General features: G+C 42.8%; 4 protein-coding genes across 7 annotated transcripts in view; 1 reads left to right on the top strand and 3 right to left on the bottom strand.

Annotated features, from left to right (window-relative positions):
- The window catches only part of LOC106589883 (vinculin), a 63698-nt gene extending 48777 nt beyond the window's left edge, over nt 1–14921 (bottom strand). Inside the window, exon 1 of one of the 2 annotated variants that reach the window (XM_014180294.2) lies at nt 14529–14921. In XM_014180294.2, coding sequence (XP_014035769.1) covers nt 14529–14696 — 168 coding nt within the window. In that variant the 5' untranslated portion in view covers nt 14697–14921. The remainder of the gene's footprint in view (nt 1–14528) is intronic. The other variant, XM_014180295.2, reaches the window with a different exon arrangement.
- A 5352-nt stretch (nt 14922–20273) lies between these two features.
- plaub (plasminogen activator, urokinase b) lies at nt 20274–27717 on the bottom strand. The gene is made up of 11 exons (XM_014180296.2): nt 27424–27717; nt 26422–26476; nt 26194–26295; nt 25729–25882; nt 24975–25078; nt 24765–24809; nt 24356–24563; nt 23042–23193; nt 22628–22768; nt 21871–22019; nt 20274–20640 (listed from the first exon to the last, which is right to left on the bottom strand). The coding sequence occupies exons 1-11, from the start codon at nt 27487–27489 to the stop codon at nt 20446–20448; spliced, it is 1371 nt and encodes a 456-aa protein (XP_014035771.1). The 5' UTR covers nt 27490–27717; the 3' UTR covers nt 20274–20445.
- A 7513-nt stretch (nt 27718–35230) lies between these two features.
- Nucleotides 35231–60011, top strand: LOC106589885 (protein HID1). Of its 2 annotated transcripts, none has more exons than XM_045710133.1 (20): nt 35231–35480; nt 37336–37485; nt 41427–41597; nt 44007–44123; nt 46504–46610; nt 46853–46969; nt 47070–47289; nt 47451–47507; nt 47642–47782; nt 51512–51602; nt 51692–51843; nt 52490–52568; nt 52917–53081; nt 53493–53584; nt 54473–54617; nt 54931–55118; nt 55295–55387; nt 56646–56737; nt 57112–57270; nt 58306–60011. In XM_045710133.1, exons 1-20 carry the CDS (start codon nt 35415–35417, stop codon nt 58367–58369), a joined length of 2466 nt encoding a protein of 821 aa, XP_045566089.1. In that variant the 5' UTR covers nt 35231–35414; the 3' UTR covers nt 58370–60011. The 2 variants fall into 2 exon arrangements, with proteins under 2 accessions (XP_045566089.1, XP_045566088.1); XM_045710132.1 differs by having other exon boundaries at nt 44004–44123.
- Nucleotides 60012–71268, bottom strand: LOC106589886 (proton channel OTOP3). 2 transcript variants are annotated; one of them, XM_014180299.2, is made up of 8 exons: nt 70658–71268; nt 70323–70470; nt 62788–62924; nt 62519–62577; nt 62054–62193; nt 61157–61848; nt 60703–60882; nt 60012–60491 (listed from the first exon to the last, which is right to left on the bottom strand). In XM_014180299.2, exons 1-8 carry the CDS (start codon nt 71006–71008, stop codon nt 60321–60323), a joined length of 1878 nt encoding a protein of 625 aa, XP_014035774.2. In that variant the 5' UTR covers nt 71009–71268; the 3' UTR covers nt 60012–60320. The 2 variants fall into 2 exon arrangements, with proteins under 2 accessions (XP_014035774.2, XP_014035775.2); XM_014180300.2 differs by having other exon boundaries at nt 61157–61845; nt 70658–71267.
- Between the last annotated feature and the right edge of the window lie 368 nt (nt 71269–71636).

Here is a 71636-nt window from a genome sequence, read left to right as displayed (position 1 = left end):
TCAATGACACAGCAACAGCTGTAGATCACTGGAGATTAGTGAAGCACACAGCTTCTAGACTTTCCTATTGGTGATGTTTATCATGTGAAACCCAGCGAGGGAACACATCCAGGTCTGTCTCTGTGTGTCTGTCTCTGTGTGTTACGCCCTCCCTGGGCCAACAGACATTCCAGCTCTGAGACTGAGGCTAGTTAATGTCTGATTCATATGGAGCTTGTTGGCTGACTGATCACTGACCCAACCCCTGTTATACACCTCTTCACACTTATACACACACACACACACACACACACACACAGACCTCTGCACACACACCCACTGGGGACACACACAGCCCGTTCTTCACAGCTCTTCACCCACACGATTATATTTAACTAGTGTGAACATGCCCACAAGTACACAAGCACACGACTCCAACTTGATCAGCTTCTTCTGCTGTGTAGAAAATAAAAGGATTTACAATTATATTTTTTAAGGCATTCTGGGTACTTTTTAAGAGTACAAAATATTTAAAAGATAGACAACCTTTCAAAAATATATCATTACAGTTCCGTTTCCCCCCCCCCCCCCATAAAGCCACCTCACCACTAATGCCAGCCAGCCTATAGGAGGGCTATGACTAAGAATTCCTGAAGCTAGTTATTAGGAATGTTCCATTAGTGGGGAGGTTAAAGTTCAAGGATAACCAACTGTTCAAGCAGCTCATTACAGTGAGTAACACAGTCCTCCATTCCAGAAGGCTGACGTCATGGAGTCAGAGTGGGGCGGAGCCAGAACCATATCCCCTGACCCCATTACTGTCTTCTCATTGGTCCACTGTGAAAGTGGGAGTAGAGCGTCCACCTACACCGTTCATAAATTCAACACAAAAGGTGGAAGTAGAACTAAAAGTGGAGTGAGGCTGAAAGACTGGGCCACAACCAGGGCATGAAGTTGCAAAAAACAAACTTCCTAACCCTGTGAGTTATTGGGAATGTGGAGTGTACTGTCCAGGTGTCAGCTCATGGACGACTCTAAACTGTAATGGCACAGCCAATCCAGAAAGATGTCATACTACAAAAGCACACGTTACCTCCCGCATTTCGGTATGGGAGTTAGTGAGCGTTTGTAAATTAAACAAAAAAGGTTGATGCCAGGCTAAAAGTGGAGCAACTGCCAGCTCTCTCAGAGTGAGGTGGGAACTAACATGTGTCAACCTGGCATTCCTGCTTTGAGAGGCTCTGAACAAAAGCCATAATTAACTGCCCAGCGTTCCAGGGTAGTTAGAGAGCTGTTCAACTAAAGGTTAGGGGAGCAGGAGAGAGTTATTTTTAGATGTCGGGCACAATCAACTGAGTGGACTTCAACTAAAGGGCCAGAAAGAGGGGAAACTGGGCATCTACCACCCCACTACCAGTTAGAGGAGGAAACTACCACCCCACTACCAGTTAGAGGGGGAAACTACCACCCCACTACCAGTTAGAGGAGGAAACTACCACCCCACTACCAGTTAGAGGAGGAAACTACCAGCCCACTACCAGTTAGAGGAGGAAACTACCACCCCACTACCAGTTAGAGGGGGAAACTACCACCCCACTACCAGTTAGAGGGGGAAACCACCACCCCACTACCAGTTAGAGGGGGAAACCACCACCCCACTACCAGTTAGAGGAGGAAACTACCACCCCACTACCAGTTAGAGGGGGAAACTACCACCCCACTACCAGTTAGAGGGGGAAACTACCACCCCACTACCAGTTAGAGGGGGAAACTACCACCCCACTACCAGTTAGAGGGGAAACGGGGAATCTACCAGTTACAAGTTTCCCCCCTGTTTTTTCCCACCCCACTTTTGAAAATCACCAACTAGAGAATTATTTTTGGGGACAATTGAGACATGGATTGAGTATGTGTCATTCAGAGGGTGAACGGGCAAGACTAAATATTTAAGTGCCTTTGAACGGGGTATGGTAGATTGTGCCAGACGTACCCGTTTGTGTCAAGAACTGCAACGCCGCTGGGTTTTCATGCTCAACAGTTTCCCACATATATCAAGAATAGTCCACCACCCAAAGGACATCCAGCCAACTTGACAACTGTGGGAAGCATTGGGGTCAATATGGACCAGCATCCCTGTGGAACGCTTTCAACACATTGTAGAGTCCATGGCCCGACGAATTGAGACTTTTCTGAGGGTAAAAGACAGGAGTGCAACTCAATAGTAGGAAGGTGTTCTTAATGTTTTGTCCACTCAGTGTATATAGCACAGCTCTGGATTTCACTCTGTCTCAAATGATTTAGACCAGTGGTTCCCAAACTTTTTATAGTCCCGTACTCCTTCAAACATTTAACCTCCAGCTGTGTATCCCTCTAGCACCGGGGTCAGCGCACTCTCAAATGTTGTTATTTACCCTCATTGTAAGCCTGTCACACACACACACACACAATACATTTATTAAACATTAGAATGAGTGTGAGTTGTCATAACCCGGCTCGTGGGAAGTGACAAAGAGCTCTTATTGGACCAGGGCACAAATAATAATATAATAATAATAAATCATTTTGCCCTTTATTTAGCCATCTTACATATAAAACCTTATTTGTTCATCGAAAATTGTGAATAACTCACCACAGGTTAATGAGAAGGGTGTGCTTGAAAGGATGCACATAACTCTGCAATGTTGGGTTGTATTGGAGAGTCTCCGTCTTAAATTATTTTCCACACAGTCTGTGCCTGTATTTTGTTTTCATGCTAGTGAGGGCCGAGAATCCACTCTCACATAGGTACGTGGTTGCAAAGGGCATCAGTGTCTTAACAGCGCGATTTGCCTGGGCGGATACTCCGAGCGCAGCCCAATCCAGAAATCTGGCAGTGGCTTCTGATTGAATTAAATTATCACAGAACCCGTGTGTTGCAATTTCAATGAGACTCTCTTGTTCAGATATAGGTAAGTGGACTGGAGGCAGGGCATGAAAGGGATAACGAATCCAGTTGTTTGTGTCATTCGTTTCAGGAAAGTACCTGTGTAATTGCAGACCTACTCACTCAGGTGCTTCGCTGTATCACATTTGACATTGTCTGTAAGCTTGCGTTAGTTTGCACACAAAAAAAATCATACAATGATGGAAAGACCTGTGTGTTGTCCTTGTTAATGCAGACAGAGAAGAGCTCACACTTCTTAATCATAGTCTCAATTTTGTCCTGCACATTGAATATAGTTGTGGAGAGTCCCTGTAACACTAGATTCAGATTATTCAGGTGAGAAAAAACATCCCCCAGATAGGCCAGTTGTGTGAGAAACTCATCATCATGCAAGTGGTCAGACAAGTGAAAATGATGGTCAGTAAAGACAACTTTAAGCTTGTCTCTCAATTCAAAGAAACGTGTCAATAGTTTGCCCCTTGATAACCCGCGCACTTCTGTATGTTGTAAAAGCATTGCATGGCCGCTGCCCATATCATTGCATGGTGCAGAAAATACAGGAGAGTTCAGGGGCCTTGCTTTAACAAAGTTAACCATTTTTCCTGTAGTGTCCAAAATGTCTTTCAAGCTGTCAGGTATTCCCCTGGCAGCAGAGCCTCTCGGTGGATGCTGCAGTGGACCCAAGTGGCGTCGAGAGCAACTGCTTGCACGCGCGTTACCACTCCACTGTGTCTCCCTGTCATGGCTTTTGCGCCATCAGTACAGATACTTTGACTCAAGTATGACAATTGGGAACTTTATCTTCCACTGAATATTTGCTATAAAAAATGGCCATATCATGCAGCCCTACCTGGCCCTATATGGTTGTTGTAATGACTGACCTGTTGAGGAAATGAGCTCAGTGTATTTTGCTAATCTCTCATATCCAATCACTGTTTTCTTAAGACATTTCCTTACAGTGATATCCTGTTCAGGGTGAGGGCAAGTTCAGACAAGAAGACTTCTATGTACACAGTATAGACTTCTGAAAGAATAGGAAGGGGATTGTTGCCTAAATACACCAAAGACTTAGGAAATACACAGTAGCTGAAAAGAGGTCTTTGAAAACAAAAAGTACGTTGTTCTCTCTGAGAATGGTGTTCACTTTCAGGCACAGTAGGGGGTTTTGCACTAAGAAAAAATGGCTTCTTAGTAATAATAAGATCCACTTTATCCTAATTTCCCCTTTCCCACCTCCCTCTCCTCATGTGTTCTGTAGACCAACAACAGCCCTGATCCCAACAACTCTATAAAAATAGAATGTATTTGCACTCATTCCAGCTCAAGGGCGTGGCAGCTGTATTCTGATCTCCAACCCCAACCAGAAACTGACTGATTAGGCAACACACAGGCATGCAGGGCCGAAGCAGGTCGATTTTTTTTTTTTTATAGAACTTTACTAAAACGACAAGAGCACAGGTGGATAGGTAATTCTTTATTTCAAAAAGAGATTATTCTGTCTGCGCACTGAAAAAAATGTTATATTCGGACTAGGTAATTCTTAATGTCGACTTGTTTATCCATTCGCATGCTCAGACTGTCATTGTGGCAGGATGCTGTCACATACCACACAGCCTGATGTCAAGCTGCCCTCCAGCCAGCCAAGGTCTGGGGTAGAAAAGTTGACACTCCTATTTCCAGCTGCCAACAGAACAGCACAGACCAGTGCAGCGTTGTGAAGGAGCTAGATAAAGTGGCCCGGACCAGCAGAACAGACAAGGCATTGTTCACATGCACCCAGGGACTCTCAAAGCCTGGAGGACTGGGGCACAGAGAAAGACAGCCTGGCTTTCAGATGTGGAGCTAGTTCTTTCAGATGTGGAGCTAGTTCTTTCAGATGTGGAGCTAGTTCTTTCAGATGTGGAGCTAGTTCTTTCAGATGTGGAGCTAGTTCTTTCAGATGTGGAGCTAGTTCTTTCAGATGTGGAGCTAGTTCTTTCAGATGTGGAGCTAGTTCTTTCAGATGTGGAGCTATGGAGAGTTAGATGTGGAGCTAGTTCTTTCAGATGTGGAGCTAGTTCTTTCAGATGTGGAGCTAGTTCTTTCAGATGTGGAGCTAGTTCTTTCAGATGTGGAGCTAGTTCTTTCTATGGTTACATTCTATTGGACCTAAGTGTCCTCACCGCCATCTAACAACCGTCTGCTCTGAACGTGTTATGGAACGGAAGCATGTGCCCATAACTGTAATAGAAGTGTGTAGTATCCAAATGTGTTCCTGTTCACAGGCAGCATAGCACGCGTGAAGCTAAGAGATATTTAGCATTGCAATGACTTTTGATAAAATTGTCGTGGAAATTCTACACATAGGACACTCGAAGTCAATCTTAAATTAATCATTATTTATTAATAGCGCACTGGAGAGGTTCCAACAAACTTGATGCACCGTAGTCAACATCTGTCAGAAGCTCTACAGAGACAGTCCCGTTAGTTCTCTTAAATATAGCAGACAAGTTATATTTGCATGATTTAGCTTATTCATAATTAATTCATCATTAACATTTGCTTCATTCATGTTACATACCAATACTGGTTTATGCACGTGACAGACCAATACCTCACAAGGCTTCTTCTCTCTAAGCGGAGACCTTGAAACAGATATATTTCGTTCTCAAAACAAGGGTCTGGGCGTACTGCCAAATTGCAGATACTGATAGTGAGGATTATTTCAGTCACATGCATGAAATTGGTTATTAGAAGAGCACAAACATAACATTTTCCATCACAAAATCTTGTCAGATCTTACCAAATCTGCAGACCTCTCCAGAGAACGCATAGAAGACATAGTTATGGCTAACCCCTCCAACACGGCCTCACTGTGTAGTTGTGTTAAGAGGTGGTAAAACAGGACTAGGTCAGGTGGTATCAAATGGCAGAGGAGGAGTAATGATGGTCAGTTAGCTAGCTGAGTATACATAGATTAGGGGTGTGAAAGCTAAGAAAAATCCCAAACCGAAAAGCAATGTTTTTTTACCCCACTAAAATGGATTTGCTGTGCTATAGCCTAACTAGATAGGCTATAAAGGCCTGGAGAAATCAGTGTAATTTAAATAAAACCAGAGAGGAAGAGGTAAATTAGCGAGGCATGCAAGACTGATTACCAAGACATATGCGCACCACATTTTTTTCTGCCTGCCCCCTCCTCTCTCTCCATCCCTCCCTCATGCTGGCTCTCCTGGGGGCATATGCATTACGTCGATTCTGTTGCAAAACGTCTCTTAAAACGGAAGGAAATGGGGAGGGACCTACCTGAATTTGCTCAGTCTTGAGAGTAATCTTGACACAGCTTAGAGCGTCACCATTCACCACAACTAAATGTGCCAAATGGCACCCTCTTCCCTACATAGTACACTACTTTAGACCATATTCTCTACATAGTACACTACTTTTGGCCAGCGTCTTATGGGCCCTGATCAAAAGTAGTGCACTATATAGGGAATAGGGTGCCATTTGAGACGTGCGTACACCACATAACTGAGGTGACTCGATGGAACACAAATATTCGGGTGGTTTCCTGACATCTGACTACACACCATTTCTCCTGGCTGTTGTGGTCTAGGGTCATCAGATGTATCACCGCTGAGGACCGAGGGAGAGAGGGAGTGCTCATCACCACCCAGCAGAGTTTTAGTTAAGTTAGTACACTGGACGGAGGGACCGAGACTAACGAACAGCTGCTGGAGCATTGGACTGCTGCTGCTGCTGGGGATTCAGATCCATAGCCATTATCCTTCCATTATCCTTCCTGACTTGGCTAACTGCACGTTCTCGCTCACTGCACCCCACCCACCCACCAACCTCTTTCACCCCCTCCTTTCCTCTCTCTCTCCTCCCTCCCTCCTATCCCTGCCCCCCCCCCCTCCTTGGACAAATGACAGGAAACTGGAGAAGCAGATAACAGGACGCAGTTTATTTTGGAAGGCCTTAAAACCACTTGACTTGGACATATTTATTCCCCCATAATCACACATTACAGAAGTAGGTTTGAAATAATTGATGTAGTAAGAAAAGAAAATAATTTATTGAGACCAGTTAGACTTGATATTGATGCAATTTTCCATACTGAAAAATAGTGAAGTGAGGAGGCACTTGATTCTGACTCCATCCATGTGTTAAACTGAGGTTTCTTGTGAAATTACAATATTGTCAACTGTCGTCAACAAACAACTTGACCATGAACTTCCCCTTGTGTGGTTCTTTTCTCATTTATTTAACTAGGCAGTTAAGAACACATTCTTACTTTACAATGACGGCCTGCCCCCTTGGCCAAACCCTCCCCTAACCCAGATGACGCTGGGCAAATTGTGCGCCGCCCCTATGAGACTCCCGATCACGGCCGGTTGTAATACAGCCCGGGATCGAACCAGGGTCTGTAGTGACGCACCTAGCACTGAGATGCAGTGCCTTAGACCGCTGCGCCACTCGAAAGCCATTGTGTTCCATGTCTTTCATTATCACTCGACTTGAGTATTGGTTCCTAAACACATGATCTGCTAGCTGCTTACGTGTAGGCCTGAAATAAAGACGGAAAGAAAAGAGAGAAGCTGATCTGAGTAATAATATAGGCCTGTCTTGCAGGACTCCTAAAAAAAGAGACAAGAAGGAGCAGTGCATCCTTCCTTTTGCACAAGACTGAATGATATTGCAGTCTCCAAATATTCAGTTCCCAGTCTATGCCAAGGCACAATGTCTGCCGTTGACATGCTTTCTCCCCATTTTGAAGACCATAAAAATGAACTGCAGAAATGACAAAGTACAGTAGGCCTCATTTCATAAGCTCTCTTTTAGTCATCTCAGAACTATGCCTGCTGAATAGTATGCCTGACTGATTAACACTTGTTATAGTGGGAGCCAAGGCTAAGGGATGGATTCCGGCCATCAAGGTTGATTTCTTCTACACAAACATCAAGGCTGGTCCATTTTCATTCTAATTAGACTGGCATTGAATAGATGAACACAACCAGAGACATCAAACTGACACCGTAGAGATGATATATGGTCTGATTTACAGTCCGTCAGCTGAATAAACCATAGACACTAACGGCTGATAAAGTCTGTCCTCTGGCTGAGTTAATGCTGAGGAGAACATCTTGGCCCATGATGAAGACCGACCTTTTCATCTCCATGTATCTGGAATAATGGGATTTCCATCCTTTAAAACACTCACAAGATGAGTGATCATTAAAAGACTGAAGGCCTCAGCAGCAGTCAGACTGATTCACACACAGATCCAGGAGGTCTTCATTCAAACAGCTGAAAACACGTTCCCTGGCTATCCCAGCAAATCAACAACCTACAGCAGATATTGTAAACACAATTCAACAATAAAAGGAGGAATTCATGTAGCCTAATTCAATAATTGCCTGGTTTTGCAGTTTAGTAAGGATTGCATGGTGGGATGTGAATGGTAGATTTAACTGTAAACTCTGAGACGTTAGCCTAGCCATTAGCCAGGGGTCTACAAGTCTGTGCAATGTGTGGTTTTGTGGGTAGCCAAGACAATAAAGTGAATGGCTTTCTTTGGCACAGCCTCTCCCTGGGAATGTCTGAGGTAGAGTCATTGGTTTCATTGAGTGGCCTAGGCCACATGAGTTACAGCACCCTGTCTGAAAGAGGCTGAGACCCAGCCCTTGGTTTGGTTGCAGACCTGGGTTCAACTACTATTTCAAATCATTTCAAATATGTTATCTGTGCTTGATTGAGCTTGCCTGACTTAAAATGTCCCAACAGAGTAGACCAAAAACTATAAGCCCCGCCCATCTGGCACTCCAACCAGGCTAGAGCAAATGCTGAAAGTATTTGAAAGATATCAAATAGTATTTGAACCCAGGTCTGCTTCATTGGATGATTCTAGAAGAGACAGAACAGGCTTTACGATCTATACGCCTCCAACTCAGATACAACAAGAGGCCTTTTTTTTTTTAAACCACGAAGTGCACTGCAAACACACTCACACAACTCGATGCCGGAGCATTTCAATCACATCATAACAGTAACAGTGTTGATACTGTTTCTAGGGAAACAGGAAATGATTAGTGTGAGTTACGCCTTCATCGTCGTACCACAGTTGGAAATATGTGATCACTGTTCAGATTGCACAGCTGGGGAATTGATTTTCTCTGATTTCACCCCCCAAGGAGAAGGCTAACGTGAATATGATCACTCGCCTAGTCTGCCTGCTTGTACTAACCACAGAGAAGCCTGGTGCTGATCCCTAGAAGACATCTCCACAGAAACAAGCTTTGGATACTTACATTACATCCATGAAGGGACTGACCAAAACGGAAGTGTTGGTCTGAACTACTGAAACCAATTCAATAGTAGTAATAATAATAGCTCGTTACATAGCATTTCTCAGCACCTGCTAGAACATCTGCTAAACTGTGTACACGACCAATACACTTTAATAAAACTGTGTGAACATGCATTCCAGTGTCATTTCAGAGTTTATAGAGCATCAGAAGAGGAAATATTGCTGTGTAAGAAAGAGCCACATCATGTTTATGATTGCTTAGTAACTTTTAAAAACTAAAATGTCTGGTCCCTTCACAGTGCTTGTTAATAATAATGACTATCAGGAAGGCCATAGATCTCACTGCCTTTCTACAAGCAAACAGAGCTTTTATCACAACTCACTGAGGACAGGTGAACAGTGTAGCACAGGGTAAAGGCCAAGCAGAACCTCACGTTTTCAGCAGTTATTAAATGGAGATTCTGACAAGGACCAACAAAGTCACGAGAAAACAGATGCAGAGAAGTTAGACTATACTTTTGTCTGTTGTATTGATATGGTCTCATATATATATATATATATATATGGTGGAAGATTTACAATAAATGACTCCCAGTAAAAGAATAGAATGGTTACAGAAGTAACTCTGGCTTGTTTAGCCCATGGGCCTACACTAGATGAAAAGCCAGCTAGGCCACCCAGACAGGCCAGCCAGCCCAGACAGTCCAACTAGCCCAGACAGTCCAACTAGCCCAGACAGTCCAACTAGCCCAGACAGTGCAGCCAGCCAGACAGTCCAGCCAGCCAGCCCAGACAGTCCAACTAGCCAGGCCAGGGCCAACAAGTAAACAACAATGCTGCTACAATGAGAATACATTAGCTGTGAGGAGAGGATCAGAAAATCCAGTTCAATTGTCCAAATCTATCCTCCAGACAGCTGCCAGGGACTCCTAGCTGTTTCTGGTTGTGTAGAACTCTACTATAACAGCTTGTATTGAATAGTGACGTGGCAGTGTCCCTGCATGGCCTGGAACATCAACATCTTGTATTGAATAGTGACGTGGCAGTGTCCCTGCATGGCCTGGAACATCAACATCTTGTATTGAATAGTGAAGTGGCAGTGTCCCTGCATGGCCTGGAACATCAACATCTTGTATTGAATAGTGAAGTGGCAGTGTCCCTGCGTGGCCTGGAACATCAACATCTTGTATTGAATAGTGAAGTGGCAGTGTCCCTGCATGGCCTGGAACATCAACATCTTGTATTGAATAGTGAAGTGGCAGTGTCCCTGCATGGCCTGGAACATCAACATCTTGTATTGAATAGTGAAGTGGCAGTGTCCCTGCATGGCCTGGAACATGAACATCTTGTATTGAATAGTGAAGTGGCAGTGTCCCTGCATGGCCTGGAACATCAACATCTTGTATTGAATAGTGACGTGGCAGTGTCCCTGCATGGCCTGGAACATCAACATCTTGTATTGAATAGTGAAGTGGCAGTGTCCCTGCATGGCCTGGAACATCAACATCTTGTATTGAATAGTGACGTGGCAGTGTCCCTGCATGGCCTGGAACATCAACATCTTGTATTGAATAGTGAAGTGGCAGTGTCCCTGCATGGCCTGGAACATCAACATCTTGTATTGAATAGTGAAGTGGCAGTGTCCCTGCATGGCCTGGAACATCAACATCTTGTATTGAATAGTGAAGTGGCAGTGTCCCTGCATGGCCTGGAACATCAACATCTTGTATTGAATAGTGAAGTGGCAGTGTCCCTGCATGGCCTGGAACATGAACATCTTGTATTGAATAGTGAAGTGGCAGTGTCCCTGCATGGCCTGGAACATCAACATCTTGTATTGAATAGTGAAGTGGCAGTGTCCCTGCATGGCCTGGAACATTATTCTTATCGCAGGCCTGAGCTGCTACGCTGTTTGGAAGATTTTTTTTATTTTAAAGTCATTTCCCTTTTTTGTAAACCACAAGTTCTGCAAAGGCACCGATAAAGAACTTTTTTCGCTTCTTCACTTAGGAAATAATCACCTCAGCTATAATCTTAGTAAATTAGAAAAAGGAAATGACAATGGTAAATTTGTTCATTGGTACTTTTCCAGTGTAGTATGGTTACGTCACGTTTAGACTGTAGACAAAAACACTAATAATACATAAAATTGATATTAGGGAAGAAATTGCTTTTGGATTCTGTACTAGTCTGCCATTTTTACAACTCCATGCCCAGACTGTAGGCCTAGGTTGCTGGTTGCCATGGGGTTCAGTCAGACATCTCCTTTATGAAGAGGTTTTGTGGAGTACCACTTTGATTACCACTGTGGTTTTCACTACTTTTGATTCTATTTACACTACTCTAACTAACCAGGCCACCTTTCAGACGACTCCAGATGGGGTTTAGTTCATTCAAGTAAAAACTGTTCGGGGAAAAAAACTGTCATAATGAACACTTCATTTATACTAAATGATAAAGAGAATGTCGTTTCTGTACCCGACCGCAGGGCCTACTACCCGACCGCAGGGCCTACTACCCGACCGCAGGGCTAGGTTGCTGGCTGCCATGGAGTTGTCAGTCATCTCCTTTATGTAGAGGAGCACCACATACATACAGAGAGACAGATTTTTTTTTTTAACTAGGCAAGTCAAATTCTTATTTACAATGACGGCCTAGGAACAGTGGGTTAACTGCCTTGCTCAGGGGAACAGTGGGTTAACTGCCTTGCTCAGGGGAACAGTGGGTTAACTGCCTTGCTCAGGGGAACAGTGGGTTAACTGCCTTGTTCAGGGGAACAGTGGGTTAACTGCCTTGTTCAGGGGAACAGTGGGTTAACTGCCTTGTTCAGGGGAACAGTGGGTTAACTGCCTTGTTCAGGGGAACAGTGGGTTAACTGCCTTGCTCAGGGGAACAGTGGGTTAACTGCCTTGTTCAGGGGAACAGTGGGTTAACTGCCTTGTTCAGGGGAACAGTGGGTTAACTGCCTTGTTCAGGGGAACAGTGGGTTAACTGCCTTGTTCAGGGGAACAGTGGGTTAACTGCCTTGTTCAGGGGCAGAACGACAGATTTTTACCTTGTCAGCTCGGTTACAGGCCCAACGCTCTAACCACTAGGCTACCTGCCGCCCCATACTGTAGGCTACCTGCTGGTTACTGGCCCAACGCTCTAACCACTAGGCTACCAGCCGCCCCATACTGTAGGCTACCTGCTGGTTACAGGCCCAACGCTCTAACCACTAGGCTACCAGCCGCCCCATACTGTTGGCTACCTGCTGGTTACAGGCCCAACGCTCTAACCACTAGGCTACCTGCTGCCCCATACTGTAGGCTATACAACAAAGATTGTATTGAACTGCATAGGCTACATGGACTATATTCAGAAAATCTAAATGAGCTGTCTGTCATTAGCAGACAGATCAGGATTTCATTAACTTCATTGTTGGTTAAGGGCTTGATAGTGAGCATTTCATGGTAAGGTCTACTACACCTGTTGTATTCGGCATTTCATGGTAAGGTCTACTACACCTGTTGTATTCGGCATTTCATGGTAAGGTCTACTACACCTGTTGTATTCAGCATTCATGGTAAGGTCTACTACACCTTTTTTCTTCAGCATTCATGGTAAGGTCTACTACACCTGTTGTATTCAGCATTCATGGTAAGGTCTACTACACCTGTTGTATTCAGCATTTCACTGTGAGGTCTACTACACCTGTTGTATTCAGCATTCATGGTAAGGTCTACTACACCTGTTGTATTCAGCATTCATGGTAAGGTCTACTACACCTGTTGTATTCGGCGCATGAGACAAATAACATTTGATTTGATGACATGCTTAATACAATGTCATACAATGGGGTTGTCCTTATCAGTCCTGATCAACTCATCTGTCTTCCATGACTTCTTAATAAAAAGCTACTTACACAATACTTGTGGAGGAAACATGTGGATCCATGCAATTGTATGTTGGCATTTTTTATTAATTTTATTTAACCTTTATTTAACCAGGTAGGCCAGTTGAGAACAAGTTCTCATTTACAACTGCGACCTGGCCAAGATAAAGCAAAGCAGTGCGACACAAACAACAGAGTTACACATGGAATAAACAGTCAATAATACAATAGAAAAATCTATATACATTGAGTGCAAATGATGTAAGATAGGGGAGGTAAGGCAATAAATAGGCCATAGTGGCAAAGTAATTACAATTTAGCAATTAAACACTGGAGTGATAGATGTGCAGAAGATGAATGTGCAAGTAGATACTGGGGTGCAAAGGAGCAAAAAATAAATAACAATATGGGGATGAGGTAGTTGGATGGGCTATTTACAGATGGGCTGTGTACAGGTGCAATGATCTGTAAAATGCTCTGATAGCTGATGCTTCAAGTTAGTGAGGGAGATATGAGTGTCCAGCGATTTTTGCAATTCGTTCCAGTTATTGGCAGCAGAGAACTGGAAGGAAAGGCAGCCAAAGCAAGTGTTGGCTTTGGGGGTGACCAGTGAAATATACCTGCTGGAGCGTGTGCTACCGGTGTGTGTTGTTATGGTGACCAGTGAGCTGAGATTAGGCGGTGCTTTACCTAGCAGACACTTAGATGACCTGGAGCCAGTAGGTTTGGCCACGAGTATGTAGCGAGGGCCAGCCAACGAGAACATACAGGTCGCAGTGGTGGGTAGTATATGGCACTGTGATAGACTACATCCAATTTGCTGAGTAGAGTGAAGTCAAGGATCGGTAGGATAGTCCGTTTTACGAGGGTATGTTTGGCAGCATGAGTGAAGCAGGCTTTGTTGCGAAATAGGAAGCCAATTCTAGATTTAAGAGTTTACAGTCTAACCAGACACCTAGGTATTTGTAATTGCCCATATTCTAAGTCAGAACCGTCCAGAACCGGAATTCACGAAAACGGCTGAAGTGATCATGAATTGCTAGAGGACACTTGAATCGATGATGAATATACAATTGTCGTTTTAATTGTTAGTTAGATACAAAGTATATTTGTTTGAAATACTCCGACATGAGAATAGTGTAGGCCTATACGTCGAGATATGGCAGTCACCCCTCGGCTCCAGGGGTAGGGCATATTTTCAAGGGGAAAAGGGCGTCACTGCACTATGGCCCAAGTGGAAAACTTCAACAAAACTTGATACATTGTAGTTACCATCGCTCGCGTTGTAAAAGCAGAATGTTGCTGACCGATAGAACAGGGAAATAAAGTAACCGCATCCGTAACTTCTTAGATAAAATGACAAGGAATCTTGGCGGCCTGGCACAATGTAGCCACTACACAGACAGCGTGCGACAGGTAACCTACCCGAAGTCAGGGATATTCGGTTGGGACGTTTCACTTACCCGAACCAGGTTGCTGACAGCTGCCTGTACCGCAGCCACGGGAGCCGTGAGATCCGGGATAGCTTTCCCGTCCACCTCACCTTCTTCGTGCATTATCACCAGATGGGATATCTGCTGAGCCACCGGCTCTAGGATACTTTCTATCGTCTTTGTGTGAAAAACCGGCATGATGAAAACTTGAGTCCGCTCTCCTATCCAAGAGAAAAAAAAGTCTGGCCCCGTTTGGCTGTTTCAAAAGTTCCCTCTCTTGTTTGTGCCCCTATAAAGTCTAAGGTTAATCCAACACTTTCCTTGCCCAGCACAGTTTCGCTCTCTGGGAACACTAACTACTCCCCTTGCAACCATCAATGTGAGAATCCCCAACCGCAGCTCTCGAAGAGTGAGCAACCTACCCGACAAAATGCTATGTCCGCCACCTGACCAATAAGAGAAATGGTATATATGTTACCGCAAACGTGATTGGCACAAGCGGATGTCACTCTTTCCCGATAGGCTCCGCCTGTTCCACATAGTCGAGTTTGCTAGAGATGCGAGTTCTCCCCAAATTACGTAAACATTCTCATGCCCTAAAAAGGGAAATATGACTCCTCTGTCGAGAGGAGCGAATTCCAACCAGCAAGGACAGACGGTGTAAATTGTAGTGACGCATCAGGTTTGACAAGATGCTGGCAGAAGGGACTGATATATAGCCTAGTTGCTTTGGGATATAGGCTATACCTCTGTCCATTTTATGTATTACGGTAGAATAAACAATGATAGAATAGAATAGAATAGAATAGAATAGAATAGAATAGAATAGAATAGGGAAATGTTTTTGGCTTGGAAGAAATTATTTAAAATTGATAGAATCCACAGATATTTATTTAATAAATATTCCATTATTTACATTTTTTACAGTTATGATACAACATATTACAAACTACCTCGCTCAAGTAATTCTTCAAAGTATACCGGACCAGAAGCCTATAACTAAATGTAATCTTTATGGGTAACATGTTTGTCTGAAGACTGAAACTGTTGTGATTTCATGAGCCTAAGTTCAAGAGTTCAAGACTTATGGAGTCTACCCACTGCCAGCCCACCACACTGTACATCCACATATTCACAGTTGATCCTGTGAGTGTTTAAAGTTCTGTATCCAGTGGCATCGAGATCAGCCTCAGACATATTTATCATGTCGTTTTCACTTTCATACTTTAGTAGGCAACACACTCAAACCACCTAGACTTGGAGAAAAATAATTGTATTAAAACACAGTGTAACAGAAATCAAGCATGGGCACATTTGTGTACTATCTCTGGTCAAAAATAATTATTCTGGTTCTGGTCTACTTGTGTGTAGCATAACACATTTCTAAAATTCCATCTCCTCCCTTTGCAACCTGAAATAACAATACTGCAGTATAAAAAAAAACATACAACCACACCAGTGAAGGAATTCCCTCAGATTCCCAGGAGGCTGCAAGGCAGCATCCTACTTCCTAAAAAGGAAAAGTCTTAAAAAGAAAGAATCAAGGAAGTTGTTCTGTTTCAGACCTCATGGTAAACATTCTATCTTGCGGTGTTTTATCGTCTATAAGCAAAGATAATTAAATCAAAGATCCTGAAATATACAAGATTTAAATGTCGAATTTAAACCTTATTTCAGGAGTTTTAATATAATCATCTTCAATATTTAGTTAATCTCTCATTTAGGCTTGGATGTCTGACATGTCTGTGAAGTACACAGTCAGCATTCAGTAGTTAGTTCCATGTAGGGTAAAATACATGGAGTTGAAGAGTACACTGCATCCCTAGAACACCGCACTAACACCATATAATCACTACTCACCACAGGATTACTGCCATATAGCTAAATCCAGGCATTTCAGTTCCTCTCCAGGATTACTGCCATATAGAATAATCTAGCCCTTTCAGTTCTTCTTACCTCATAGCCACTGATTTCTAGTTTCACCGACCCAAATCAGTCAATTTTTAAGGAAGCAGAATAGAGTTTGTAAATATGACAAATCAGGTTTAGGCTCTGTAGCCTACGAGTACTTCCCTAAGTTCAGAATGCCTGAAAAGCTAATGATATACTTGTACTGTTTTGTCTTCTACTAGTTATTTGATGTGCAAGCAACTGCAAATCACAATTCTTTTGCAGTATCTTTCCATGATACCACTCTTAAATCCATAATAATGTGATCATCCAAAAAGCCCATAGAGACGCTATAGAATAGGTGTAGATGACAGTACACAAGGAGGCCCACCGCTCTCTCTAGAAAGGCATGCCTGTAGGTAAGATAATCAAAGAGAAGAGTCCATTCTAGATATAGAAATCTAATGAAAGCAGCAGGTTGTAGTTCTCTGAAGTCTGGGGTTGTAGTTTTCTGAAGTCTGGGGTTGTAGTTTTCTGAAGTCTGGGGTTGTAGTTTTCTGAAGTCTGGGGTTGCTCCCAGGACCCTCCTCTGTGAAGGCAGCAGGCAGCAGTTTTCTGAAGTCTGGGGTTGCTCCCAGGACCCTCCCCTGTGAACAGTGGGTTTGGCTGCTGGTCAAGATGGGTGCCTGTGTTTTTTAAAGTAGGGCACTACTTAAAAAAATAAAAATAACTAGGCAAGTCAGTTAAGAACAAATTCTGATTTATAATAACAGCCTAGTAACTGCCTTGTTCAGGGATAGGACGACGGATTTTCACCGTGTCAGCTCAGGGATTTGATCTAGCAACCTTCCAGTTATTAGCCCTACGCTCTAACCACTAGGCTGCCTGCCACCCCAAGGTCCTGTGGGAATAGACATAGCCCCTGGCCTCCTTCTTACGCACTACAGCGGCTCGAAGAACAGAAAGGCACCTTCTGTCCACACAGACCTGATATAGAACTGTTGGTAGTTTGTATTTAGTTCCTACTCAAACATTTCTGGTGACATGAGTGTTTGTACATTTCATTGTTATAACTATTGTGAAGGTAACATATGCATACTGTGCTCCTATGATGCCGTGCTATCATTTGCTGTATTAGGAATTGTCCTGATAATGCTGAAAGCATTCTTTAGAATGCAGTGTTTAATTGCTAAATTGTAATTACTTCGCCAAACTATGGCCTATTTATTGCCTTACCTCCCTAATCTTACCTCATTTGCACACACTGTATATATACTTTTTTCCCTATTGTATTATTGACTGTATGTTTGTTTACTCCATGTGTAACTCTGTGTTGTTGTTTGTGTCGCACTGCTTTTGCTTTATCTTGGCCAGGTCGCAGTCGTAAATGAGAACTTGTTCTCAACTGGCCTACCTGGTTAAATAAAGGTGAAATAAAAATAAATAAATAAAATAAATAAATAAATAATAAAAGATGCTTTGAGAAAAGGCTATTTTGAAGCCTCAACCACACTACTCTGTCTGTACAAAGGCTTTGCAATGCCATGGATAGTTAACACCTAACACCATCTGGTGGTGAAATGTACTAAATACAATAGGTTGAAATAATTTAGGAAATTCGATTCTCACTATCATGCCCCAATTAGAACCTGTGCTACATTGTTATACTGGAAAATGACTACCGGGGGACTTTCAAAATGTTGTTTTGTGTCAACTGTAAATCTTACAAGCTTCTTAAGTTAAACCGCTGTGTCGTTTTAACTCAGCTAGCCACCCCATCTTCACTAAACTCTATCACCTTTGTATACTTGGTACTGTACAGAGGTAGCGTGATATAAATCTCTGTAGTTATCACTGCATGTCTTTAAAAATTGGATTTGGTTCATGTTTGTTACTCATCCCGTCTCAAGTTCTCTGGTGAAACCCGGAACCGGATGATGTCACCGTAGGTTACTGTAACCGTGGGGACCCCAGCTCTGAGTATGTAATTCCTACCATGGCTGATGTGTTTTCCACACCCCACCTTTCCCACACTTTCCCTTCGATGATATATTCCCACAGCTAGCCGTTAAAACAAAAATAACATGGTGGGTCAGGGACAGCTGCCGTGGTACTGCTAGTGGCTTCCTGTGAGGAGGGCTTCCACTAATCCCTGCGCTGCGTGCCAAGTTCTCCAGCACAGACACACACACAGAGCGCTGCGTGTCAAGTTCTCCAGCACAGACACACACACAGAGCGCTGCGTGCCAAGTTCTCCAGCACAGACACACACACAGAGCGCTACGTGCCAAGTTCTCCAGCACAGACACACACACAGAGCGCTGCGTGCCAAGTTCTCCAGCACAGACACACACACAGAGCGCTGCGTGCCAAGTTCTCCAGCACAGACACACACACAGAGCGCTGCGTGCCAAGTTCTCCAGCACAGACACACACACAGAGCGCTGCGTGCCAAGTTCTCCAGCACAGACACACACACAGAGCGCTGCGTGTCAAGTTCTCCAGCACAGACACACACACAGAGCGCTGCGTGCCTAGTTCTCCAGCACAGACACACACACAGAGCGCTGCGTGTCAAGTCCCACAACAGTTGTCATGACTTCCCTGTCAGGCTGAAGACAAGGTAAGCCCCCTCTACTCCCCAATCTGTAACTCACCACTTAGACCTTTTAATGATCTGGAGAGACAAAGTGGGAGAGAGAGAGATCATTGTGCATAGTAAGTATTAGAATATAGTCATGGACTAGGTATGAAATAAATATGTAAAAGAGTTTTAGCTAAATGACCCAAAACAATAGTAAAGCTAATGTAATTCATTGTGTGAAAAACCATTGACAAATTAAAATATAGATTCTGAGTTACAAGCAGATAATATTTCTTGCCAATAGAGATGGAATTCGTCATTTCAACAGCTGCAATTCAACACCAACAAGTCTCCTTTTATGGGTTGGATAGAATGAGTTGGAAAACTCAGGTTCACCACTATAGGCCTCTCATCAGGCACTAATAACACTGAAGAGTTCCAAAAACAAAGGCTAAATGTTTTGCCATTAACTGACTAACCTCACCCCCAGGCTAATTGCTACCACATACATTAGAAAGCATTGGTTCAACAGAAAGAGAGTTGGCTGGTGGACAAGACTGTCAACTGACTGACCCCTACAAAATCACACGAATCATCTGTTATTAACAAGACCTGTAATTGGTTATATGAAGCATTCCTTTCATCCAGGCGACACATTTAAGGCAAAACACTAGCCTTAATTACATTTAAATGGCCATCGGGTAAAAGATCTCAAGCCTTGTGGTTCAAGGTTGACCACCGGTCCATACAGATTCCAGATTCATGACTAGGTCGAGGCTCCTGGGTGGTGACGATTGTGTGGGTGTTGTGGGTGTTGTGGGTGGATTCATGTGGTGTATGTTATTAGGTAGTATGATAACCATATTACCAGCTGTCACTGGTGAGTCACTGGAAGGCGATCTTCCCACATTTGCTACTGTCACGACCTGACCATAGGGAGCCCTTGGTTCTCTATGGTGTAGTAGGACAGGGCGTGACTGGGGGGTGATCTAGTATGTTTATTTCTATGTTGGTGCTAATATGGTTCCCAATTAGAGGCAGCTGTTTATCGTTACCTCTGATTGGGGATCATATTTAGGTAGCCATTTCCCCACCTGTGTTTTGTGGGATATTGATTGATTGTTAGTGTGTTTGGGCACTATGTCCTCAAGTTATGTTGTTGTGTTAGTTTCACTTAAATAAATATGTGGAACTATACTCACGCTGCGCCTTGGTCCGATCATTTTCAAGACCGTGACAGCTACAGTAGACTTTCAAGGTTAGAAGTTGGAACCGTTTTGGAATAACATTAGATTTGTGAGTAATATCAAAATGCTTTATTGTTGCCCCTTTTGAGAAGACAGAAATACAAAAATATGTTTACATTTCAGTAGTTAAAATACTTATATTCCTATATGTACAATTATACATGATATAGTGTCTATAACAGACCCTACGGAGTTTATTTATGTAGGAACATAGACCCTGAGGAGGTTATTTCTGTGGGTACATAGACCCTGAGGCGATGGAGGATAAGCCTGTCTTTTCTTCTATCCACTTATTGTAGTTGGTCACTGCTGTGTACACGCCTGGTCGTAATGCTCTAGAACACCCCTCGCCCCAACTGACGACTCCAAAAAGGAACATTCGATTATCCACTTCACACACCATGGGTCCTCCGGAATCACCCTGGGAAATCAAATCAAATTTATTTATATGGCCCTTCATACATCAGCTGATATCTCAAAGTGCTGTACAGAAACCCAGCCTAAAACCCCCAAACAGCAAGTAATGCAGGTGTAGAGGAATACTGTAATATACGGTGAGACTTCATTGTTTTTGCTCTGTACCCCAGCACTTTGGATATGAAGTGGTACAATGACTGAGTCAGCTTTAATTTGAGGTCAATTTCATTTAGAAATTACAGCACTTTTTGTACATAGTCCCTCCCATTTTAGGTAACCAAAGGTATATGGACAAATTCAATTATGTGTATTAAAGTAGTCAAAAGTTCAGTAATTTGTCCCATATTCCTAGCATCAATGGCTGCAGTACATCAAGCGTGTGACTCTACAAATGTGTTGGATGCATTTGCTTTTTGTTTTGGTTGTGTTCCAGATTATTTTGTGCCCAATAGAAATTAATGGTAAATAATGTATTGTGTCATTTTGGAGTCACTTTTTTATAAATAAGAATAGAATATGCTTCTAAAGACTTCTACATTAATGTGGATGCTATGCTACAATGATTACAGATAATCATTAATCAATCGTGAAGGATGTTGAGTGAGAAAGTTAAAGGCACAAATATCATACCCCCAAGACATGCTAACCTCTCACCATTACCAATAACAGGGGAGGTTAGCATTTTATATCATACCCCTAAGACATGCTAACCTCTCACCATTACAATAACAGGGGAGGGTAGCATTTTATATCATACCCACAAGACATGCTAACCTCTCACCATTACCAATAACAGGGGAGGTTAGCATTTTATATCATACCCCTAAGACATGCTAACCTCTCACCATTACCAATAACAGGGGAGGTTAGCATTTTATATCATACCCCTAAGACATGCTAACCTCTCACCATTACCAATAACAGGGGAGGTTAGCATTTTATATCATACCCCTAAGACATGCTAAACTCTCACCATTACAATAACAGGGGAGGTTAGCATTTTGGGGGGGTTATGATATCTATTTGTCTAACTTTCTCACTCATCAAGTAATTCATAATAAAAATGTTTTATGTACAGTAATACTCTAAATACAGAGTATTTCTCATGGAGAAAGAATGTCCTTGTATTGTTCTTACATGTCATTCTGTTTTTACTTTGAATGACATTATTTTCCAAATGCATATTAACTGCTGAGGAGAAATTGTAATCTCAAGTCACTTCTGCGTATCATACCTTGCACGCATCTTGACTCCAGTCCGGTCTCCCAGCACAGAACATGTTTTCTGTGATCAGGTTTCCGTAGTACGCCTTATCTGAGCAGACGTCATGGGCCAAAATGTTTACCTTTGCCTCCCTCAGGTACTGTGAATTGTACCATAAACCTTAATGAAGGGACACAATAACAAAGCGCTCAACAGGTAAATAAAAATCAATGTTACGTAGGCATGAAAACAAGTCAATTTATCATGGGAAAGGAAATGGATCATATCAAGTGATTGATACATTTAAAATAAGAGGTCTAGGATAGTATTGAAAAAGTGTCTCAGACTCAGAGCTCCGTATTTCATTATAATGAATATTATATGGACCTGATCCTAGATCAGCACTCCTACTCCGGGGTGGCAGGTAGCTGAGTGCTCAAAGAAGCGGGGCAACAACGGGAGAAACCAGGTTTGATGGTTCAAATCCCAGCTCAGAAAAAACTGGTGCGTAGTATCATCTTATATACCATTGCCTGTTGTTGTGCCCATGAGCAAGGCACTTAACCACCTATAATTGCTGCACTGTGCCTGACCCATTGCTTCCAGCCCTTCAGTGGGTGTATGTGTGTCTCAGGGTGTTGGGTTGTGAGCGTAAACTCACATTTCTATTCTCTGTAAGTTAATGGACAATTAAGGTACATCTTGTCTTCTCACATACACTTATCTTCTCCTACTCTGAGATGCTTTATGAATACGGGCCCTGGTATGTTGTAGATGATCCTCCTTACCCTCCTCCTGTCTTCCGTAGCCAGCTATCTCACAGGAGGATCCCGCGCCGAGGGCCTGGCGTGCCGGGGGCAGACAGACAGTCCTCACAGAGCTACTCTCCACTGCACACTGACCATTTACAGCCTTTAACTTCAGTAGAGCTGTATGAGGAAACACATCAACCACTCTGCGTTATTATCACGACAGTCTCAAATACCATTGACACATGTACTGACGTTTCAAACTTTACATTCACAGAACATGCAAACTCAAAAATCAATACCACAGTGAAATGGGAATTCAATCGCCTGGTACCAGATCTGTTTGTGTTTATGTTTGTGCTGTCTGTGCCAACTCCTCTGGCCATTGGCGTGAGAGGAGTTGGCACAGACAGCCAAACAGATTTGGGACATAAAAGCAGTGTTCATTCATACCGATGTCATTATTGAAGTTTCCTTCACTGTTTTCGAACTCTGCGTGCATGATAACCTCTTCCACCTGAAACTTCTGTTCTTTGGTGTCGTCAGTCTCATTGATGGCACTCTTCCCCAGAGTGACGAAGAGGCTGCAGGCTTTAGTTTGAGAGCTGTTTGTGAAAACACCAACACATCAACATTTGTTTTGTACACTGCTGCTACTCGCTGTTTATTATCTATGCATAGTCACTTTACCCCTACCTACATGTACACAATTACCTCGACTAACCTGTACCCCCCACACATTGGTGTTGAATGTATTGGCTGGTGCAATCACATGTCCCCTTTAGGGGATTAACTATTTACTGCACTGGGCTAAATCAGGGTTTCTTAAACAAATCTACTTTCTTAAACAAATCTACTTTGAAACAAAATGTACACACCTCCCACACATGGCTATGGGCTTAAAAAAGAAGACATCTTTACCATGTATAAAGATGTAGAGATATATATCTACAAGATATAGAGTTGAAATGTATTCAATGTTGAGTTTGCATCCCAATATTACACTTTATATACACACACACACATCACAGAAAATGGAAATATAACAAAACAGTTTGAAATAGAAACACCTGATTTTCGTCGTAAAGAAATAAATGGGCCCCCCGAGTGGGGCAGTAGTCTGACGCGCTGCACTGCAGTGCCACTAGAGATCCTGGTTCGAGTCCAGGCTCTGTCGCAGCACGCCGCGACCGGGAGACCCATGGGGCGGCGCAAAATTGGCCCTAGCGTCGTCCGGGTTAAGGGAGGATTTGGCCGGCAGGAATGTTCTTGTCCCATCGCGCACTAGCGACTCCTCTGGCGGGCCGGGCTCAATGCACGCTGACACGGTCGCCAGGTGTACGGTGTTTCCTCCGACACATTGGTGCGGCTGGCTTCCGGGTTAAGCGAGCATTGTGTCAATAAGCAGTGCGGCTTAGTTGGGTTGTGTTTCGGAGGACGCACACTCTCGACCTTCGCCTCTCCTGAGTCCGAACAGTAGTTGTATCGATGAGACAAGACTGTAACTACCAATTGGATACCACGAAAAAGGGGTGACAATTTACAATTAATTATGTTTATTAATTATGAAAACTATTGCTAACATTCCACCCATGAGGCCACCAGGTCATTTAACTCCAGGAAAGGGGTACTAAAGTAAGATCTTCTATTATATTATCAGCCAGAAACAACATCTCAAGAGGGGGCCGGGTCCTAAAGGACTCTGGTACTGTACACCCTCACTGGCTTGTTACCATTGAGAAATTTCAGCGCTGCCTCTTACAGTACCTGTCAGGGAAGCAATGGGCAGCAGACAGAACCCAGCAAGGTGAGATCAGACTTCCCCCACAGCGGAACACATTCTCTTTAGACTGATGGTTCTTCCAGAATATTGCAGCCATCCACGGGTGGGATTCCACAGCGGCAACTGTCCCTCCAACGATCTTCATCTGCTTCCTGGTACGCTGGCCACACGTGGACTCTGTCAGACTGGAAGCTGTGATTGGGGAACTAAATCAATTGCAATGAAAACAAGACTGAAAGAGCATGGGAAAATGTTAAGTTGCTGTAATGTATATTCAAATTGCTATATGAATTTAATAGAATGAGCATGGAAGAAGGGTCAAGGATAGTTACATATTATATTTAGAATGATATTAATTTTGTACGGTAGCAAGACCAAGCAAATTGATCTCACCTGTGTCTGGTACAGTGGGCTCAGTGGGCAGATAATCAAGTGGACCTGCAAGATGTTGAAGTTGATACCACTATACATTACAGCACAGAATAAAATTGTAATAACATGGTAATAGTATGGTTACATGTTACTCACAATCAAAGCCTACAAATGATGAAATAATCAAAACAACCATTAAGGGGAGAGAGAATGAAAATAAGTTAAATGTACCTGTCTCCCCAGGTATGCCACAGCGAGGGATATCACAGTATTCCTGTACCTGCTCAACACCCTTCATTACATAACACCATGGACGCCGTTTGTACTCCAGATTCCTGAAGTCAAAAAATGGATTTCCTCATAACACACTGCACATTTGCATTTACGAACAATTAACTGTTGAGTGAAACATCTGAGCAGTCCAATCTCAAATGGCACCCTATTCCCTATATTGTGCCCTGGTCAAAAGTACTACAGTATATAAGGGGCCCTGGTCAAAAGTAGTGCACTACAGTATATAGGGGGTCCTGGTCAAAAGTAGTGCACTACAGTATATAGGGGGCCCTGGTCAAAAGTAGTGCACTACAGTATATAGGGGGTCCTGGTCAAAAGTAGTGCACTACAGTATATAGGGGGCCCTGGTCAAAAGTAGTGCACTACAGTATATAGGGGGCCCTGGTCAAAAGTAGTGCACTATATAGGGGGCCCTGGTCAAAAGTAGTGCACTATATAGGGGGCCCTGGTCAAAAGTAGTGCACTACAGTATATAGGGGGCCCTGGTCAAAAGTAGTGCACTACAGTATATAGGGGGCCCTGGTCAAAAGTAGTGCACTACAGTATATAGGGGGCCCTGGTCAAAAGTAGTGCACTATATAGGGGGCCCTGGTCAAAAGTAGTGCACTACAGTATATAGGGGGTCCTGGTCAAAAGTAGTGCACTATATAGGGAATAGGGTGCCATTTGAGAGTGGGATAAAGGCCCCTACCTGCAGTAGTTGTGCCTCCCGGAGTAGACGTCAGACCCCATCAGGCGTTTCCTGGTGTCCAGGTCCCACCCCACACACCTGCGCCCACTCTCTGACTGAGACACTTTACCTCTGTAGTACATCCCAGTTCCCGTGTAGCAGGTGGCTGCTGTATCTGAAGGAAAATACAAAATAATGAAACATATTGATCGATTGACTGATTGATTATGTTGTCCTTTATTGTCCTTCACGAGGAAGTTATTTCCACAGCTCAACAAGTTAGATATGTACACACACACACACACACACACACACACACACACACACACACACACACACACACACACACACACACACACACACACACACACACACACACACGTCACATAGAATCTTAACAAGAAAGATTTTCTTCCCCCCCATCAATTCAAAGTGTCAGAGGTACAGTAGTTGTTAAGTGTCCAAATGTAAAAGAGTGTTTCTTACCTAATTCACAGTGTTTGCCACCGTAACCATTTGTGCATAAGCAGAACATGTGTTCTCCGGACAGGGCAGGGACAGAGGTGCCACCATGACGACAGAGGCCACCTAGAAACAGTAACAGGTGAATACATTTTTTTTTTTTTAAAGAGTAAGAAGCTTGTATACATGTGGTAAAGATATATTTGATTGTTGTATATTTGGTGATGTAGAGCTTGATTGAGCTAGATGTACCTGATCTTCTTCGATAGGGGAAATTAGAAATCTGTCTTTTCTGTCTCAGCAAGCCCTGTGAAGAACAGAAATCCGTTATGAAAAAGCATTGTGGTATGATACAGCATTGTGGTATGATACAGCATTGTGGTATGATACAGCATTCTGGTATGATACAGCATTGTGGTATGATACAGCATTGGCTCGACACGGATGCAGTATTGTTATGGATGCCATATCAGACAAACACATGGTTATGTTCAGTGGTGTAAAGTACTTTAGTAAAATACTTGAAAGTAATACTTAAGTCGTTTTTTGGGGTATCTGTACTTTACTATTTATATTTTTTGACAACTTTCACTTCACTACATTCCTAAAGAAAATAATGTATTTTTTACTCCATACATTTCCCCTGACACCCAAAAGTACTCGTTACATTTTGAATGCTTAGCAGGACAGGAAAATGGTCCAATTCACACACTTATCAAGAGAACATCCCTGGTTATCCTACAATCTCTGATCTGGCGGACTCACTAAACACATGCTTCCTTTGTAAATTATGTCTGAGTGTTGGAATGTGCCCCTGGCTATCCCTACATGAAAATAACAAGAAAATGGTGCCATCTGGTTTCCTTAATATAAGGATTTTTAAACGATTTATACTTTTACTTTTGATACTTAAGTATTTTTTAGCAATTACATTTACTTTTGATACTTAAGTAATTTTTAGCAATTACATTTACTTTTGATACTTAAGTTTATTTAAAACCAAATACTTTTAGACTTTTACTCAAGTAATATTTTACTGGGTGACTTTCACTTTTGAGTCATTTTCTATTAAAGTATCTTTACTTTTACTCAAGTATGACAATTGGGTACTTTTTCCACCACTGGTCATGTTTTACATTCCTCTGACAAACACTGAAAGCATTCCAGAAACTTTGATAACGAATCTTAAAATACTAATAGACATGGCAAAAATGTGCTGCAGTGTAAACACAACTACAGTTTTACACTCCTTACCGTCTCACTCTGTGACACCCCTGCCAGGGTGGTTGTCAAAATCAGCAGCAAAATACTCCTTCCCATCTCTCTCTCTCTGTTGGGTAAAGTATCTATTGTACTTCTTGCACAAAAAGTTTGGAGAAATGGTGTGGTCAGGACTTGTAGTGTTTCTCAGTAGTAGTCCTCGGATCTCACGGATGAGCAAAAATGTTTCTCTGCTGCTTATATAGAGTGAGGAACAGATGTGATTGGTTAGAAGGAAGCTCGTTGACAGGTTGGGCATGTCTAAACCGTGTGAAGAAACACTGTGGGATTATCACAGGAAGACACAATCCTTATTGATGATTCATGTTTGATTTTACAGAATGAGCAGCACTCGACAACTGTCAGGAAACATGCCAAAACACATGTTGATGACTACGAACAGATGTAAATAAGTTCACTGAATATGACTGTGATAGACTGAATATCTGAAGACCATATCACATAGAATAATGACATATCCCTTATCAGTCTGTTTTTCTTTAGATCCCTTGGGATAACCAAACCTCTGTTTGATTTTCCCAAGCGGTGACTGCAGAACCAGTCACACCAGTGAAACCATGACAACCACCTAACCGATACCAGTTTGGCAACTGGCAGTTTGGCAATGCCCACAGCAAAAATGATGTTGAGCATTTGTTTTGTTCCACTCCACGACATCAGAGTTAAATGGGGAAAATTCTGTTCGGATCCAGGCTGGCTAACCTCAACAAAAGAAAAATGTTTTTTTAGAATATGTAAACTGGTGGAACGCAGGCATTCAAACACAGGAAATGAAACTCTTTAGTGTTGTTTATGAGGTTGCTGCATGATTGTAAACATATTTCCATAGGCCACAGAATGTCAAAACAATCCACTCCAACATCTAAAAGGAGCTTTTTTTTTTTATGAACCATATTGAAAGACTTATTCAACCAAACTTTATTATTTGTTGCAGATGTGATCTGCAAGATCACTGCATATATTGCATACCTATTAGAATTTTCTGAAATGATGGGTAACATACACTGAGTGTACAAAACATTAAGGACACCTGATCTCTCTATGACATAGACTGACCAGGTGAATCCAGGTGAAAGCTATGATCCTTTGTGGATGTTACCTGTTAAATCCACTACAATCAGTGTAGATAAATGGGTGGAGACAGGTTAAAGGAGGATTATTAAGCCTTGAGATAATTGAGACATGGATTGTGTATTTGTGCCATTCAGAGGGTGATTTAAGTGCCTTTGATCAGGGTACGGTAGTAGGTGCCAGGTACACCAGTTTGAATGTGTCAAGAACTGCAACGCTACTGGGTTTTTCATGCTCAAAAATTTCCCGTGTGCATCAAGAATGATTCACCACCCAAAGGACATCCAGCCAACTTGACACAACAGTGGGAAGTATTGGAATCAAAATGGGCCAGAATCCCTGTGGACACCGTGTAGAGTCCATGCCCCGATGAAGTGAGGCTATTCTGAGGGCAAAATGGGGTGCAACTCAATATTAGGAAGGGGTTCCTTATGTTTTCTACACTCTGCGTATAACTGAATTTGCCCCAATACTTTTGGTCCCCTAAAATGGGGGGAAGGATGTACAAAAAGTGCTGTTATTTGGATGAAAATACCCTCAAATTAAAGCCAGCAGTCTGCACTTTAACCTAATAGTAAATTAAAGCCAGCAGTCTGCACTTTAACCTAATAGTAAGTTAAAGCTGGCAGTCTGCACTTTAATCTCATAGTATCATTTCAAATCCAAAGTGATGGAGTATAGAGCCAAAACAACAAAACACAAAGTGGGTAAAACAGTATGTAAACATTATTAAAGTGACCAGGGTTCAATGACTCGATGTCCATTGGGCAGCAGTCTCTAAGGTGCAGGGTAGAATACCAGCAGGTAGCTGGCTAGAACAGTGACTAAGTTCAGGGCTGGGTACTGGGTGGAGGCCGGCTAGTGATGATTGTTTAACAGTCTGATGGCCTGGAGATAGAAGCTATTTATCAATCTCTCTGTCCCAGCTATGATGCACCTGTACTGTCTCCACCTACTAGATTGTAGCGGGGTGAACAGGCAGCAGCTCGGGTGGCTGAGGTCCTTGATGATTTTCTGGGCCTTCCTGTGACACCGGGTACTGTAGATGTCCTGGAGAGCAGACAGTGTGCCCCCGGTGATGTGTTGGGTTGACCGCACCACCCATGGTAGAGACCTGCAGATGCAGGCGGTGCATTTGTTGTACCACCCTTACGGGAAAAACCACATGAATTTCAAATGTGAACACGTGATCTCGTGTGATCTAATTTGATCAAATGTGAAATAAATGTGACAACATGGGGATGCAAAGTTTCAACACGGGACAACATTTGAGCACATGAAAGCACATGAAAACCCAGGTCTCAAATGTAATTTAGAATATTTTACCTTGAACATTACTTTAATTTAAACAGTCATGGTCCCCTGTAGGCTTTGTATAGTTCCCGGGATGTTATTAGAACGTTGTGTCTTAGTCCCCTGGAGATTTTTCTCTTGTTGTGGTAAGAATAAGGTACATCTACAAATAGTTACTGTATTTTTACAGCTAAATTCAGGTGTTAATGGATGATATGCAGCTGTATATTGATTATTTGGGATTCAACCTCAGTTGAGATTTGAACTCACAACCTCTTGGTTACTAGTTACCTGAAGTTCCTGCTGCACCACCAGGTCTGTGGATATAAGTGAAATTGGCAAGAATACACTTTGCCTAAAGTTGCAGTAAAGATAAAGTAAATATATTTAACAACTTCAAGGTGTTATTTCTATAAAATGACAGTATGCTGCTGTATTCTGATTTCAATTACTGTAAAATCTTGTACTGTGACCACAAATGGGAGTCAGCCTTAAACGGGAGCTAGACCACCAGATCTGTGAGCATAAAAGAGATATGGCCACAGATTTATTGTTCAGAATGCATTTCTGCACTTTGTTAAAAGCTGCCCAGAATCAAGCAAATAATTGTCCAATTATCACCACCAACGTAAAACTAGCAGTGGTCAAGGAGTATAACATAAATTATTTTAACCAATTGGTGGGGGAGGGGGGTGAATAACTTTTTATGCAGTGTCACCAGGTTCATACTAATTGCTTGGAACATATATTTAACACACTCTCAAAAAATAAGGGTTTGGTTAGACTACAGTGTTGTTCCCTGATGTACACTTCAAGGGGGGTACACATACGAACTCACATGGTACAGTTTGGTACCTTGTAGGTATAATGTGAACTTTTTCTACCAAATATTTTGAATATAAGGTACGATCATCACTGCACTTTGATAGGTGGGGGCAATGTACTGGTGAGGCTCATTTGCATATTATGGGGCATTGTCAAATATATGTGTATATGTGCCATCCGTCAGTGGAAGTGTTGTAGCAGTTTATGTGTTTGATGTTATGCCAAGTCAAGTTGACACGGTCTGTTCGGCAAATATTTGTAAGAGAATGCGTCAGCTACACTGTGAAGAGGTTATTGTGCATTTTCCAGATGGTATACCAGTTGAGGTATATCAATCCTTTTATGATGTACTCAGAGGACCATTATTAGCATGTTTTAACCACTTCAATAAAAATGGTAGATTATCAGATACTCAACAAGAAGGTCTGATTTCACTATTACTGAAACAGGACCCAGGTGGTAATTATAAAGTTCCAGTCCACTTAAAACATTGAAGGCTCCTTACACTTCAGTGTTCTGACTCATAAATTCTACCAAAATGCATAGCGCATAGAGTTAAAAAGGTATTGTCGGATATTATTCATCCTAATCAGACAGATAAAAGTCAAAATAACTTTCTGGCAAAATGTTTCCAGTAACCTACAGGACACTTGCTACCACTAGCAATCTTGCCCGTGAACTACTACGCTTTCACTGACTCTTCTGTTGACAACATGCATATGCTGATTGGCAGCATACTGTAACAGAGGCGGCCTATCAGAAGATTGCAGGTGTGGCTTATTCGAGACATGGCTTTCAGCTGGCTCTTTTTGGTCTCCCGTAAGAGTGACTGTCATCCCAGTTAATGTGGTCTGTTCATAAATCTTCTACTTCTTTGCTGTCAGTTCTGCAGCCTTGATTAAGTCTGACAAAAGTACATGTGACATCAAAGAACCATATTTCATTGATAGGTAGTCACCATGTCATTGTAATACTCAATTCCATACCACACTATCAGGGCAGTGAGTGTGATGGATCAGCTACTGTCAATTAGATAACAACCCACTTGTAACTAGGATATAGTAAGTTACTGTCAATTTAATAACAACCCACTTGTAACTAGGAGACAGTAAGTTAATGAAAATTAAACATTAACTTCCTGCGACCCAGCTGTCATTAAGCTACTGGAAAACATACAGTAACCTCGTAACACTGCAGCTTTTGATTGTCACAAAAGTTTGCAGAACTGACGGTGTCATAAACACGTGCTCAACCTTCATCAACATAACAATAAAACAACTTAAACTGGTATAACATTTCCACTGAGGGTTGACACAAATATAACATATTGTAGACCATGCCCCCAAATATGCTAATAAACCCCTACCACATTACCACCACCTACATTTCAAAGTGCAGTAACGATTGCACCTAATGCTGCATTCCTAACCAAGTGGGAATTGGGAATTTACCACATACGACTGGAAAAAATCCATGCGAACAGCCCTCCAACTGGTAATTACTAGTGGGAAACATGTCAATCATCCATGAGCTCCGATTTCTCCCACATGCTGACCTCTGACTATTCTCTCATTGATTTAATTGAATTATTTCAGCAATTTTCATTTTTTCTGTATAGTTGTCTAATGTTGGTGGGGCATATTATTCTGTTTTAATGTTACTCCTAAATAACTATGATAAATATAAGTGTTTCTTGAGTGTATTTTTAACAAAGCTGAGATTTACTTTGAAGTCCAAATTGTAGGAATGCAGATGATGCCAGTAACTGACACAGATATGGCATAGCAGGAAGACCATAATGCTGTGAACCAAGAGGCTGTGAGTTCAAATCCCAGTTAATTAATAATTACTATAAATAAACATACACAATGTAGTCGTGTGTCAAATATTTAAGTTGAAAACTACATATTAAAAGAGTTGTGTGTGTATCAACTCATTTTTGTTTGCAGGGAATCACCTGTGAAATCAAATGGGAACATTTGAATCCACATGTGAAAAGTTATGTAATCACATGAAAATCCACATGTGAAGTGTTCCAAAAACACATGATTTGTGGAAATATTATGTGAAATCATGTTTTTTCTATAAGGGCAGAAGGGGATACAGCCCGACAGAATGCTCTCGATGGTGCAGTTCGTGAGGGTCCTTGATCTAGCCACTCATATCACTTCATGATGACAGAAGTGAGTGTTACTGCACATTTCCCTGTCGCTTGATCAAAATGAGAAAAAATAAGGAATCTTGACACATAGATTCCAATCGATTGTACCAATGTTGCACAGTCCTTACCACGGGTGCTTCCTGTTTAAGTTTCTGTCTATAGGTGAGGAGGAGCAGAATGGAGGTCTGATTTGCCAAAGGGAGTGCGGGGGAAGGCCTTGTAGCCATCCTGGAAGGTGCGTGTGTAGCACATGAGATGTGTAGACATAATTTTGGTAGCGTTTTCCTAAGATTTCCTTTATATCTTTATTAAGGTCCAGTGTAGTTCCTTGAGAGCCGTTGCAGTGTCGGCTTAGGGGTGAATATACACGGCAGTGACAAGGACACAAGAATATTCTCTTGGGAGGAAATGCGGTCGGCATTTGATGGTGAGGTATTCCAGATCAGAAGAACAAAAGGACTTTAGTTCCTGTACTGTGATTGTTTGGGACAATCACACCATAAGTTGTTAACCCCTTCACCTTTCCTTTTCCCGGAGAACCATGCTGGCTAAATGGACGGGGACAATATATCCGGAGAGAGCCATGATTCTTTAAAACAGAGTATGTTACAGTTCCTGATGTCTCTCTAGAAGGAGATCCTTGCCCTGAGCTTGTCTACTTTATGCCCAGGGACTGAGCATTAGTGAATAGTATACTCGGAAGTGGTGGACGGTATGCACACCGTCTGAGTCTGAGCACTTCTTCTTCCTCTTCTCCTGCGTCTGCGTTTTGGTGCTGCAAAGTTGGCTAGGTTCTACGGTTCTGCTTAATCAAATTCCCTTGTTGGCTTTTCAAATCAAATCAAATCATATTTGTCATATGCGCCGAATACAACCTTACAGTGAAATGCTTACTTACAAGCCCTTAACCAACAGTGTAGTTTTAAGAACAATAAGTGTTCAGAAATAGTTAAGTAAAACATTTTTCATAAAAGTTACAAATAATGAAACAGCAGGAGTAAAATAACAATAGTGAGGCTATATAGGGGGGGACTGGTACAGAGTCAATGTGTGGGGGCACCGGTTAGTCAAGATAATTGAGGTAATATATACATGTAGGTGGAGTTAAAGTGACTATGCATAGATAATAAACAGAATCTGTGTTCGAATACCCATACTAACATACTGTATACTACATACTTAATGAGTATATACTATTAGTTCATTTTAGTATACTGTAAACGAACAGTATCCTTTCAGAGCCAGAGTGCGCTGTAAATTCAGAGCGTTTTGCTCTCTGGGCACACATCTGGCCTTACAACGGCAGTCAAGCACCCAAACTAACGTTGGCTAGCTTGCTAGCTACTTCCAGACACAAATTAGACCACTCTGACCATTTTACTCGCCCTAGCAGAGCCGGTTAGGCAGTTTTCATGTTATCCAGAGCGTTGGTGACTATAACTGTGCTGCTGGCAACAATTTAGTTACGTTTTTTTTTTGCTGATTACTGACACCGGCCATATTCAACGGGTGTTAAACTCTCATAAATGCATTATTCTCCGCTCTGGTACAATCAGACGAGAGTGCTGTGAAATCGGAGATAATTTACGAAAGCACCCGAATGTCCATTGAGAACGCACAACGACTATACCATTTAGCTAAACTAAGAATGACAGGAATAATCAAGTCAATAAACGTTGGGTAGTTAGCAATGGTGGTGGCAATGCAACTAGTCTGCTTAACTTTTGAGGAGGCGAGGAGAGAGGACTTGAAATCAAGGTAATGCAATTGAGATTGTCCCCAAATAGCGTGCACAGGTTCTAGGATAGGACAGGGTGTAGGATAGGACCGGGTGTAGGATAGGACCGGGTCTAGGATAGGACCGGGTCTAGGATAGGACAGGGTGGATTTAGGCTGTGTGCCTCTGCTTCATAATAACACGGCTACCATAATTCACTGAATAGAGGGGCACCACCACCCTGTTATAACTGTACCAGTGTGTGACACTGAGAGGCACTGCTGTACTACTAATAACCAAAGGATAATGATGAGGCATCAAACAACGGAGCCATCATATTAAATATGATGTTGTATTTGAAGTATCAGTCCATCAAAATGTATTTCTAAATATTTATTCTACATTGTGCAGTTTTATAGGGAAAGGTAAATACATTTGAAAAAACTACTACAAAATAAACTAGATATTTCATAATGTAAAACATTTATGGCTGGACATTGATGGACATTTCTCACTATTGTCTTGTCTTATAATTAAAATGGTGATGATGATGATGATGATTATTATTAGTAGGTCTAGTACATGTTACAGTTACAGGTTGCAAATAGCAAGTTTTAGTTGAACTTATTCATCAGGTGTTCAGGTAAATAGTCAAGAAATTGCATCAGTGAATTCCCATTAAGACGTAAATTAAACAAATATGTACATTTGGATCCCGGAAGTCGCCTTGCCTGAATCCTGTTTAGCACAAATCCTTCTGACTGTGCGTCGCAAGTGTAGCTGGAGAAGGAAGTGGCAGATGAGTGAGATTATCCACGACTACGCAAGAGCAACCTACCGGTGGTTACCGTACACAGGCGATTCAGACGGAGCGAACAGGTTGCTGGCTAGTAGAAAATGGGCAACGTTGACTCCAAACTCAACTTCAGAAAAGCTGTGATACAACTGACAACCAAAACACAGGTTTGTTGAAATAATAACTCTCTTTTGGGTAGGCTAATGCAGAGTTTAAATTTTTATGAACAGTTCTGTTTTTCAAGATACAAATAGCAATTCTAGTGCGCCAGATGGTAGCCTACAAGTTGTATTTGGCACATGGATGAGAGGGTGGATAAATATGGTAAGGGCTACCATCTGTCCAAAAACAGCGTTTACTGGTTAGTCTAAATGTAAACTTTTAATTAAAATGTAGGCATAAGCGATATATATATATATATATATATATATATATATATATATATATATATATATATATATATATTTACAGCGCATATAACTGACAATTAGATTAATTGTAGGGTACTGTTATAAATACTGCAAATTTGTGTTATAGAATTGTAGACTCATAACTTGGCAACAATGTTTCTATTTTGTAATCAAATGTAACATTGTAATCATACTTCTGTATTTATAATATAAACCCCACCAAGAGGCTAAGGTGGATCTGATGCAGAACTATAATGACATGCAGGTCTGAATACAGTTAATTTGTGCCTGCTCTTGTGGCTGGCACTTGAATTGATCAGTTGCACGGTTTACCCAACAATTCAGCTGTTGAAAAGACAAAGGGTAGTCTAGATAACATTACCAGCTACATTTGTGATGATGTGGTTGTTGAATGAATCATAACATTCAGACAATGTGGCTGATTTAATGTGGGCTGAAATACATTAAAGTTAACCAAATAAGCATCAGTCTAAACGACAGTGTTTAGGTTATATTTATTCTGTCATCAAGGACGTTCTGGAAAGATCTTAGAACATTTGGTATTGTAATAGAATATGCAAATCATGAGCAAATCAAGAACATGTGAAGTAGGCCAGTAGCTGAATATTTTATTTATTTATTTATTTATTTATTTATTTATTTGTCTGACCAGAACAAACATGTGTTCCATCATATGTCTACTTCTTTGGCCGGTTTCCCGAACACCCAACCAGACCACCCACCCATCCATCCATCCTGGACTAAAAAGCAATAAAGAATCTCCATCAAAAGTGATTAAGTATTATGTATCTGGGGAACCGGCCCCTGATGTTTATTCTCCTCCTGTAGGCTACAGCCAAGCAGGTTTCTCTCTCCTCCTGTAGGCTACAGCCAAGCAGCTCTCTCCTTCCTCCTGTAGGCTACAGCCAATCAGGTCTCTCTCTCCTCCTGTAGGCTACAGCCAAGCAGGTCTCTGTCCTCCTGTAGGCTACAGCCAAGCAGCTCTCTCTCCTCCTGTAGGCTACAGCCAAGCAGCTCTCTCTCTCCTCCTGTAGGCTACAGCCAAGCAGCTCTCTCTCTCCTCCTGTAGGCTACAGCCAAGCAGCTCTCTCTCTCCTCCTGTAGGCTACAGCCAAGCAGCTCTCTCTCTCCTCCTGTAGGCTACAGCCAAGCAGGTCTCTCTGTCCTCCTGTAGGCTACAGCCAAGCAGGTCTCTCTGTCCTCCTGTAGGCTACAGCCAAGCAGCTCTCTCTCTCCTCCTGTAGGCTACAGCCAAGCAGCTCTCTCTCTCCTCCTGTAGGCTACAGCCAAGCAGCTCTCTCTCTCCTCCTGTAGGCTACAGCCAAGCAGCTCTCTCTCTCCTCCTGTAGGCTACAGCCAAGCAGCTCTCTCTCTCCTCCTGTAGGCTACAGCCAAGCAGCTCTCTCTCTCCTCCTGTAGGCTACAGCCAAGCAGCTCTCTCTCTCCTCCTGTAGTCGACAGCCAAGCAGCTCTCTCTCTCCTGTAGTCGAAAGCCAAGCAGCTCTCTCTCTCCTGTAGTCGAAAGCCAAGCAGCTCTCTTCTCCTGTAGGCGGATGCATCTGATCTCTGTATGTTGCCTCATCTCCCCCAGCCCGTGGAGGCTACAGACCATGCCTTCTGGGACCAGTTCTGGACGGATACTGCCACCACTGTCCAGGATGTGTTTGCTCTGGTGCCGGCAGCGGAGATACGAGCTGTCAGAGAAGAATCTCCCTCCAATCTGGCAACCCTCTGTTACAAGGTAATGTAGGCTGTGTGCCTGTGTGTGTGGATGTGTTTAATTATACTTTTGGGGACCATAAGATCACACAAGAACACTAAACAAACACACATTTGACCAACTGGGGGTGTTTTGTTAGGCCCCACAAGGTCAAATGCTATTTCTAGGGGGTTTAGGGTTAAGGTTAGAATTAGTGTTAGGGTTATAATTTAGTTTTGGATTAGGAGCTAGTATAGGTTCTGGGGTTAGGTTTAGGGGTTAGGGAAAATAGGATTTTGAATGGGATTTAAAAAATAAAGAAATAACCTTTTTATTTTACTAGGCAAGTCAGTTAAGAACAAATTCTTATTTTCAAGGACGGCCTAGGAACAGTGAGTTAACTTCCTTGTTCAGGGGCAGAACGACAGATTTTGCGATTTGAACTTGCAACCTCTTGGTTACTAGTCCAACGCGCTAACCACTAGGCTATGCTTTTGTGTGTTTCCACAAGGTTTGTTGTGTGTGTGTGGCCCTTAACATTTGCACCCATTTATGGGTTGAAAATGGCAGATTTGGACACTAAGTGCCTAAATATAAACGCAGTGGCTGTACAGTAACATGCTATACATGACGTCAGAGCTCAGGGTCTCTGCTTCACAGCTCTATATGGGTTTTGACTGACAAGTTGACCCATCCCTCCCTCTAATTGGACAACTCTTGCACATTTTTGGTTGTCTGAGTGAGGGGAAATACTGTAAATGAAGAGGATTTGATTAGATCTTAATGTATTTTGAAAGATGAGACGTTGAAGACTAATAAATATTGCTTTGATGTCGTACAAGTAAGCCAAAACACCTGTGAGTCCAAACGTGCACTTCACATTTCCATATCATTAAAGTCATGTAATATACAGTGTCAACGTTTATGATCTCTGTGTTTTGATGTACAGTTACATGATGACATGGCGTTATACCCTGGGTTGTCCTGAACATAATGATCTGATGTTTGTCCTATTGTGAAGCAAATTTGCCCCGGGCCATGCATCTGAATGCACAAATGACTCCATTCTATGCGGACCTAAAGTACGATTTGCTTCTCTGAATTCTCTACTGAAAGCCTAACACTGTAAGATCGTATTTTCTAGTTTAGCAAGTCAAGTTGTAATAGAACAAGCTTTCAAATGATGCCCACCTGACCCAGATTGCGATTTATAATGGACCGTTTTTGGATTGTGTAAACAACAGCGGGGATGCAGGGTTGTGTTCCAAACTTAACAGCTACAAGTGTGCTTGTTCTAGTTCCTCAACAGCACAGCTAGGAGAGCTCAAAAAAACACCTTATAGTTGAAGACTCTTCTGAGTCATAAAAGTGCATTGAAATGACTTAGGAACTGTGGACACTTTGGAGAGGTGTGGGTGGGTGTGTGGCCACTTGGAAACACCAGTTAGTCCTCTACTCAAACCCTTGTCATTGTTTTCGTCTTATGTTGCACCTACCCCACATTTTCCAAGAATATTCTTTGAATGTATCCAGAGTATTTTCAGATTTCGTTATCAACAAATGTGGCGAAAAGTACAGTAAATGTAAAATGCACATAAAATCAATAGTGTAGTGTTTGGATTCAGTCTTGTGTCAGGTGAACTGTTGTGTCCTCACCTTTAGTCTAATATTTATCCCCATAATCTTTCCTTTTGATTGTTACCATGGTTATACATATGCGGTCCATATTTCTTCTGTAAGAAACATTTCAGGCCTCCCGAGTGGGGCAGTGGTCTAAGGCATTGCATCGCAGTGCTAGCTGTGCCACTAGAGATCCTGGTTCGAGTCCAGACTCTGTCGCAGCCGGCCGCGACCGGGAGACCCATGGGGCGGCGCAAAATTAGCCCAGCGTCGTCCGGGTTAGGGGAATGTTTGGCCGGCAGGGATGTTCTTGTCCCATCGCGCACTAGCGACTCCTGTGGTGGGCCGGGCTCAATGCACGCTGACACGGTTGCCAGGTGTACGGGGTTTCCTCCGACACATTGGTGTGGTTGGTATCAAGAAGCAGTGCGGCTTGGTTGGGTTGTGTTTCGGAGGACACACGGCTCTCGACCTTCGCCTCTCCCGAGTCCGTACGAGAGTAGCAGCGATGGGACAAGACTGAAACTACCAATTCAATACCACAAAATTGGGGAGAAAAAGTAAATTAAATAAAGTAAAAAAAAAACGTTCAATGTAGCCTTAACCATATAGGCTAATTCCCAGGAGATGTAAGGGGTTAACCTTTTTTGTTGTTGTCTACCTTGGATACAGCTGAGGAAGTAGCACAATGCAAGTAGTACAGTAACATTACAGTGGATGTATTCTGAGTGTGTTTAGTGGTGCTGTAACAGGTGTATTCTGAGTGTGTTTAGTGGTGCTGTACTGTAACAGGTGTATTCTGAGTGTGTTTAGTGGTGCTGTAACAGGTGTGTTTAGTGGTACTGTAACAGGCGTATTCTGAGTGTGTTTAGTGGTGCTGTAACAGGTGTATTCTGAGTGTGTTTAGTGTAGCTGTAACAGGTGGCGCTGTACTGTAACAGGTGTATTCTGAGTGTGTTTAGTGGTGCTGTAACAGGTGTATTCTGAGTGTGTTTAGTGGTGCTGTAACAGGTGTATTCTGAGTGTGTTTAGTGGTGCTGTGCTGTAACAGGTGTATTCTGAGTGTGTTTAGTGGTGCTGTACTGTAACAGGTGTATTTTGAGTGTGTTTAGTGGTGCTGTAACAGGTGTGTTTAGTGGTACTGTAACAGGCGTATTCTGAGTGTGTTTAGTGGTGCTGTAACAGGCGTATTCTGAGTGTGTTTAGTGGTGCTGTAACAGGTGTATTCTGAGTGTGTTTAGTGTAGCTGTAACAGGTGGCGCTGTACTGTAACAGGTGTATTCTGAGTGTGTTTAGTGGTGCTGTAACAGGCGTATTCTGAGTGTGTTTAGTGGTACTGTAACAGGTGTATTCTGGGTGTGTTTAGTGGTGCTGTACTGTAACAGGTGTATTCTGAGTGTGTTTAGTGGTGCTGTAACAGGTGTATTCTGAGTGTGTTTAGTGGTGCTGTAACAGGTGTATTCTGGGTGTGTTTAGTGGTGCTGTACTGTAACAGGTGTATTCTGAGTGTGTTTAGTGGTGCTGTAACAGGCGTATTCTGAGTGTGTTTAGTGGTGCTGTAACAGGTGTATTCTGGGTGTGTTTAGTGGTGCTGTACTGTAACAGGTGTATTCTGAGTGTGTTTAGTGGTGCTGTAACAGGCGTATTCTGAGTGTGTTTAGTGGTGCTGTAACAGGTGTATTCTGAGTGTGTTTAGTGGTGCTGTAACAGGTGTATTCTGGGTGTGTTTAGTGGTGCTGTACTGTAACAGGCGTATTCTGAGTGTGTTTAGTGGTGCTGTAACAGGTGTATTCTGAGTGTGTTTAGTGGTGCTGTAACAGGCGTATTCTGAGTGTGTTTAGTGGTGCTGTAACAGGCGTATTCTGAGTGTGTTTAGTGGTGCTGTAACAGGCGTATTCTGAGTGTGTTTAGTGGTGCTGTAACAGGTGTATTCTGAGTGTGTTTAGTGGTGCTGTAACAGGCGTATTCTGAGTGTGTTTAGTGGTGCTGTACCGGTCAGGCGATCCATCTTTGTTTGCTTCCAATATGTCTCTTGTGGGTTTTCAATAGAAAGAGGGACTGAGCATGTGTGTGTGTGTGTGTGTGTGTGTGTGTGTTTGACCCTTTTCTGTATTTAAACAGAGTCCATTGGTTACCTTGGATACAGTTGGTGTGAAAGGAATGCTGGTGTTTGTTGTCCCCTGTTAAGGTGAATGTAAAGGCTTTATTACTGCAGCAGATGGACAGAACTACTGTTGAATTCTATGCCTGTGTCGAGCCTCAAGGGTCTACTGTAAAAGACCTCAAATGGAAACACTTGTATAAGCAAGAAATGAAGCTGTGTTGTGTTGTACTAACTATACATGTTAATGTGTCCATTCCAGGCAGTGGAGAAACTAGTCCAGGGGGCTGACTCTGGTTGTCCCTCAGAGAAGGAGAGACAGATCGTCCTGAACTGCATCCGTCTGCTCACACGTATCCTACCGTATATCTTTGAGGACGCAGACTGGAGAGGCTTCTTCTGGTCCACCGTGCCTGGTGCCGGGAGAGCTGGGGTAAGTCTACTGTTCTCCTCATCTTGGCTGAGGCTAAACTGACCAGAACGGCGCCCTTCCAATAGAGATAAGAAATCCTGTGCAGATGTGTTCTGTGCTACCCTAGCCCATTGGACATTGAGCCCTTTTGAAGTTGTGATTTCATGATATATGCAATTTGTGTATCGGTTTATCAGAGGTCATATTAATTATTATTAGTTTGTTTGAGACTCACTTTTCTGTTCCCTTCATTTTTGGCTCCCCTTGGCAAATTAAGAGGGATGCACACTGCCAAGGATGCTAGCCTCTGTCTCCACTTGCTAGCCTCTTTCTCAAGCTTTCTGGCAGCTTGAGTTGAAAAGATTGCCTGTTATGCAATCCATTAAATGAACTCAGTCTCTCAGAATCAGTGTGTGTTCTCTTCCCCCTATGAACTTACATCAGCATGCCTGCTATGTCTCTACAGAGAGAGAGAGAGACGTGATTGGATCAGACTAGTGAGTTCATGACTGCTTCACCATAGTCCTTACCCAGCACTGTCACTGACTGAACAAATCATTTCATTTCTGGTTGAATTACTTTATGTACAGATAGATGTACTTGTTTACAGATCATTGGATAAAGGATTGTTTTTCTCATGGTTGAAAAGCATGCTGGGAAATTAGCACCCAAGATTCACTGTGTAGTGGGTTGGAGAGCAGATAGACACAGAAATACTATTCTTTCCCAGCTCCGGGTTTGATCTTTCATCACCCTTTTCAGCGTTGTATGGAACAGATCTTCTACTTGGATCTGTGAGTGCCCCACTCTGGTACTGTCTGGACCCCACTACTACAGCTATTGCTGTGTTGTCTGGTGGGAACTGTGTCTATTCGGGTTTTCAAAGCTCTGACCTGCCAGTGTTGTAAGATCTGACCAAGCAGGGTTGTGTTCATTAGGGCACACTTTACACACAGTTTTTCAAACATCTTGATAACACACAGTTTTTCAAACATCTTGATAACACACACACACACACCAAAAAAAAAATGTTTGTTGATTTTTGGACAAGGTTATGTTGTGCCTCCCCATTTCAGTCTGTTTTCATGCCTAATGAACACTATCCTGAGGTTGAGAGAGCTCTTTGAGTGGGGGATTTCCTTCTCCCTTAATGTCTGCTAATTGTTGAGCCAGCTGGGTCTTCTGTTACCTGGCCTGAAGAGCACCTCAGCCTGCCTGAACAGTGCTCATATTGTGCCCCCCTCCCTCTTGCCTCCCATGCATCCCTCCTGGACAATGGTTGAATTGAAGAGGTATTGGGTAACCTTTTAATTAAAGTGAGAGGCTGGATGGGTGAATGGTGAACTATTATGGGAATGGGTGTGAGTGCAGAATGGCTGTAGCAATCAATGAGGAGGCATTCTCTACTGCACTCTGATTTGGACTGGTTGGGGTACTATGGTTATAAAATAGTCTTGATATTTTTCTGTCACATTCTTTATGCAGTTCTACTGAGCCCAACATATACTACAGTAATTAATATATAAATGTACTATTAGTATCTCAATGACATGTTTCCTGTGACCGAGCTCTTTCTCTGTCTCCTAGCAGGATTGATTGATTTGCCAATTAAAGGAAACACATACATTTAAAAAACAAAATGTGACGAGGATAACACAAAGTCAGACTTACAGTATTTCCATTGTGGTTCCTAAAGTCCATAGAGCAAAACAAACAACACATTGTTAAAGGAATACTTTGGCAATGAGGCCCGTTATCTACTTCCCCAGAGGCAGATGAACTCGTGGAACCCTTTTTTATGTCTCGGAAGAAGTAAGTTAAAGGTAGTTTCACGAGCCAATGCTTACTTCTGTTAACAAAATGACTGGAATTATATTTATTTATTTAACTTTTATTTAACTAGGCAAGTCAGGTAAGAACAAAATCTTATTTTACAATGACGGCCAAAACCGGACGAAGCTGGGGCAATTGTGTGCCGCCCTATGGGACTCCCAATCACGGCCGGATGTGATGAAGCCTGGATTCGAACCAGGTACTGTAGTGACACCTCTTGCACTGAGATGCAGTGCCTTAGACCGCTGCGCCACTCGGGAGCCCCAATTTTATATGGGTATCTGTTAGCATGCTAGCAGGTACCCATAGACTTAGTCTCTGTGCTAACGCTAGTTAGCAACTTACTTCAAACTGCACGCAGAGTCCACGAGTTCATCTGAAAAAGGTCAAGCTCGTAGAGTCAAGACCACATGATGTAAGTGATCAACCCCCCCCCCCCACAGATCTAGAGGATATTTAGAAAGCTCTCTGCCTAGGTGAACTCATAGTGCCATGGGAACCACGGACTGAGGATGAAGGTGGTGGTGCGGAGGAGGAGAAGAATTGGATTGTGTCTTAGGAGGAGAAGGATGATGATGATGTCTTATCTCCCAGCAGGATGAAGGTGATGATGATGATGGAGCGAGGCCCCTGGCTGAGTCTCTCCTCCTGGCTGTATCTGACCTGCTTTTCTGTCCAGACTTCACCGTCCAGAGCCACAAGAGGACAGGCTCGGTGAGTAATCCCCTCCACTTCGGACAAACACTCTTGAGAGAAATTTGTCTTGACCAGCGTTCCTCTTGTGAGATTAAGAAACAGATAATACAAACTGGGCAAGTAGTTTATCGTCCTGTATTTTTGTTGAGAGACCAAATTGTAATTCAAGATCTGTGCACGTAAAGGACATTTATGTGGACATTTGCACGGAACCCAAGCCAGGATTGGTCCGTAAGTGAACACAATGTCCCAGAATGTCTCCTCTGTGCAGGCAGTGGTTCAGGGTTAATGAGTGACTCCAGTGCACAGCGGGAGCCGTGTGAGGTGAGGTGTGGCCCTCGGCCATGTTTGTCAACTGGGCTGAGAAAGGAGGAGGGTGTTAGACACTCCTTATCCACTGAGCAAACACCTCTATGGTGTTGTTTGCTGGACAGGACCCAATGGTGTTAGGCAGGTTGTGAAATAAAGTGGAGACCCTCCTAATCCCCCAGTTGATCACTCACTCACAGATACACACAGAACGTCTCACTTCCATGGTTAGAGTCAACTATTGAGAGTGAATACTATCCTGCAAGACTGACTGCACAACATTGTGAACTGAACTCTCTCTTAATATAGTCATCTATGAAGATTAACAATGAGGCTGCTGCTGACAGCTAGGTTCTAACTAGGCTTTAGTACAATGCATTCAAATGTCTGCCTGGCTGCCACTGTTATCTCTCTCTGGTGTTGTACATTGGTAAAGTCAGGCGAGTGCTCCACTCAGGTAGAAGGAAGTGTGAACAAAAGTTACATCCCAAATTTCACCCTATTCTCTATATAGTGCTCTACTTTTAACCAAAGCACCTATGGGTCCTGATCAAAATTCGTGCACTATATACAGATGTAGGATCTTAATTTGACCTGTTTTGTCACAGGAGGGAAATAATCCTGCAGCAGGAGGATTTTAATGTCTGAAGAAATATTTAGAATCGGAGCCAGGGGGGCAGCTGGAAGCGGTGTTTGTATACAATGCAGTACCATACCTACATTTTACCTGAGACAGTTCAAGTAACCTACGTACAGGCTACAGCGGGTCTCTTGGGAATTCTCATGTGGATTATAATATATGGACATATTTGTAGGAGGTAGATGCATTTTTCGTTAGGGGAAATGTAATTGTTTTATTACATGTTCAAGGCAACCAATAGGAAAGAAATACATTATTGGTGGCCTCAGTGTCTGTCGCTTACAACCGCTGACTCCCGGCACACACGTGCCAGAGTTGGCATGGGTCAGAATCCAACCCACCTTCCCCATATCTTCTCCGTCTTTTCAACACTGTTCTCTCTTTTCAATAAAAGCTTTATGAAAAATGAACTACAGTAGGAGTGGGACTGAGCCACTCCTTAACAAAATAACTGAAAGAAATAATTAATCATTGGACAAATGACAATTAGATTGTGAGCGCACTTCCAACATGTAACATGATTTATAAATAATACAAGCTAGGCTAAATTGATTCATAGAACATGCACAGACCTTAGCAAGCAACAGTAGATGCTATTGCTAACTGATTCCACAATTGAAAGAGAAAATATTTTTAAAAACCCAATGAACTTTATGCTGAGATTCAGCTTTTAAGCCTCCAATACATTGCAAGTTTGCCTTTAAAAAAAAATATAAAAAAAGTTTAGCTTTTGATACACGCTCTGAATGAAGGGGAGTAGTTTCACCATTTGGATCGTTAACTTTTCAAATCATTTAGATGGACTAATGTAGGCTCACAGGTTGAACCTGCATCCGTCCCCCTGGCTGGTCCATCAGGCTGTTTGTCTCTGTTAAACCACACATGCTCCATTTATATCAGTTACCCGTTCATGACCGACGGGCCCCGGTGCGTTTTAGTTCATGATTCAGCTCTCACAGTCACAGCCCTCTCTGTTCACAGCCCTCTCTGTTCACAGCCCTCTCTGTTCACAGCCCTCTCTGTTCACAGCCCTCTCTGTTCACAGCCCTCTCTGTCACAGCCCCCTCTGTCCACAGCCCCCTCTGTCCACAGCCCCCTCTGTCCACAGCCCTCTCTGTCCACAGCCCTCTCTGTCCACAGCCCTCTCTGTCCACAGCCCTCTCTGTCCACAGCCCTCTCTGTCCACAGCCCTCTCTGTCCACAGCCCTCTACCCTCTGCTGATATGAATAAAACATGGCCCACCGTCTCCTTTGTGACCTCAGCACTGTCCCATTTTGACAATCATGAATTCTTCACATGACCCGTTGTGCAATGAACTATGGTTTGTGCCATGTTTAGTTAACCGAACAATCATTGTTCTACGTTTTATGGAGTGTAACTATAATATTAAAATGGAATTGCTGCTAGACTAGGCTTGAAGGTCACCTCGGTGTTCTTCTCTTCCCCAGGACACAGCGGAGGACATGCAGTCCATAGACAGCTGTGAGTACATCTGGGAGGCAGGAGTGGGGTTCGCTCAGTCCCCCCCACTCAACTACACCCATGACCTCAACAGGTGAGACCCAGGGAAGATGGAGAGGGGAGCATCCCCACAAGTAGATTACTAGATCTACTTGTGTAGGATAGGTATAATCAATATGGCGACAATTCCACTTGGTTCATCGGGGGCAAGATGAAACTCTTCACTATGTTACCCACACCTATCCAGCCCTCTCAGATCTACACAAGTGCCTAGAGGGGGCTCGGAGTTGATTTAGAGATTATATTTCATATTTTTCTCTCCACTGTCCTGGTCAGGACGGAGCTGCTTAAACTGCTGTTGACCTGTTTCTCTGAGGCCATGTACCTGGCCCCCTCTGCTGACAACATCATCCTCAACCCCTGGGTCACCTTCTTCTGCGCTACAGACAACAGGTAACACACACACTCTCTCACTCACACACACTTTATGACTGAAGATTTGGTCTGAAGAGTGTGTGTTACACTAATCCTAACTTCTTTCTCCTCCTCCCAGACATGCCCTGCCTCTCTTCACATCTCTCCTCAACGTGGTGTGTGCCTATGACGCAGTGGGTTACGGTATCCCCTACAATCACCTGATGTTCTCTGACTACCGAGAGGTGCTGGTGGAGCATGCTGTCCAGATCCTCATAGTGACTCTGGAGCACGAGGCCGGGCCAGCCGCAGCCCAACACAGCCTGGACCACTCCGCCTCTGCCATGGAGGACCTAGAGGTAAAAGAGAGAGCCTGATTCTCAAATCCCCTTCTTGTGGAGATCTGAGAGAACTGGGTAGGAATAAGCAACATGGTGGTAGCTCCATCTTGTCTCTGGCCATGTGGAATTGTTGGTTGTTGTATCTGTTATCATAATGTTTCTCTTCCTTGTGTTCTCAGCCTGTGGGACCAGACAACCTGTTTGTAAACTACCTGTCCAGGATCCATAGGGAGGAGGTGAGACACTAACGTACACTGTTCAAACGGTCAATCCAGAACCATATGACTCTGGGTCAATCAGATATCCTTTTTTTAAACCATTCAAGTCGCAGTACATTTTGAATGGAGAGTTTGTTGTTGTCTTTCTCCAGGACTTCAGCTTTATCCTGAAGGGTCTGGCCAGACTGATGACCAACCCTCTGATCCAGACCTACCTGCCCAACTCAGCCAAGAAGATCCGGTTCCATCAGGAGCTACTGGTGCTCTTCTGGAAGCTCTGTGACTTCAACAAGGTTCGGACTGGAGCGATAGTACCTGCATCCCATCATTCCTACATTGAATGATACAACAGTGCTGTATTAGCTTTTACTAGGACCGTATTACTGCCGCACCGGCTGTCATGGTGACCGTATTACCGCCGCACCGGCTGTCATGGTGACCGTATTACCGCCGCACCGGCTGTCATGGTGACCGTATTACCGCCGCACCGGCTGTCATGGTGACCGTATTACCGCCGCACCGGCTGTCATGGTGACCGTATTACAGCCGCACCGGCTGTCATGGTGACCGTATTACCGCCGCACCGGCTGTCATGGTGACCGTATTACCGCCGCACCGGCTGTCATGGTGACCGTATACGTAATATGTGGTAGGCTATGTATTGTAGAAAGGCACAATCCTTATTTTAATTCAGTATTTTTTTTCTCCCCTCCTCTCCTATATATATATGAGCCCAAGCCCGGGGAGAAAAAAAATACTGAATTAAAATAAGGATTGTGCCTTTCTACAATACATAGCCTACCACATATTACGTATGGCAAAACATTTTTTAAGATGTCTTTGGTTAAGATGTCTTTTTAAGATTTCTTTGGTATATGATTGGTCGAGCCTATACTCCAAAATTAAACTAATTCTAGTAATCGCCCTTGAGTGTGGACTGTATTATTATGCATACTGGATGGAATGGTTATGCTACGCTCCAAAATGTGTATATACATGAGTCTGGGAGAGAACATATAGCCCTAGGCCATGCTTTTTGTTCATTGATTTGTGCATTGCAGCTTACAGAGTTCGCCTACAATTATAATGAATTTGTATTTGATTTTGAATAGCCTTGAATAGCTTCTATTATTCATATAGGCTGGCATATTACCTTTAGCTACAGAATATCTCACCACTGTGAGTTTCCATCTCCTCCTCTCTCTCTCCTTCATTCCTTTCTCAAGCACACAGAGAGACGGGCTGTCACCGATTTAATTAAATATGTTTTGTTGTGAAAACTATCAATGTTCCCAAACAGATTTCACTTAATTTCCCAAATTAACCACTGGTTAGCTGCAGGGACAAGGTTGGAAGGCCCATGGCATACAGAGTTTGGGTGGAATATCACCTGTCGAGTAGGAAGAGGCTGCATGCTCCTCAAACAGTGGTTGGTTGATGCTTGGAGTGAAATAACCGGAGTAGCCTACCTGGCATGATTTGAAAAAACGAACCAACAGGAAAGCGGTGTCGTGTTTTTACTATGGATTAAATTATATGACATGCTATTTTATAAAATCTATTCTCTGTAGTTAATATTACCTGATTTAAACTAATCATGTAAATGTAATTAACTAGAAAGTCGGGGCACCACGGAAGAATGTTTTATAGAGCTGTTGTCTTCCGAATAAACTCTTAAAGACCTGGTAACCTTTTATATCAATAGCAGTCAATTATTAATCGTCACCTTATTCACTCTCATCTGAACATCGTAAAATTCTTGGTTATCTTCACGAACCCTGGCTAACAAGTTGAATCAGCAATACAACATTTGGGTTAATTATTTATTTACTAAATAGCTAAATAATCACACAGAATTACATATACACAGGATGGATCATACATTGATTACTAATTATGTCATAAAAGAAAACGTCCCTAGTGGACAAAACCAATATGATGGTTGGTTACACAAAGAAAGGGGGTTGGGTTTGAATGAAAGAGCGGGAAGACTGAGGAACAAAAGGATTGGGTCTCTGATCGGACCTTATGAAGCTACGCTATCGTAAATACAGAATCTTATGCATTCTAAATAACCGTCCATTCGGGAAAAGGAAAAAGCAAGGAATATATTTACTCTGAGCTGCGCTTCGATAGATTGGTCGAAGATGGAAGGCTGGGTTGCCCTGCAGAGATCTTCCCTGTCCTTTTAACGAATATTTCTTGGCGGATTCGTTGTCGTCGTGTGGTAGAATGGATACGTTGTAGTCTGTCGTCGTGTGGTAGAACGGATACGTTGTAGTCTGTCGTCGTGTGGTAGAACGGATACGTTGTAGTCTGTCGTCGTGTGGTAGAACGGATACGCTGTCGTCGTGTGGTAGAACGGATACGCTGTCGTCGTGTGGTAGAACGGATACGCTGTCGTCGTGTGGTAGAACGGATACGCTGTCGTCGTGTGGTAGAACGGATACGTTGTCGTCGTGTGGTAGAACGGATACGTTGTCGTCGTGTGGTAGAACGGATACGTTGTAGTACCCTGTCGCTCTGAAGAGATTGTCCGTCCTTTCCTAGGCCACGCACGTTTACAGTTGCTGCTGATAACTCCACGTCTAGGATGTATCAAGAGTTCAAAGTTCATACCAAGTTGCCATACTATAAGCTCATGATATATTCTGGCTGGTATAGTCGAAATTCATCCTTCCAGCGTGGCGATCGTCACCTCCACGTTGAAATTTGCCCTTTTAAATGTATGGACATCAGTCCTCATGTCACCGGGAACACAATGTTATTTAGTTAGGTTGTAGTCGTTCAACCATTTGCAACCAGAGCTCATGCTGAGGTTGGCTTAGCCCTCCGTGAATTGGTTCACTTGGGCGTGGCCATTGAGTGAGCATATTTTACTTATGAAAACAATTCTCTCATATTAAAACTAAAATTACATTTAATCTTTTCACAAATAGTTTCATATTTTAGCATTTAAATTGCACTACAATTCCATGTGAATCTGATGACTAGAATGTGTAGACTTTCCAAGATACAATTTATGTCATCCTGTCATCAGATATATTGTCCCAGACACCAACTGATCTGACATCATATTCTTTCAGTACCAACGGACACTTTCAACTGGTTGGATTACCGAAATATTGTTCCGTTCCCAACCTTTTGACGTTACCATACTCTCTCTATGTTAACAAAGGGGTTTCCAAGATCCATTCTGTAGAGTAGAGCGAGAAAAGGGGGAAAGGTATTTATGGGGGTCATAAACCTCACCAACAGAGCAACGTCATGACAGCGGCCTCCATTCGCTATTCGAGTCAAACAGAGAAAAATTATTTTTTTCCCCCGTCCCCTGTTCTTGCCCATTTGTTAATGGGCCATTCTAAATCTAAACAAATTTTACATACACAATATATACAAAAGTATGTGGACACCCCTTCAAATTAGTGGATTCAGCTATTTCAGCCACACCCGTTGCTGACAGGTGTATACAATCGAGCACACACAGAACGCCGAGAGGGTCGCCTGTAGAACGCCGAGAGGGTCGCCTGTAGAACGCCGAGAGGGTCGTCTGTAGAATAATGTGGCCTATCACACCTATCCACCTCAACACATCACATTGCTCTACCCTTCTGCCTTCAGCACTGTGCCATCTGTTCATCTGTGTGCTTCGTACACTCCTGGATGCGTCGCACATTGATTACATCCTCCTCTCTGATGGGGAATGCACTGAGGAGAAGTGTTTACCTCCCAAATACAGATTTTATGTTTTAATGTGTTTCGTCACCTGAGTCACTTTTGCAGCTTCTCTAGAGAACATGTTTTAAAAAGATTGTGACAATGGTCTTGTTTTAACTTTGACAAGTATTGTCTATTGTCTGTGTCTGACCTCCGGGGGTCTGACATTTTTAAGTACAGTATTGATGTTCCTAACTGTTTCCACAAAGTACAAGCGAGAATATTCCTATAATATTGAAGCTCACTATCTTAGTGCCTTTTGTTGATCTCGTTTAACCTACAAACTTGCTATCTTTGTGTTTCAGAAGTTCCTGTTCTTCGTGTTGAAGAGCAGTGATGTTCTGGATGTCCTGGTGCCTATCCTGTTTTACCTGAATGATGCACGGGCTGACCAGTGTGAGTCCCACAGAGCAGTGTGTGTGTGTGTGTGTGTTTTTCTTATTATTATATGTACTCTGTGTGTGTGTGTGTGTGTGTGTGTGCAGCTCGTGTGGGCCTGGTACACATCGGTGTGTTTATCCTGCTGCTGCTGAGTGGAGAGAGGAACTTTGGTGTGCGTTTGAATAAACCCTACTCTGTACGAGTCCCCATGGACATCCCTGTGTTCACTGGAACTCATGCTGACCTGCTCATAGTGGTGAGTAGAGCTGTCTGAGCGACGTCTCAATGCTTCCCTGGATGCCGAGGGATGGATGGGAGGATAGATAGATGGATGGAGGGAGGGAGGAAGGCTGGATGTATGGATGGGAGGGAGGGATGGATGGGAGGGAGGGATGGATGGGAGAGAGGGATGGATGGGAGGAAGAATGGGAGGATACAGTAGCATGCTCTGAAGGTCATTGGTTACCGACGGCAGGGGCACAAACAATTATGGATGGATAGGAGGGAGGATGGATGGATGGATGGATGGATGGGAGGAGGGAGGGAGGATATATGGGTGGAAGGAAGGAAGGAAGGAAGGAAGGAAGGAAGGAAGGAAGGAAGGAAGGAAGGATACAGTAGCATGCTCTGAAGGTCATTGGTTACCGACGGCAGGGGCACAAACAATTATGGATGGATAGGAGGGAGGATTAATGGATGGGAGGATGGAGGGAGGGAGGATGGATGGATGGGAGGATGCAGTAGCATGCTCTGATGAAGGTCGTTGTTTGCCGGCGGCAGAGGCACACATTTAAAAAAAATTCAAGTGCAGAAAAATCTGATCATAGTGTGATATATAGTATTAACATAACTGTCTGGAGGCTGGTGGATCAACTGCCTCATCTTCATATGTGGTTGTCTAGATCTTCCACAAGATCATCACTAGTGGACATCAACGCCTGCAGCCCCTCTTTGACTGCCTGCTCACTATCGTAGTGAACGGTGAGTGCTCAAAGATACAATATAATACTTCTATTCTATTTAAATCTTTGGGTGAGTGTCTTGACTGTCATTGAAATGGTCGCCACCTGTTGGCTGCATCTGGATATTGCAGGTTATTGACACCAGTACACCACCATCCTCCAGTGTCTCCTTACCTGATGAGTCTGTCCATGGTGGCAGTTAACCAACTAATTTCTGTTTCTCCTCCACAGTGTCTCCTTACCTGAGGAGTCTGTCCATGGTGGCAGTTAACCAACTAATTTCTGTTTCTCCTCCACAGTGTCTCCTTACCTGAGGAGTCTGTCCATGGTGGCAGTTAACCAACTAATTTCTGTTTCTCCTCCACAGTGTCTCCTTACCTGAAGAGTCTGTCCATGGTGGCAGCTAACAAGCTGCTCCACCTCCTGGAAGCCTTCTCCACCAACTGGTTCCTCTTCTCTGCCTCCCAGAACCACCATCTTGTCTTCTTCCTGCTGGAGGTCTTCAACAACCTCATCCAGTATCAGTTTGATGGTAAAAACTGGCTCTAGTTAGCTCAGGTCCCAGATCTGATTGTGCTTTCTTGTCAGACATGGCAATAAGTGACAAGGAGTTGTCAAGACGGCACAAAGTGATCTGGGACCCAGGCTCTAGTCTCATGTTGTCAGACATCACACAGTAGTAAAGAAAATCTAGAATGGTTGTGGTTAAGAGGCTGGCTCAGACTCCTCCAAAGACGTTACCTAGCATTGACTGGGCAGTATGGGAACGGTGCCATCTCTTGGTGGACAATGGGATTGCATCAACATGATTGCCGTGAAATGACCAGAACATAACCTGCCAGACTGACACTATTTAAAAGCTCCTTTTCCCTACTTCTTTCTGGAGTGTGTCTTTAAACGTTGACATGATAAAGCTGCCCAGTAACTGTTCTTCTCCTCGCAGGTAACTGTAACCTGGTGTACGCCATTATCCGTAAGCGCAACATCTTCCACCAGCTGGCCAATCTGTCCTCTGACCCAGCCACCATCCACAAGGTAGAGAGAGACAATGTGCTTTCTAAATCAAATCCAATCACATTTTATTGGTGACATAAACGTGTTTAGCAGATGTTATTGCGGGTGTAGCGAAATGCTTGTTGTTTCTAGCTCCAACAGTGCAGTAATATCTAACAATTTCACAACATATACACACAAATCTAAGTAAAATAATGGAATTAAGAATATATACATATATGGATGAGCAATGTCAGAGCGGCATAGACTAAGATATAGTATAAAATACAGTATATACATATGATATGGGTAATGCAAGATGTGTAAACATTATTAAAGGGACTAGTGTTCCATTTTTATTAAAGTGGTCAGTGATTTCAAGTCTGTATGTAGACAGCAGCCTCTCTGTGTTAGTGATGGCTGTTTAACAGTCTGATGGCCTTGAGATAGAAGCTGTTCTTCAGTCTCTCGGTCCCAGCTTTGATGCACTTGTACTGACCTTGCCTTCTGGATGATAGCGCTGTGTGAACAGGCAGTGGCTCGGGTGGTTGTCGTGCTTGATAATCTTTTTGGCCTTCCTGTGACATCGGGTGCTGTAGGTCTCCTGGACGGCAGGTAGTTTGCCCACGGTGATGCGTTATGCAGACCGCCCTCTGGAGAGCCCTGCGGTTGCGGGCAGTGCAGTTGCCACACTAACGTAGAACTCTATCCTCTTGCATAAAACAGTCAAAGGAGTCTTTAAGGCAACGGTCAATATTTCCTCCGTAGTTTAAGAAAAAAGGTTGATGTTGTGAGTGATCCATGTGAAATGTACTTTAAATAAATCTGACTTGACAAAACAGTTGATCACATAAAACATGTAAAGTGGGTCAGTAATCACTTGGTTCAGTTGCTTTGCTGAATAATTTTATTTTCCATTCTTCTAACAAGGCCCTGCAGATGAAGAAGAGGAAGAAGACTACCACAGCCGTTATCTCCCGAATCAACTCCCAGGAGACCATCTCCATGGAGGGGTCCCGACCGGCCGTCCCAGCTGAGCCAGGGACACTCAAAGCCAGTCTCGTGGCCATACCAGGTACCCCTTCTCTTCTGGAGCTCTCCATGCATGCCTGTATTTTGCAAAGCACATTTCCCTATGGTATGTTAAGATTTTATATTTAATTCTATTCAATTCTATTAACTGGGCTTGCCGGGTTTCCACTCAGCTATCACTAACTTATATCCTACTACTCTGTTTCGTCACATAACTTCTGCAATTCTCTCACCCCTTTTATAAAAAAACAGCAATTGGTTTATTTTAAGTCGTAAAAAAATCATTTGTTTTGTTTCATTGTTTGGGAATGGTTCAATGGTTTCTAAGGGTCTTTCTTGTTGTTTGGTCCCTGTAGCTATTGACAAGCTGACAGAGAAGGCTCAGGTCTCTGAGGATGGCACCATGGTCTGTCTCCAGCACATGACCACTGACCAAAACGCCCACTCTCCCCAACACACCCACTCTCCGCAGTCCTCTGCCGCTGACACCAGTGGTATAGCTGGAGCCAGCGACACAGAGTCCAACTCGGGGAGAGATAACGAGGTAAGAGCTCTGAATGTGGAGACATATGAACGCAGCTCACTGGAAAGCAAGTCTTGTGGGAATCATTTAGAGTGAAGTTATATACAGGACAAAATAACTTGTGAGAGGTATGTTACTGCTCAGTGACATTAAGATTGAGCCTAGTGATTATAATGGTTCCTCCTCTTCCTATCAAGGAGGCCTTTCAACCAGAGTCAGAGCTGGCCAGAAGTCATTTGTCCAGTGTATCATCATCATCAGCTATGTACTGGAACCCCACTCCAGACTGGGTAAGAGCCCTCCATCCCTCCCTCCATCCAGCCATGTCTCCATCCCTCCCTCCATCCAGCCATGTCTCCATCCCTCCCTCCATCCAGCCATGTCTCCATCCCTCCCTCCATCCAGCCATGTCTCCATCCCTCCCTCCATCCAGCCATGTCTCCATCCCTCCCTCCATCCAGCCATGTCTCCATCCCTCCCTCCATCCAGCCATGTCTCCATCCCTCCCTCCATCCAGCCATGTCTCCATCCCTCCCTCCATCCAGCCATGTCTCCATCCCTCCCTCCATCCAGCCATGTCTCCATCCCTCCCTCCATCCAGCCATGTCTCCATCCCTCCCTCCATCCAGCCATGTCTCCATCCCTCCCTCCATCCAGCCATGTCTCCATCCCGCCATCCCATCCAGCCATGTCTCCATCCAGCCATCCCATCCAGCCATGTCTCCATCCAGCCATCCCATCCAGCCATGTCTCCCTCCAGCCATCCCTCCCTCCCTCCCTCCCTCCAGCCATGTCTCCCTCCCTCCCTCCAGCCATGTCTCCCTCCCTCCCTCCCTCCCTCCAGCCATGCTCCCCTCCCTCCTCCCTCCAGCCATGTCTCCCTCCCTCCCTCCAGCCATGTCTCCCCTCCCTCCCTCCCTCCAGCCATGTCTCCCTCCTCCCTCCCTCCCTCCAGCCATGTCTCCCTCCCTCCCTCCAGCCATGTCTCCCTCCCTCCCTCCAGCCATGTCTCCCTCCCTCCCTCCAGCCATGTCTCCCTCCCTCCCTCCAGCCATGTCTCCCTCCCTCCCTCCATCCAGCCATGTCTCCCTCCATCCAGCCATCCCTCCCTCCATCCAGCCATGTCTCCATCCCTCCCTCCATCCAGCCATGTCTCCCTCCATCCATCCCTCCCTCCCTCTATCCAGCCATGTCTCCCTTCCTCCATCTATCCATCTCTCCCTCCCTCCATCTAGCCATCTCTCCCTCCCTCCATCTAGCCATCTCTCCCTTCCTCCATCCATCCCTCCCTCCATCCAGCCATGTCTCCCTCATTGTCCATCCCTCCGTCGCTCCAGCCATGTCTCCATCCCTCCGTCGCTCCAGCCATGTCTCCATCCCTCCGTCCCTCCAGCCATGTCTCCCTCCCTCCATCCAGCCATGTCTCCCTCCCTCCCCCTCAATCATACAGTACATTCACAGCTGTGGTGTTATGTACGTCATTAGTAAGATCCCTCCCTCCTGATAGGTCGTGACCTCTTCTCCCTTCTCTGTACTGTTCTCTACTAGGTCCTCTCCTGGAAGAGTAAGCTTCCTCTTCAGACTATCATGAGGCTGCTACAAGTTCTGGTTCCTCAGGTGGAGAAGATCTGCATAGACAAGTAAGAGACGAGGATCCTAAGGGAAATGGAGAGGTTATATTTCGTGATTTTGGTTGTGGAACCCTAAGTGTTCCGAAAACTGAGAGCTTAGAAATAGATGTGTCTATGACTGACAGTATCAATAGGATTGTGATCTTTCTTGATTGTGGAACCCAGAAGTGATCAGAACACAGTGATCAATAGATTTCACTAGAATTAGATTAGCATGGATGAGAGAGACTATATTTATGGATATTACCTGCACAGGGACTGCAGTTGAAAATTAGCCGGCTGGCTAAAACTGGCACCTTTACAGTAATGTTGATTTAATGTGCACTGTCCCTGTAAAACTAAATGTACTATAGTAAGTTAAGTGATATGTTTATCTCCTCCAGGGGTCTGACTGACGAGTCAGAGATCCTGAAGTTCCTGCAGCATGGGACCCTGGTGGGACTGCTGCCTGTGCCTCACCCCATCTTAATCAGGAAGTACCAGGCCAACGCGGGCACCGCCATGTGGTTCCGCACATACATGTGGGGAGTAATCTACCTACGGTAAGCAACATGGGCCAAATGAAAAGGGAAACATTAAGATATTTACAATGGTTAATGATGGTGATAATGTCAATAGTAGTAAAATACCCAGTGGTGGAAAAAGTACCCAATTGGCATACTTGAGTAAAAGTATAGATACCTTAATAGAAAGTTACTCAAGTAAAAGTGAAAGTCACGCAGTAAAATATTACTTGAGTAGAACCAAAGTATTTGGTTCTAAATATACTTAAGTATCAAAAGTTTTTAAAAAATCCTTCTATTAAGCAAAGCAGGCGGCAGCATTTTCTTGTTTTAAAAATGAGGGTGGCTGTTTTAAAACACTCCGACATAATTTACAAACAATGCATTTGTGTTTAGTGAGTCCTCCAGATCAGAGGCAGAAGGGATGACCATGTGTTCTCTTGATAAGTGTGTGAATTGGACCATTTTCCTGTCCTGCTAAGCATTCACAATTTGTGGGTGTCAGGGAAAATGTATGGAGTAGAAAGTACATTATTTTCTTTAGGAATGTAGTGAAGTAAAAGTAGTCAAAAATATAAATAGTTAAGTACAGATACCCCAAAAAAGGACTTAAGTAGTACTTTCAAGTATTTTTACTTAAGAACTTTACACCACTGAAAATGCCTAATCCGTATACAGAATGAATAAGACAAGCCTCTATAGAGTTCAGACTGAGTTAACACATATATTTAGGTGTAATTACATTAAAGGACTGGGTTATTCTTGAAAGCAGGATTATTAAATTGGTCAGCTGATTTTGATAAATATAACTTGATATGCTGGTTAATTTAAGAAAGCTACCGTTGTATTGGTTGTTATACATTATCATCATATTTCTCAAAATGAAGTTATTTCAAGCAATTTTAGTCATCTGGCTAACTTATTGATCCAGCTTTCTGGAACAGGCCCCCAGCCAGGTCTAGGAACCTGGCCCCCAACTGACCGAGTCACTTATTCCATGAAGCACAGGTGGTGGTTGTCATGGTCACTCAAATCAAATCTGATCTTTATTAACAATGACTCTTGTTACCGTAGTAATGTGGATCCCCCGATCTGGTATGACACTGACGTCAGACTGTTTGAGATTCAGAGGATCTAAGTGGAGCTGGTGAACAGGTCTCTACGATTGCGTCCCAAATGGCACCCTATCCTGTTCGTAGTGCACTACTTTTGACGAGCCCTATGGGCCTCTGTAAAAAGTAGTGCACTACATAGGGGGTAGAACGCCATTTGGGAAGCAGACAACGTCTCTCTGGACTGGCTGGTTCGCCCTCGGAACCACCGTTCGCTCTCTCACCAACTGCCATCTTCAAACCTGAACAGAAGTGTGGAAGAGGAGGATGAGTATTTTCACCAGACACACCTGTTCCAGAAAACAGGAATTTACAGTGTTTGTTTTCTCTATTTTGTTTCTTGCGAAGTGCCAACCCGTAGAACATCATGTAACAAACCTCTGTCACTAAACCACTTTTCCTACAAGCTGTCTGCTACTACAACTGCCAGAAGATCTGCCATATTAACCCTCTTCTAGTCATGTATTGGCAGCTTTCCCAGGGTATATTCCTTCATTAACTTGATGTGTATTATTTTTTTTTGCCGAACAAATACATGTATACACTACTGTATGTACACTTCCGTACAAAGGTTTGGGGTCACTTAGAAATGTCCTTGTTTTTGAAAAAAAATAAAATAATTTTTTGTCCATTAAAAGATCAGATTGATCAGAAATACAGTTTAGACATTGTTAATGTTGTAAATGACTATTGTAGCTGGAAACAGCTGTTTTTTAATGGAATATCTACGTAGGTGTACAGAGGCCCATTAACAGCAACCATCACTCCTGTGTTCCAATGGCACGTTGTGTTAGCTAATCCAAGTTTATCATTTTAAAAAGGCTAACTGATCATTAGAAAACCCTTTTAAAATTGTTAGCACAGCTGAAAACGGTTGTACTGATTAAAGAAGCTAATAGTCATTTACAACATTAACAATGTCTTCACTGAATTTCTGATCAAACTGATCTTATTTAAATGGACAAAAAAAATTGCTTTTCTTTCAAAAACAAGGACATTTCTACGTGACCCCAAACTTTTGAACGATGGTGTATATGTTACTTAAGATTGTTTAAATGTTTGTTTTAGATGAAGATTTATTTTTAGTTTCTATTCTTGAAATGTTTTTACAGAAAGTTTCATTTTTTGGTATCCCTTTTATCACAGTAAAGCTCCTTTTCATTTTGGAAGAGTGTGAAATAGAGACAGACTAGAGAGAGACCTGGGGACTGACCGGGACCTCCGTGAACTGACTGACTGAGACCTGGGGACTGACCGGGACCTCTGAACTGACTGACTGAGACCTGGGGACTGACCGGGACCTCTGAACTGACTGACTGAGACCTGGGGACTGACCGGGACCTCTGAACTGACTGACTGAGACCTGGGGACTGACCGGGACCTCCGTGAACTGACTGACTGAGACCTGGGGACTGACCGGGACCTCCGTGAACTGACTGACTGAGACCTGGGGACTGACCGGGACCTCTGAACTGACTGACTGAGACCTGGGGACTGACCTGGACCTCCGTGAACTGACTGACTGAGACAAGAAGTGATATCTCTGGAATGTATGTATTGGCTTTTGAACTGCAGGCAAATGCTGTTGTATTCTGTGTCTGATTTCATAATGTCAATATTTTCAAAGTACCGGAAACAGATCACATGTAATAAATAATGTATTATGAATCAAAGTACACATGTTTTTAATGTCAACAGAGAAATGTTTACATGTCTCATCTTTACAGAAATGTGATATTTAGCTAGTCACTAGTAGTCAGTCGGCACAACATTTCACCCAAGGATATGAAAAGGTGGGCGGAGCTCATTGTGGCCTTATGTCCCAGAGGGGAGCAGTTTGTCAGTGTTGTGGTTCCTATCCCTCAGGCAGTGATGAGCTCCATCAGGGCCCCCCTGTTGAAGACTCCCATAGGCTGAACCAGGTTAAACCAGGCAGAGAAGAGAACAGGGGAGGGGGGTGGGGGAGAGGATAGGAGCTCAGCCAGTGACCAGGATCTCTATCAGGGCCCCCACAGAGTGCATCCTGTAGAAGACTCCCAGAGGCTGAACCAGGTTGACCAGGACAAACCAGGCAGAGAAGCCAAAGAACTGCTTCCCCAGGCCGTTCTCAAACTGGGGGTGGGCTCCAAATGCTGGGATCATCCACAGCTGAGGAGAAGGGGGAGAGAGAAATTAAATTACATTATATTGGAAAAGGGATAGGGTGTGAATACTAGCCTGATCCCAGATCTGTATGTGCTCCAAGGACAAAGCATAGGAGTTGGCAAGCAAGCACCAACAGATCTGCCACCAGGCTAGGTAAATACTGTGTAACATGATATTACAAGATCACAGACGTAATAGCCTTGGAGTTACTCACCATGATATTGGAGAGAATGAGGAAGGCACAGATCTCCTGTGTGACTCTTTTGTACAAGGTCTGTTGTCCTTCCTTGACTTGGCAACCAGGTGGTGCTGTCACTGCCTTTCCCTTCTCCAATAGAGACATCGCTCCTCCTACTTTATTCCTGTCATTTGTATTCTCCATGGTCTTCCTCTTCTGCTTTGGCACATGAGAGGGGTCACATTGTCAATGTATTACTATAGATAAAAGTGTAACTATACTTCTGGTTGTATTGATACAGTATGAGTATGGTGCTATCTCAGGGCACAGAAAGTTCTGAAGTAAAGATGGCTGGATGAATACATATTTGTTCTCTTTTATATTTTAAATAAAGCAATTTAGTAGGCAAATCAGTCTTGGCCAGAGAGAATTGGAGTCGTCAACATTACTTGAACCATCAAATTGAAGAAGGAGAAGAAGAGTGACTTGCCATGAAAATGCTGATCCTCTCCTTTCCTTTCCCCTTGGTGAGGGCCATGTTGGGGTGTCGGTGGAGGCCATTGATGATGAAGACATTCTGCAGCAGGAGCTCCAACAGGCATAGGAGGGAGTAGGAAAGATCCAGGCTTCCCAGTGGTCCGCTAGGCCCCACAGCCAGAGCAGCCACCAGAGAGAAATAGGACAGGGCAAGCTGGCCCAGGGCTGCCCCAACCAGGAGGGCCACATCCAGGCTACGCGTGGGGTTATGTCCCCTCTCATCCGCCCTCTTCTCCAGCTTATGGACCAACACGCCAGCCAGGGAGCAGAGGGACATGATGGGCATCACAGCTAGATGGTAGCTGTAGAATATCAAAAACGCAGTGGGCCGGTGCTGGCCTCGGTTCACCCAAACTTGATACAGGATGAACACAACCACCCCAGCTATAAGGACCAGACCCCCGAACAACGGCCCAAATATGATCCCACCTTCGTGGACGATGCGTAGGGTAATCTTCTGGGCATGGTGGGGTATTGACCCAGGGCTCATACGCCTGCCCACGTTCTTCCACATCACATAAAGCATGCAGCCTGCCATCAGGTAGTACTCCATGTTGAAGGGATACAGGACTTCATAACCCTTCCTGAAGAACAGGCACACTGTGTCTGCACTGCACTGGCATAACGTTGCATTTCTCAGCCCTGCTGAAAGGAAATCAGACAGGTTGATGAATAATTCCTTCATAGTATACAGTAGTAATATCATTAGATATTAACAACATCTTTATAATTCAGTTATAGGTCCTCCAAATTGTCTGACTAGTGGGCAAGCACAGTGTACCTACTTTCTTTGTAATAAAACAGTACAGAAATGCGTTTTAGTTACGTAAGGATTTACTACGGTATATACCCGAGTCAGAGCTATCTGCGCTGCCATACGTGGCGCGGCCGTCCTCCTTCTCCATCTCTATCTCCAGATGAACGGTGTCTTCTGTCACCGCGTTCAGCCACAGCAACAGATCTGCGCTCAGAGTAACCATCAGCCCAGACCTGGCGTGGGAGCATAAACACACACACTCACATCACAGTTCAAATGTATTACATAACAATATGAAATGAGATGTATGGATGATTCACTCTGAAATAAAGACAGAAAATTGCATAACAATAAGCTACAAATAAACACATAAAATCACACAATAAGCAACAAAGGGGTTGAAGCGTTCACAAACGCCAGCAATCCCATTATTACCTGTTTGCTTGGTAATGTATAGGTACCTATTGATTCCTTTAGTCAATGCAAATACCATAGATCTCTCCAATAACAACAAGATGATGGTAAATGTTTTTGTAAATGAAATTGAGAGGCATGCACCTGGTAATGATCTTGTGCTTGTGAATACAGTCTTTGGAGTGAGCCCAGAGCAAATAGGTCTACAAAAAAACATTCATTCAAATGTTAAGGAAATGACATTGTCCAAGTCAATATCAGTTTAGAATATAGGTTCAATACAGTTCTCTATTACCAAAGAGATATGATCTGCTTTAAATAAGGGTTCAATCAAATTAAAATGCATTGAAAATATTTTAAACATTTTGGAAAATGAAATTGACTCCAAACAAAAGCCAATGATTGATGACTACCTGTAGGCCAAGAAAGGGAGCCTCGATGAAGGGGGCAAGGACTTTAGCAACCGGCTTACACTCCTTCATCATGACATAGTAACCCATCTTGAAGAGATGCATCAGGAGACTGAAGGCGGCAAACAGCATCAGGACCACTGACATGGCAGGGAGTCAGGGGTCAACCAGAAACAGAAGTTTTAGTTTAGGTTGCGTCCCACATGCTATCCTATTCCTTATGTAGGGCACTCCTTTTGACGAGAGCCCTATGGGAACAGGGTGCCATTTGAGATGTCTTTCAATAAAACATTTAAAATAACGCATAGATATCTGATAGAATGACTAACTACAAACTGTCACGATATAGAAGCCACCCTCATTGAATTGATTGTCCCTATTGAATTACAACGACCCAACCTGCATTCAATCACTATAAAGCATTTGGGGACGGATGATGGAAATTCGTGCAGGTGTAACATTCTGGTTCTGAATCCTAACCAAGGCAACCAATCAGCAGGGATGGATATGATGCTACTGGAGCTCATGCAAGTATTTTATTCTGGGATGACAGACAATATATATAACAGATGTTTTAAAAAAATATATATTTTATAAACAATACAAAGCATACACATTCAAACAACTACATCACACCTGCCCAGGCCCATTAGCACACACCCCCATCACTCTCCGCCACATTATCACGTTGGTATAAATGGGTCGAGAGATAGGTGCAGGAATGTGTAATAGTTTTTTAAAATGTTACCCAAATTACATTGTGCTGAGTAAAGGCACAGGGATGAAGACCAAACATGATACAAAACACAGGGTTGAAACCCAAACAAAAGAGCGAGGAGTACCTTGAATAAATACACAAGGACACAATGAGTAACACACGGGATGAGACCTGTAATCGTCTGCTCAATCCACAATGGCACGAAAGCCAAAACACACAGCACAGGTACTCACACTCACCAATGGACATTGTAACAATAATCAACAGGACAATGGTAAACCAAGGGCACACTTATACAAATTACTAATCACTGGTAATCGGGGCCAGGTGTGTGTAATGAAAGTTCCGGAGCAATCCGTGACAGTACCCCCCCCCACGACACCGGCCTCGAGGATGATCACAGGAACGCAGTGCGGGTCGATCAGGACCCGATGCAGCTGCTGAAGTTGCGTTGCCGTCGGACGGGCCAGTAGCCGTTGCTGCAGCGGACGGACCAGTAGCAGTGGCGTTGGATGGACCGGTTGTGGCGGCGTTGGACAGCCCAGTTGCAGCTGCTGAAGTTGCATCTTCGGACGGACCCGTCGTGGCGACGTCGGACGGCCCAGTTGCAGTGTCACGTCCTGACCAGTATAAGGTTAATTGGTATTGTAGTTTGGTCAGGACGTGGCAGAGGGTATTCGTTTTATGTGGTTCGGGGTGGTGTGTTTTGTTGAAAGGGCATTTGGTTTAAGTATTCCGGGGTTTTTGGGCACTGTTTGGTTTTCAGGTATTCTATGATTTTGTCTAGTATGTCTGTTTCTATGTTTGGTTAATTGGGGTTGGGACTCTCAGTTGAAGGCAGGTGTTGTCTATCTGCCTTTGATTGAGAGTCCCATATATGAGGGTGTGTTTGTGTTTGTTATTTGTGGGTGATTATTCTGTGTTTAGCCTTGTGCCTTACCAGACTGTTTTTTGTCGATCGTTCGTTCTTTGTTATTTTGGTGTTCATTTTGTATTTATTAAAAAGCAAGATGAGCATACACATACCTGCTGCGTATTGGTCTACATTCTCAGATGACGATTTCGCATTATCGTCAGAAGACGAAGAAATCCCTGACATGCAGCTGCCGAAGTTGCGGAGGCGCCGGACAGACCAGTCGCAGCGTCGTCAGATGGGCCATGCCCACTGTCTCTCTTAATGGTCGATTATTCTGTCAAGTTGGTATAAATGGGTCGGGAGACAGGCGTAGGAATGCGTAATTCTTTTTAATTTATTTTACCCAAATGACAGCGTGCTGAGTAAAGGCACAGGGTTGAAACCCAAACAAAAGAGCGAGGAGTACCTTGAATAAATAACACGAGCGCACAATCATTAACACATGGGATGAGACCCGTAATCGTCTGCTCAATCCACAATGGCACGAAAGTCAAAACACACAGCACAGGTACTCACACTCACCAATGGACATTGTAACAATAATCAACAGGACAATGGTAAACCAAGGGCACACTTATACAAATTACTAATCACTGGGTATCGGGGCCAGGTGTGTGTAATGAAAGTTCCTCAGGGATCCGTGACACACATGGCCTGAAACTGCACCATTTTATTTCTCTTTGTAGCCCAAGCTTTTTCATTATTTAAATACGAAATCATTAGATTTTTCCATTGTGTTAATAATGGCGGATTGATTGATTTCCATGTTTTCAGTATACGTTTTTTCAAGATGAGAAGAGAATCATCCAACCCATTGGGCATCTCACTATACCCCATACACCATGTCTTGAAATATGCAGACAGATGGATTAAAAGTAAGTTCACAGTATAATACTTCTCACAGCCAATTTTCTAGCTCCGCCCAGAACTTCCGGACTTTCTACCATTCCCAGGAAGCATGGATTAGTGAGTCATTATTCGTTTTGACTCTGCCATTGTGCTGTAGAATTTGTGAAATGTGTCTCTTGTATAATCAATTCTATACATTAGTTTGTACTGGATTAAGCATACATTTTTGTTAACTGTGATTTCGTTAGTTATGCTCCAACTTTCACTCCATCTTGTGCCAACATCAGTTCTTTTTAAGTCTTGGTTCCAATAGTTTATATTATTTTCTAAGAGATTGTCAGTTGGATAGGCTCTCTGCAAGGTGTTGTATATCTTACCTATCATATGAACATAATTTTCTACATCATTCCCTCAAAGTTGCTCTAATGTCCAAAAGATTTCAAATCAACATTTCATGATATGTAACTTTTAAGTTGCATGTATTTGAAACTATCTACATTGGTCAATCCAATTTACTTGTTAATTATGTAATGGAAACACATTTATTTCCTGTTACCAAGTAATTTATAGTTTCTATGTCTTTAGTTTTCCATGTGGATAAATTTATAGGGGATTTCTGAAAAGTTAACCAAGGATTGTTCCATAAGGTTGTGTTTTTAGGGAGTGATATTGTTTCTTGTAGAATACGTTTCATTTTCTTCCATTTTGTTTTTTAACCTTCACCCCAGTCTGAGGTCCTGAGGACTCTGGGGCAGGTTTTCATCAAGGATCTCTCTGTATGTTGCTCCGTTAATCTTTCCTTCGATCCAAACTTATCTCCCAGTCCCTGACACTGAAAAACATCCCCACAGGTCTTCATGTGCCATTTACTGAGGAGTGTTTTTCGTCTGGCCACTCTTCCATAAAGGCCTGATTGGTGGAGTGCCGCAGAGATGGTTGTCCTATGAAGGTTCTCCCATCTCCACAGAGGAACTCTGGAGCTCTTTCAGAGTGAACATCGGGTTCTTGGTTACCTCCCTGAGCAACGCCCTTCTCCCTCGATTGCTCAGTTTGGCCTTGGCGGCCAGCTCTAGGAAGAGTCTTGGTGGTTCCAAACTTCCTCCATTTAAGAATGATGGAGGCCTCTGTTCTTGGGGACCTTCAATGCTTCAGAAATGTTTTGTTACCCTTCCCCAGATCTGTGCCTCGACACAATCCTGTCTTGGAGCTCTACGGATAATTTCTTTGACCTCATTGCTTGGTTTTTGCATTGACATGCACTGTCAACTGTGGGACCTTATATAGACAGGTGTGTGCCTTTCCAAATCATGTCCAATCAATTGAATTTACCACAGGTGGACTCCATTCAAGTTGTAGAAACATCTCAAGGATGATCAATGGAAACAGCCTGAGCTCAATGCACCTGAGCTCAATGTCTCTGAGTCTCATAGCAAAGGGTCTGAATACTTATGTAAATAAGGTATTTCTGTTTTTATTTTGAATATATTTGCAAAAATGTCTAAAAACCTGTTTTCACTTTGTCATTATGGGGTATTGTGTGTAGATTGGTGAGGAAAAAAAATTATTTGATCAATTTAAAAATAATGCTGTAACGTAACAAAATGTGGAAAAAGTCAAGGGGTATGAATACTTTCCCGAAAGCAATGTATGTACCCATTGTTCCTCTTTAGTGTATTTAACTATATCTGGCAAGTAAAAGTCCTGGGTGGCAAGTTGATACAATTCCAAGTCTGGAAGGTTAAAACCAACCTCAGATTTACAGTAGGTTGATGTAAAACTTTCCTTTTTAATATATGCATTTTAATTTAATTTTTAAAGTTTGATATGACTGAATATATTCTTCAGTGGGGTAATTGGTATTTTCCCGAAAATAAATACAAAAACTTTGGCAGCCATGCCATTCTAAAGAGTTTTATTCTACCTGTAAGATTTATGAGGTAGATTATAAAATGTAATTAGATCTGCTTTCATATTGTTGAGTAATAGAATAAAGATATCTTTATATATTTGCTGTTTGTTGTCACTTATTAAGCATCCTAAGCATGGAATATTTTCTGTGATCGACTTAAAGGATTGCAGTAGATAATTAGTAAAACACATTTTTTTTCCCTATTGCCATTATTTGGTTTATTATTTCCACGTAAATTTTATATCCTGAGATTTTTTTTTATATTCTGAAAATATTTTTAGCAAAGGGGGCATTGAGTTTTCAATATTGGTCAGGAAAATCAGGATATCATCTGCAAATATGTGTAGTTTAAATTCATGTTTACCAATACTGATGGCTGTTACGTTGTGGGTCCTGTTTAATTCTTTCTGCAAGCGGTTCAACTGCCTGCGCAAACAGGAGGGGAAAGGGGACATCCCTGTCTTGTGCACCTTTCCCAAGCAATTTCATCAGATAATGTATTATTTGTGTATATTTTTGCTTTAGGACATTCATACAACATTTTTATATGATGTATTATTTCAGCTGGAAAGTTGAAAGCTTCCAAAGTTTTGAATAGAAAATGCTATTCAAGAGAGTCAAAAGCCTTTTTCGGCATCAACAGCCATTATTGATAAATCTACAGTATATCTTATTTTTTTGCGTATTGTATTAAACTGAAACTCGTTCTTATATTTGTTTGTAAGTGTCTATTTGTAATAAATCCTGTTTGATTGATATGTATCAAGTCTGGTAAGACTTTTTCCATTCTATTGCTTATAAGCTTTGTTATTATTTAATGTCACAATTTATTAAATGTATGGGTCTATATTCAGCAGGGGACCTTGCAGATTTTCCTGGTTTTAATATAACTGAAATAACCGTTTGATACATGGAACTAGGAAATACTGAGTTGAGTGAGGTGTGTATTTTATGGGAAAGCCATCCATTCCTGGTGCTTTTCTCCATGTGAATGTTTTAACAGGATCTAATGTTTATTCTTGGGGGATCTCTGTTTTTAGAGACTATTTTATGTCTGCTGATAGTTGCTTCAGAGTTGTTGAGTCTAAGAAGGCTATAGGTTCCTTCCAATTGTTGTTTAATTCTGATTGATATATATTTTCACAGAAGCTTTTTAAAATGGTAATTAATCGCGTTGTTGTTTCTAATTACCACTTTTCTATCTTTATTTTTGAAAATTAGAACTGGTTTAGTGTGTATTCGTTTTGTGACAGCTGTGAGATATTTACCAGGTTTATTTACCGTTAAGTAGTTTGCTCTCTTCAAGAGAAAGACATACATTTTATTTTATTCATACATTCTTTATTTTATTCTTTATTTTTTTGATGGTGTCACAAATTTCGTCGTGGTGTTGAAGGGAGGACCAACATGCAGCGGGAATGTAGATACTCATTCTTTTAATGAAAATACGTAAAGCATCCACAGAACAAAAAACAAAACAATAAACAGTACTCACGACTAGACAGTGTAGCAGGCTCAATAAATGCAGTGCTCACAAACAATTCCCCGCAAACACACAGACAAACACACCCAACTAATATAGGACTCCCAATCAAAGGCAACACCACACACCTGCCTTCAATTGGAAGTCCACCCCAATTAACTATACATAGAACAACCCAACCTAGACAGAACATACAAAACACAACTCCTTCTGCCACGCCCTGACCAAAACGTATACACCTACTCCTCCACCTGCTGGTCAGGACGTGATAGATGGGCTTTTTCTAAGATAGGGATTTCCTAGTCTTTTTCTTTCATTTTAATTTCTAAATCAGATTACATTTTTGCCAAGTATGAGATTATCATGCCCCTAACATATGCCTTAAAGGCATCAGAAATTATACTGGGAGTCGGCTTTTCTCTGTCCTCTACGTCTAAATTTGTAATGGTAAAGGTTTTTACATTTTTTGTTTATGTATTTAATACATTTCGGATCCAGAAGATGAGTTCTTTTCATTCTCCAAATTTTGCCACTTAAGTGTATTTTCTATTGGTGTAATTAAACCTGATACCGGAGAATGATCCGATATCACTATATCATTCATTTTTTTAATTCAGTAAATTTTTGAGTGCATTTTGGGAAATACAAATGTAGTCAATTCTTAAAAAGCTTTTCTTACTTTGAGAAAAAAGGAATCGTCTTTTGTAGTTAGGAATAATATCCTCCAAGTGTCCTGTAAATCATTTGTGGAGGTTTTTTCAGCCTCTTTATAGGCTTCCTAAAATGGCCTTTTTTTATATACTACATCTGTCAACGTTATTGAATGTATAGTTTAAATGTATAATTTATAAATGTATAATTCATAAATGTATAATTTAAATGTACAATTTATAAATGTATAATTTATATGTATAATTTATAAATGTATAATTTATATGTATAATTTAAAAATGTATAATTTAAAAATGTATAATTTATAAATGTATAATTTATAAATGTATAATTTATATGTATAATTTATAAATGTATAATTTAAAAATGTATAATTTAAATGTATAATTTACAAATGTATAATTTGTATGTATTATTTATATGTATAATTGAAATGTATAATTTATAAATGTATAATTTTAGTCACCTGCTAAAATAATAGTTCCGGTCTGGATATGATCTCATATAACTTGAATTATATCTATATATTTTTTTATCTGGTCGGATAAACACTCCAAACCTACCTGACAGCTTGGAAGCGTACGCATGGCCCTAAAGCACACCCTCCGTCCCCAGGTAAAGTTGCACCCCTGCAGTATATAGCTACAATTTTTCCCAGTTTCCCAATAAATACTACATAAGGCATAATCCATGACATGTGTTTCCATCTGTCTATTCAAACCCTAAAGTAACAATAAGTACCGTAAATATAACTCCAAGTTTCGAGTTTCAAGGTTTATGAGTTGTATGTACAGGATACACTTGGTATACACCGTCCAATGAAATACTTTCTTGTAGGTTTCTTCTTGACAATGCAGCAACAATTAGAAATGATAAAAGACAATACGAACATAAATTAAAATGGCTCAGTAAAACAGAGTAAACATTTTGTCATAAGTATAATACAAGAAGGTACAATTTATAGTCTAAATAATAATCCAAAATGGCCTACCTGTGACGGTGATTCCCCCAGCATGGTGGTCTTTATGTGGGCTAATCCCAGGTTTCCTCCTGGCCCAGAGTAGGTACCACAGCATCCAGGCCAGGCTGAGACACATCAGCAGCAACATGAAGATCTGGGGCTCCTGGTGCCTGAGGCCCTGAGGGTTGAAGTCTCAGTTAAGGGACCACACATGCAAAGAGGAATGCTTAAGCTGGAACATACAGTATGCCAGTGCACAGACTATTAGGACATGTTGCTATGAGTTCATTAGAGAGAATTAAAACAAAGCTTAATTGCACATTTTATCCCAAGTGAGTGCTGGCCTTGTTTCATATATTTTGAACCTGAGGGTTGAAGGCCTGGCCAGCTACCAGAGCTGCCCCTAGGAGGACAACGTTGAGGCCCAGGAGCCCGGAGAGCAGCCGTCTCCCACTGGGGGCCCACACCAGGACTGGGTCTGTGTCTGGGTGCGCATGGTTTCCGGATCCCTCCTCTTCCTCCTCCTCCTTCTCCTCCTCCTCAGCCTTGCACTGACTTTCAGGGACCATGGTGTCGGCTGTTGCTGTGGTAGCAGACTCCTGGCACTGACTTCCAGGGTCTATGTTGTCGGCTGTCGCAGTGGTACCAGACTCCTGGCACTGACGTCCGGGGACCATGGTGTCAGCTGTCGCTGTGGTACCATGCTCTGAATCCATACTTACTGACTTTAATTAGTCTGACTCCTTTTACTTTCACTATATCCACTCTGCAGCTCCTTTTTCAACCTCTCTCTTTCTATTTTGCTCTGTCGGTCTCTCTCTCAATCTCTCTCTCTCCCTCTCTCCTTGTATCTTTCTTTAATCCATTACGTATCCAGCAGTCTCTCTTGTTCTTTCCCTCTCCCTCATAATTCAAATCTAATGAGCATTAGGAAGCTGGACCTACCCAGTAAGAGCGTGTATTAAATGCAGGTGAAAAACCTAACCTGCACTCCCATTGGTAGTCTCAAGGTTGTGTAGATGTGGCGGAATCCTATATGTGGGACTAATCATGCCACGCCTTTAATAAAATAAATAGTCTTCTGTTAGTCTGTGTACCAAATGTCAGCTTATTCCCTTTATAGTGCACTACTTTTACCATGGCCCTATAGGGCTCTGGTCAAAAGTAGTGCACTATATAGGGAATATGCTGCCATTTGGGACAAAGCCAATAAATCTCAGTTGACTTATGTTACACGTTGACCTTAGTGTTTTCATTGTTCAAATAAACCATGAATGAATGCTTAAAGCCAGCGTTGCAGTGACTGGATGTTACCATGAATCACTCTTGTAGTGTTCGTTTTTT

The sequence above is a fragment of the Salmo salar genome, chromosome ssa28 (genome assembly GCF_905237065.1).
Source record: "Salmo salar chromosome ssa28, Ssal_v3.1, whole genome shotgun sequence".
Lineage (NCBI taxonomy): Eukaryota > Metazoa > Chordata > Actinopteri > Salmoniformes > Salmonidae > Salmo > Salmo salar.
Note: the sequence above shows the minus strand (reverse complement) of the source record. Positions and strands in the feature narration are given on the sequence as shown.

Excerpts from the sequence above, each read along its gene's own strand:
- plaub (XM_014180296.2), bottom strand. The coding sequence starts at position 27,489 with ATGGGAAGGAGTATTTTGCTGCTGATTTTGACAACCACCCTGGCAGGG. Across the intron at positions 23,194-24,355 it reads GCCCATTGCTTCCCTGACAG|CTCTCAAACTAAAGCCTGCA; the intron begins GTACTGTAAGAG and ends TTTCACAAACAG. Across the intron at positions 20,641-21,870 it reads GGAGTCAAGATGCGTGCAAG|GGTGATTCCGGAGGACCCAT; the intron begins GTATGATACGCA and ends TTGATTTCCCAG.
- LOC106589885 (XM_045710132.1), top strand. The coding sequence starts at position 35,415 with ATGGGCAACGTTGACTCCAAACTCAACTTCAGAAAAGCTGTGATACAA. Across the intron at positions 44,124-46,503 it reads GCCACAAGAGGACAGGCTCG|GACACAGCGGAGGACATGCA; the intron begins GTGAGTAATCCC and ends TCTCTTCCCCAG. Across the intron at positions 57,271-58,305 it reads TGGGGAGTAATCTACCTACG|TAATGTGGATCCCCCGATCT; the intron begins GTAAGCAACATG and ends TTGTTACCGTAG.
- LOC106589886 (XM_014180299.2), bottom strand. The coding sequence starts at position 71,008 with ATGGATTCAGAGCATGGTACCACAGCGACAGCTGACACCATGGTCCCC. Across the intron at positions 62,925-70,322 it reads TGGGGGAATCACCGTCACAG|TGGTCCTGATGCTGTTTGCC; the intron begins GTAGGCCATTTT and ends CTGCCATGTCAG. Across the intron at positions 60,492-60,702 it reads TCATTCTCTCCAATATCATG|CTGTGGATGATCCCAGCATT; the intron begins GTGAGTAACTCC and ends CCTTCTCCTCAG.